The sequence below is a fragment of the Malaclemys terrapin genome, chromosome 2, assembly GCF_027887155.1.
Source record: "Malaclemys terrapin pileata isolate rMalTer1 chromosome 2, rMalTer1.hap1, whole genome shotgun sequence".
Lineage (NCBI taxonomy): Eukaryota > Metazoa > Chordata > Testudines > Emydidae > Malaclemys > Malaclemys terrapin.
In genome coordinates this window covers 142,535,355-142,603,903 of record NC_071506.1, presented here as the reverse complement: position 1 = coordinate 142,603,903, position 68,549 = coordinate 142,535,355, and the positions used below count along the sequence as shown (strand labels likewise).

The 68,549-nt window shown below is 59.7% G+C and overlaps 3 protein-coding genes across 3 annotated transcripts; 2 read left to right on the top strand and 1 right to left on the bottom strand.

The window, feature by feature from the left end:
* The first annotated feature begins 18,506 nt into the window (after positions 1-18,506).
* LOC128831836 (neuropeptide Y receptor type 1-like) lies at positions 18,507-23,183 on the top strand. The gene is made up of 2 exons (XM_054018634.1): positions 18,507-18,636; positions 20,195-23,183. The coding sequence occupies exon 2, from the start codon at positions 20,255-20,257 to the stop codon at positions 21,356-21,358; it is 1,104 nt and encodes a 367-aa protein (XP_053874609.1). The 5' UTR covers positions 18,507-18,636; positions 20,195-20,254; the 3' UTR covers positions 21,359-23,183.
* Positions 23,184-49,610: 26,427 nt separating this feature from the next.
* LOC128831579 (E3 ubiquitin-protein ligase MARCHF5-like) lies at positions 49,611-53,888 on the bottom strand. The gene is made up of 6 exons (XM_054018124.1): positions 53,668-53,888; positions 52,039-52,241; positions 51,462-51,592; positions 50,980-51,163; positions 50,454-50,623; positions 49,611-49,930 (listed from the first exon to the last, which is right to left on the bottom strand). Exons 1-6 carry the CDS (start codon positions 53,688-53,690, stop codon positions 49,775-49,777), a joined length of 867 nt encoding a protein of 288 aa, XP_053874099.1. The 5' UTR covers positions 53,691-53,888; the 3' UTR covers positions 49,611-49,774.
* A 2,181-nt stretch (positions 53,889-56,069) lies between these two features.
* On the top strand, positions 56,070-68,282 carry ACTR1B (actin related protein 1B). Its single transcript, XM_054017857.1, has 11 exons — positions 56,070-56,210; positions 60,109-60,173; positions 61,348-61,423; positions 62,274-62,399; positions 63,132-63,256; positions 63,701-63,917; positions 64,185-64,277; positions 64,637-64,811; positions 66,010-66,071; positions 66,548-66,588; positions 66,860-68,282. Exons 1-11 carry the CDS (start codon positions 56,163-56,165, stop codon positions 66,960-66,962), a joined length of 1,131 nt encoding a protein of 376 aa, XP_053873832.1. The 5' UTR covers positions 56,070-56,162; the 3' UTR covers positions 66,963-68,282.
* Positions 68,283-68,549: the final 267 nt, after the last annotated feature.

Here is a 68,549-nt window from a genome sequence, read left to right as displayed (position 1 = left end):
GAGGGCTAGAACTTTTTAAAATTGAAACAAGACTCCCCTTTGGTCTGTCTGTTATTGTTTTCCCGGGGAGAGGCGGCCAGGGTAGAGCCATGCTGTAAGGAACTTGGGCCAGGTAGGAAAAAAATCATCAGTATCATAGCTAGAAACTACTCATTTAAAACCCCAAATATGTAAGTAGATCAGGAAATGTCTAGGAAGATTCAATTAGGTTTATTACTTGTATTTTGTTATGGCGTGTGGATTCCTCTGTGCTAACCCCAAGTGCTTTTGTTTTGCTTGTAACCTTTAAGCTGGACCTCCAAAGAGCTATTCTTGATGCTTAATCCTTGTAGTTGCTCTTTTAAAATCTAGCAACAGCCTGAGTTCCCAGATGTATTTTCTTTTTTTTTATTAATAAAATTTACTTTTTTTTAGAACAGAATTGGATTTTTGTGTCTTAAGAGGTTTGTGCACATGTGGTTTAATTAGCTGGTGGCAACAGCTGATTTCCTTTTTTTTTTCTTTCTCAGCTCTTCCCCGAAAGGGCTTGAGGGTACCCCACAGGAAGGAATTCCCAAGTGTTCCTTCCTGGACTCTCAAAGGGGTTCTGCACTTGGGTGCTGGCAGCATCTACCAATCCAAGGTCAGAGAAGAGCTGTAACCTTGGGAGTTTAATACAAGCCTGGAGTGGCCAGTATTAATTTTTAGAATCCTTGCGGGCCCCCACTTCCTGCACTCGGAGTGACAGAGTGGGGGATCAGCCTTGAAATGCCCAGCCACGGATCCTTCCCCCAGCCTGCCTGGCCATGCACCCTTCCCCCATCCCATCATGCCACAGACCCTTCTCCCGGCCCACCCCCTCACAGACCCTTCCCCCATCCCGCCACGCCACGGACCATTCCCCAGTCCCACCCCACCATGGATCATTCCCCCGTCCTGCCTGGCCACAGACCATTCCCCTGGCCTGCCCCCTTACAGACCCTTCCCCCGTCCTGCCACGCAACGGACCCTTCCCCTGGCATGCCCCCTCACGGACCCTTCCCCTATCCCATCATGCCACAGACCCTTCCCCTATCCCGCCAAGCCACGGACCCTTCCCCCGGCCAGCCTGGCCATGGACCCTTCTCCCAGCCCACCCCCTCACAGACCCTTCCCCCATCCCGCCATGCCACGGACCATTCCCCCGTCCCACCCTACCATGGACCATTCCCCCGTCCTGACACACAACTGACCCTTCCCCTGGCATGCCCCCTCACTGACCCTTCCCCCGGCCTGCCACACCACAGACCCTTCCCCTAGCCTGCCCCCTCATGGACCCTTCCCCCATCCCGCCACGCCACGGACCCTTCCCCGGGCCTGCCCTGCCATGGACCCTTCCCCCGTCCCGCCATGCCACAGACCCTTCCCCCAGCCTGTCCTGCCACAGACCTTCCCCTGGCCTGCCCTGCCACGGACCCTTCCCCCAGCCTGTCCTGCCATGGACCCTTCTCCCAGCCTGCCACTCACACTTCCGTATGTCCGCCCCGCCACAGACCCTTCTGTGACAAAGTCGGGGGTTCTCTTGTTTTTTCCAAGGGTTTGCATGCAGAGGGGGTGGGACTCAGTTTCCCTGGGTGTTACTGGTTTAACGAGGTGAGGGGAGAGGGACGGAAGAGGACCAGCAACAGAACTTAGGACCCCAGCCACTGGCCTGGAGGATGGAGACCCCAGTGACTGGTGATCTGGTGACCGGGAGGCCCAGCTCAGGAGTCACAACCGGTTCTGCCAGTGGGAGGACAATGGGCTGTAAAGAGAGGATCCAGGTGACCTGATCAGCCGGTTCCAGCCAGACGGGGCCAGAGGACAAGAAAGGGGAGAGGAGGCCCAGGTGACCGGTTTACCTGGATAGGGGACAATGGACAGAGGTGGGGCCTGGGGCCGGTGATATCAGATGCTCAGCTGGGAAGCAGGGGAGCTCTGGGCTGGAGAGGGGGAGCAGGCAGAGCCCACCTGGATGCAGGGAGACTGGGATGTGCTGTGCTGAAGGAGGCCAGGCCTGAGGCCCTGAGAGTTTCCTGTGCTGTGTTCAGACGCTCAATAAACCCTCCTGTTTTACGCTCGCTAAGTCACTCTGGTCTAGAGAACAGGGTTGCATTATTCCCTCTGGGAGTGGAAGCCCAGGGGGTCCAGAGCGAGTGGACTCCCTGAGGGGGCCCATGGCAGAGACAGACGTGCTAAGGCTCAGAGAGGTGCATCTCCAGGAGTTGAAGGGGCCTAATCCCAAGAGAGAGTGGACACCCGAGAAGGACTGTATCACTGAAAGGGGCACCCCTCCACGGACCGCACAGGGCCAAGAATGGGCACGACCTGTGAGTCCGTGACACATTCTCTCCACCTTCCCCTGTCCCGGCCCGCCACGGACCCTTCCCTCTGCCTCCCCCCTCACGGACCCTTCCCCGCCTGCCCTTCAGGAATCGCCCCAAGTCGGCTGCAGGTCAGCACGAAGGACAGGTCCTGGCAGCTCTTGGCCCCGTACCCACAGCTGCCGGATGGGGCTGTGCCACCTAGAGCGGGTAGCTGGGTGGGGAGCGGGGCAGACAGGGGAAAGCTCCTTGCTGTATGACCAGCGGGGGCCATTCGATTGCAGCTCCTCTCCCAGGCACGAAGCTGCCGCTCCACACGGGTCGGGCCAGCCCTGGCTGGCAGCCGCAGCAGGGCTGTAACGTGCCACGGAGACGGAGCCCCGTCTTGTCCCTGGAGCTCAGAGCCAGAGCCTGTTGCCACCAACAAACAGCCATTTCCTGGCCTCTTAGGAGGCCTGGTGTCACCAGCCCATCAGGCCCCCAAGCCCAGAGAGGTTTCAAACCGGTCGCTGACAAGTTCGGTTCTTCGCCGTCTCCTCTTGTCTCCCCATCACAGCCAAAATTCGCCCTCGTCCCAGGACTCCAGGAGCTGGAGCTTCACAAACGCACCAGGGCCCGTGAGACTCGCGGTGAAATGGGGCGAGCACCCGGCGCCTCCTGGGGCACAAACGGGGAGAGGGAACTAAAACCACAGCCGGAGTGGGGATCAGGACACCTGGGTTCTATTCCCAGCTCCGTCGCTGAGCTCGGGCCAGTCACTGCCCCACTTGGTGCCTCAGTTTCCCCATTAATAAAGTGACTCCAGGGGGAGCAGGGATCTGACTCCAGTCCCCTGCTCAGGCACGTCTGGGCAGCGATGCCGCCGCTGGCCACCAGGTGCTGCTGTTGAACCACTTTTCACCCTCAGCCGACTCTCGGGGGACACCTGTTCCCAGCCCATCACCCCGGGCTATACCAATACCACCCAGTTCTGCGGTGCCCCTCACTCCCGACCCGCAGCCCCCACTACCCCAGCCCTGCGCCCCCCACAGCTCTGCTGGTGCCCCTCACTCCCGACCCACAGCCCTCTGATAGCCCAGCCCTGAGCTCCCCCCAGCTCTGCCGGTGCCCCTCACTCCTGACCCCGAAGGAGTGGGTGGCTCCCTCCAGCTCCGGCCTGAGCTCTCTCAGCACCTGCCTTGCTTCAGACCCCAAGGGGTGGAAGACGTGGTGGCACATGGGGAGCCAGCGACCAGGGCCTAGGGGTTGCACAGAGATTTTGGCTAGAACCCCCAGGGATGGGGCAGGGAGAAGCCAGAGCCAGGGGGCCTGTCTTGGCTGTCGGCTGGCAGTACTGGGTTGTGTTGCTACCACACACCCGCCGCTAGAGGACACCCCAAACGCACAGGTTCACAGCTGATCCACAGGCTGGAGTCATGGCAGGACCCCCCCACCCCATTAGCTGAGCAGATGGGGCCATTCTAGTTGCCACAAGATGGCCTCATGCTTAGAACAGGGACTCTGGGACTCAGGACGCCTGGGTCCTATTCAGTCACTGGGGCATGGTGGGCAAGTCCCTGCCTTTCTCCATGCCTCAGTTTCCCCCTCTGGATATAATTGTACTGACCCACCTTTGTAAAGTGCTCTGAGTCCCTCCAGTGAGAGCTGGCAGAGGGGCAGGGCCCCGGGGGGCTCTGGGATCCTGGCTCCATGGCCTTCCATCTCCAGACTGGCCCATCAGAGGAGCTTGGGGTGGGGGCAGGAGGGTGAAGATGAAGGAGGGGGGATCCCAAAGACCACACCTGGGGTGCAGGGATGCTGGAGAGTGGGTGAGGGGAGAGGCCCTTATTTTTAAAATAGAGATTGGCTGTTTGTCTAAAATAGCTGCTCTGGCCTGGGGCAGGTCTTCGGCCCGGGGGATGCAGGTCAGACTAGACATCACAACGGCCCCAGCATCCCACTGATCAGCCTCTGCTCCTGGCCCCAGGGCTCCCCTGGCTTGTGTAGCTCTCGACCAGGAACCCGGGGTTGTTCTCTGTGCAGCACCCAGCCAGGGCTGGGGCCACCACAAAACACAATCCCCCAGTGGGAAGGGCAGCGAGACAGGGGTCGGCTCCCAGCTTCTAGTGACCCAGTGTCTGCGGGTGAGAGAAGCTGTCGAGCTGCAGGGCTGGGAACAGCTCCGAACATCACAGCTAAAGGTGGGGCTGGTCCTGTGACATCACCTCAGAGGTACCACTGCTTGACCCAGCTCCAAGGGATCGCAGCAAGGACCTGGCTGGCAGTCAGGGCAGCCTCTGTAGTCACTGTCCCCCCCATACGGACTGAGGCTGAGCAGACCTAGGGGCTCAGCCCTGAAATCACCTCCAGAAGCCAGCAGCCAACCAGAAACAAAGACTCTCAATTGAGTCCCATCAGCTGATTAAACACCAGAGAGCACCAGGTAGGTCCCTGTGACAGTAACCACATCACGGGGCAGCCCAGCCCTACTACTGGCCTTTGGCATCCCTTCCCCTGCTTGTTGGAATGAGACAGAAACCCAGTGTCTTGTTCTCATGGTTTCTAGTGTCTAGCAAAGTTAGGAATTTACGGTCCCAGGCTTGTCTTTTGAAGGTGTTGGGCAGGTTCCCTTTGAAGACAAGGACTGACAGGTGGGATGTAGGCTGATCGCTTTGTTGAAATGTGTTCGCCCACAGGTGTTGGGGTGGCTTTGTCTTTTACCATGTTCCTGGGTGAGTTCATTGGAGAGCGCAGTGATTGTCTGGTTTCACCCACACAATTGTTGGGGCATTTACTGCACTGGCAGAGGTACCCACATGCTGTGACAGGCCTGCGTAGGACCCATGGATCTTGACAGGTGTGTTGTGGGGGGTGTTGATCGTTGTAGCAGTGGAGATGTGTCTGCAGGTTTTGCAGCTCTTGTTCTGACAGGCTCTGGTTCCGCTTTGAGTTGGTGGGTGCTGGTATATGGGGAGCTTGCTTGTGATTGTAAGCAGGATCTGAATGAACTCTCCCCTGACAGCTAGCTGGGAGGGGGAGAGACATCAGGAGCAAACTGTATTTACATGAATGCCCCTACTCTGCTTCCAGCAGATAGAGCGGTGTCACTCAAAATAATCAGCTTTGTCTGGTGTTGGGTTACAAATCACTTTAGTACTGAATGCTGGGGTAGTGAAAAGCTGTCACCCATGTTGTTGTCTTTATTGTATGAATACAGGGCAGCAGGACTGTGCTTAACTTATCCTAAATGAGGGGGTCACCCTCAACTGAAAGCACCTCGCTAAGCCAGGGTCTCGAATGCCAGAGCCCTGGGAAAATAAGAGGTGTGGCAAGAGATATCCCAGTTAAGAGGTGTTTCATTTCTAAAAGAATCCCTTGTTCTGGTTTAACCTATTTCTCTCCAGTGTTCAAAGAGAGAGCTAAATAGGTTTTATTAGGAGCCTTTTTGTTCTGTTAAAGTGCTCTATCTACCCTGCCTGCTGAGAGCTGAAAAGCACTAAAAAACTGACCTACAGAGGTCACAGCAGAGATAAGTGGCAGGGAGGTGGGCTGGCGGGAGGTACTGAGAAACATTGGCAGGGTGACCAGGCAGAGCAAGTGCTCAGAGAGTGGAGCAAGTCAGCTGCCTTCTTCCCTGGGTGGGAGGGGAGCTCACACCCACATGCCTCTGAACCTGGGTCCTGCTGACCAAGGACATGCCCTGTGCGTGGGGTCTGGCGGGGGGCACTGTAAAGGAACTGTAGGTTGTAGAACTCAGGACCATGAGGCAGAAGGCTCGGCCCCACGCTCTCTGCTCACAGTTTTAGGATTATGAATCTTGCTTGTGGCATTTCCCCTAATTAATGTCGGGTGACTTCCCTCCTTTCATTACAAGTTTCTTTCCTACACTCAAACTCGGTGCTAGCGAGTGGAGAATTCCTCTCAGAGACACCCAGGGGTGGGGTGTAATTTTCCCAGGTTACTGGGTGGAGGCTCGAGCTGGTTCTGTGTTGTAATTTCTGTGCTAGGAAATTTCTCTTGAGATTGAATCTAAATCTGCTCTGCTAGAGTTCGACCTCGTCGCCTCTTGTCCTGCCTCCATGGCAAGAGAGAACAACTTTTCTCCATCTTTTTATGGGAGCCTTTCAAGCATGGGTGGCAGGTGAACAAGCTGTTGGGGGAGGGAGGCTAGTTTCCAGCCCCTCCCCCTGTACCCAAGCCCCGCCTCCCCTTTCTGCTTCCCCTCCCCCGCCGGAGACCAAAGCACACACACCCTGTGGCCACCAGCCTCCCCCCGCCACCCAGCCCCGGGCCTTGTGAGCACTGGCCCCAGTCTGCCTGCCCCGGCCTCTCAGCCAAGGAAGAGAGGGAAGGAAACTGAAAGCAGGCAGGAGGGGGCCTGTGGACGGAGCATGGGCGGGGACACGCCAGGCTGTTTGGGGAGGCACAGCCTTCCCTGGCCTAGGACACCCGCTGCCCATGCTTTCAAGTGTCTGAAGACCATTATCATAGCCCCTTTAATCTCCTCTTTTCCAAACTGAACATACCCAGGTCCTTCAGCCTTTGCTTGTGTGGCTTGTATTCCCTCCATTTGATCATCTTTGTCACCCGCCTCTGGATCCTTCCAGTTTCTCAACATCCCTTCCACACATTGGTAACCCAAACTGGACACAGACTCTAGCTGAGGTCTAACCAGCGCTGAGCTGAGCGGCGCTAGCACCTCCCGTGACTTGCCTGCTGTGCCTCTGGTAATGCAGCCTGAAATCGCATTTGGGTTTTTTGCAACAGCATCGCGTTGCTGACTCATGTGGAGGTTGGGATCCACCACAGCTCCCAGGTGCTTCTCAGCAGTGCTGCTGCCAAGCCAGTTCTCCCCCACTGTGCATTTGTGCATTTGGGTTTTCTTCCCTAAGTGCAGTGCCTCCCATTTGTCTTTGGTGAATTTCGTTTTGTTGTCTACAGCCCAGTTCTCCAATTTCTCAAGAGCTCTCTGAATTTTAGCTCTATCCTCCAAAGTGTTGGCAACTCCCTCTTGCTTTGTGTCATCTGCACACTTGATCACCATGTTCTCTAGTCCTAAATCCAGGGAATTAATAAAGATGTTAAACAACCCCAGGTCCAGAACAGATCCCTGTGGAACCCCATTTGAGACCTCCCTCCAATCTGACACCATCCCATTCATAGTGACTCTTTGTTTGCAGTTGTTTAACCAGTTATGTATCTACTTTCCCCACTTTTAAAGGTGGGCACCACGTTAGCCCTTCTCTAGTCTTCCAGGACCTCTCCTGTCATCCATGAGCTTAGTGGCTCTGAGATTTCTTCAGCTAATTCCTTCAGCACCCTGGGGTGAACAGCATCCGGCCCCACTGATTTTAAGTCATTCTGATTGGTCAGAAATTCTCTGACATGATCTTTACGTATCCTATCGGCCTCCTTCCCCTTTACTGTCTGTGGTAACTTCGCTAGTCGTCTGGTCACAGTGAGAAGACTGAAGCAAAGTCGGCATTGAGCAGCTCTGCCTTCCTCTCACCTTCTGTACCCAGCTCACCTTCTTCGTTGAGCAGCGGCCCCATGCCATCCTTGGGCTTTCTTTTTGTCTGACAGATTTGTAGACCCCCTTCTTGTCGTTTCTAACATTCCTTGCCAGCTGTAACTCGTTCTCTGCCTTGGCTGTCCTGATTTTGTCCTTGCACGCTTGTGCTATTCCCATGTACACCCCCTTGGTGACGTGCCCCCCTCCCATTCCCTGTATGGATCCCTTTAGGGTTTTAGACAGCTACAAAGCTCCTTGTGCAGCCACATGGGCACCTGTGATGACTCTTCTCTTTCCTCTGCATCAAAATAGCTTGATGTTGAGCCTCCAGGATTACAGCTTTTAGGAACTGCCATCCCAATTGGTCTTTCCATGGGACTTTGCCCACTATTTCTCTGAGTCAGTTGAAATCTGCCCTTCTGAAGTCCAGTGTCTTTGTGTGACAAAATGGAGGATGTTCTTGTTTTTTCCGTGTTTTTCCAATGGTTTGCATGCAGAGGGGATGGGACTCAGTGTCCCTGCGTGTTACTGGTTTAACGAGGTGAGGGGAGAGAGAGTTGTTACAGAGGACCAGCAACGGAACTTGGGACCCCAGCCGATGGCCTGGAGGATGGAGACCCCAGCGACTGGCGACCTGGTTACCCGGAGGCCCAGCTCAGGAGTCGCAGCTGGTTCTTGCCAGTGGGAGGACAATGGGCTGTAAAGAGAGGATCCCGGTGACCTGACCAGCCGGTTCCAGTGAGAGGGGGTCAGAGGAGAGAAAAGGGGAGAGGAGGCCCAGGCCACCCTGTTTCCCTGGAGAGAAGACAATGGACAGAGGCGGGGCTTGGGGCCGGGGGTATCAGATGCCCAGCTGGGAGCAGGGGGACTCGGGGCTGGAGAGGGGGAGCAGGCAGAGCCCACCTGGATGCAGGGAGACTGGGATATGCTGTGCTGAGGGAGGCCAGGCCTGAGGCCCTGAGAGTTTCCTGTACTGTGTTCAGACGCTCAATAAACCCTCCTGTTTTACGCTGGCTGAGAGTCACTCCGGTCTAGAGAACAGGGTGGCATCAACCCCTTCGGGGGGTGGAGGCCCCAGGAGTCCAGAGCGAGTGGACTCCCTGAGGGGGCCCACGGCAGAGACAGACGTGCTAAGGCTCAGAGAGGTGCGGCTCCAGGAGGTGGAGGGGCCTGACCCCAGGAGAGAGTGGATCCCCGAGAAGGGCTGTCTCACTGAAAGGGGCACCCCCCATGGACCGCAAGGGGCACCCCCCCATCAATACTAGCGCATGTGTTCGCTAATCTGGTGACCTGCTCGGAGGACGCCTCATTCATCTGCTCTTCCTGACCCGATGTCTGGAACAGACCTCCCCCCACCCACCCACCCAATCGCTACTGTTCCTTTCCCTTGTTCTCCGCACCCAGAGACTGTGTCTGTCACCAGGGCCGGCTCCAGGCACCAGCTTAACAAGCAGATGCTTGGGGCGGCCAAGGGAGAGGGGCGGCACCTGCAGCAATTCGGGGGTGGCAGGCAGGGCCAGCTCCAGCATTTCTGCTGCCCCAAGCAAAAAAAAAATAGCCGCGATCGCAGTTGTGACCGGCGGCGGCAATTGGAGAAAAAGAAAAAAAAAAAGCCGCGATCGGCGGCGGCAGTTCAGCAGCAGGTCCTTCGCTCCTAGAGGGAGTGAGGGACCTGCTGCCCCCGAATTGCCGCACATGCTGCCCTCTCCCTTGGCCGCCCCAAGCACCTGCTTGTTAAGCTGGTGCCTGGAGCTGGCCCTGGCGGCAGGTCCCTCTCTCCCTCTAGGAGCGAAGGACCTGCCGCTGAACTGCTGCCGCCGATCGCGGCTTGTTTTTTTTTTTTTTTGCTTGAGGCGGCAGAAATGCTGGAGCCGGCCCTGTCTGTCACTCATTCCCCTCGGCCGCGTACAGCTGGTTGGGACGGGCCCAGCCAGCCTGGGTTGTAATTGTTTGGTGCGTGACACTAGCATTGTGCAGCCCCACCGCTGGGCACATGGACAGGCCAGAAATTCCCGGCTCTGCTGACCTCCCCTCTCCAGGCACCTGTCTGTCAGGTAACAAATATTCACCAATCACTAACGACTCCTTGCTAATTCCCAGAGCTCTGTCACCAAATTCGAACAAGCTGCTGGTTCAGAACCGGTCACTGATGGGGAATAATTAGGGCCCACATATTCAGAACAATGAATCACTAACAGCTACTAATTAATACACAGGAATAATTGATCACTTTGTCATTGTCTTCTCTTTGAGCCGCTCGCTGGGCTGAGTCCCGGCCGGCACCGTCCCAGACCCATGGGAACCCCCTGGCTGTAGGGCCCAGATTGGGAGACACCCACCTCCTCCAGCCCCGGGACCAGCCCAGGCCGCAGCGGGTGGAGAGAAGCTGTCAACGAAGCAGGCCCTTCCTGGATTGAAAGCAGGCTGGTGCCCAAGGGAACTACGGCTCCCTGGGCTCTGGGCACCCAACTCCCTTGGGCCAGTGTGAATAGTCCAACCTAGACTGTCCCTGTTGGACACTAAAACGGGGGCTGGGCAGACTGTGCCGCCCCCATCCCCGCTAATGGCTTGCGTCAGAGCCCAGCCGGCCGCCCACGATGTCCGAGCTGCTGTGACGTTTCTCCTCCGCAGGCCCAGCCATGCCCACGTGAGGGCACTAGACACCAGCGCTCAGAAGGAGCCGCTCTGGGTTTTAAAACCTACTTCCCAGTCCAGCTCTCGAGAGCGAATGGAGGGAGGCTGTGAGCACCAGGCTGAGCGCCGGGCGTACCCAGCCTGTGTGAAGCAGAGCAGATGGTTTGGAACAAAGGCCCTGAGCCCCGGACACACAGAGGCTGATCCGGGCGGGCCCAGCAGAGCAGCCGACTTGCCCTGTTTCCCCCAAGCCCGATGCCCGCGTATGTTGCTTTTAGATCCGTATGTCCCGGAATCAGGGGATGCCACAAGAATTCCAGAAGAAATCGCCGCCGTCCCTAGAAAACGTGGCCCTGGGCGCCTGGAGGCCGGAGAAGCAGAACCCCAGAGTGACTGGCGTTCAAAGGGGGGTTTGGAGCCTGCTCATGATTTTCCGGCTCTGACTCAGCACGGGGCGGCTGGAGCTCGGCTGATGAATGTTTCCAGCACAGCCCCCGCCAAGGCGTGCAGCACAACAGCGACGAGCTGAGCCTGACAGGGCCACGGTGCATCTATAACTAGCGGGCATCCGCTGCCTTGGCAAGACCATGGCTGGACCAGGCTGCAAACTCCCGGCCCCAGGCCCCGGGGAAAGCAGGGTGTTCCCTGGCTGTCTCCGGTGTCGCTCTGGGAAGGGCTGGAGTGTGCCCAAAACAGCAGTGTCAGGGGAAGGAGGCCTGGGACTCACCCTGTGACAGGGAATGAAGCAGGGCCCAGGGTCGAGGGCCCACGTCCCCCAGGCGAATTCAGCTATGCCGCAAGCCGGAACCGGGCAGTTACAAACCAGCCTGGGCCGGAGAGCAGGTGTCGCGTGTCTCTTGGTGTCTGTATTACCCTGGAGCCGAACAGCCCCTCGGCTCAGCGCCTCTCTCTGGCAGGGCGGGTCGTTCCAGCAGCAGCCCCGGCGTGCTGGGTGCTGGACACGCTTCATGAGAGGCCCCAGCGTGCGCATCACTTCAGAGCTAAGTGACTCCCCCAGGGGCACCAAGCAGGGCAGTAGCAGAGCTGGGAAAACACCTGGTCTCCTGACTCCGAGGGCAGGGCTCCACCCACCAGGCCATTGTTCCCGGGTTCTCCCTGCGTCTCCTCTCGGCCCTTCCTCCCGTGCGCTCCTACAAACGCCTGTCCCCCTCGGCTAGGCTGGGCTGCATTTCCCGCGCCTGCCCGGGGGATCTGGCCCGCACCGGCCGAGAGCGTGAATGGGGCCCGAACACCGGGTCCCTGGGTCCCCACTGGAGCAGGCTGGGCTGTCCCAGGGCTGGCGCTGCTCCAGCCGGAGCCAGGCCGACGGCTCGTAGCAAGGCAGCTCTGGTGCCTGGCTGGAGTCACTGCATCAGGCCTGGCTGGCTGCATAGGAGCCGCACTGGCTGGGGACAGGCCAATGGGCCCTTCTGGCCGTCATGCCCCGGTGGCTGCAGCTGGCCAGTGGGGGCCTTGGAAAGGGTTCGGCCTGGGAATGCCTTCCCCTTCCCCTCCCCGCTCACATGCAGACCGCCAGGGTTCAACACAGCCCCACACATGTGCCCCACGGCCTAGCGCAGGTCACCAGCCCCAGTGCCTGCAGCCCCGCTTCTCCCCACAAACCAGAGCCCCCAGCCCAGACACCCGTCAGTGCCTGTCACCCACCAAGTCAGCACCAGCTGCTGAAGGCTGGGGGGAGCCTCCATGGCAACTGCTGTAATAACCAGCCCCCCGGGGATCCAGCCTCCTGCCCCTGCTCCCGCCGGGCTGGCCAGTCCGGTGCACGTGAGCTAAGTGTGTCTGCAGGGGGGAAGGGCCCCTGTGCACTGGCAGATGCCCCAGGCTGGGCTTTGTATCCTGGCTAATCAGAGCTGAAATCCCCGGTGACAGGAAGCAGGCGGCAGGGGGCAGGGACGGAGAGAATGGAGCCGCCAGCAGCCTCCCAGCCCTTCAAGGAGCGATTGCTGCAGGGAGTGTCCAGGGATCGGTGCCCAAGGGGTCCCGTCCAGAGCCCGTCTGTTAGTGTTTGGTGTATTGCAGTAGGACCTAGACACACCCCACAGCGTCAGGTGCTGGACATCCCCACGCAGTGAGCGACCCCCGGCCCACGGAGCTGCCATCGAAACCAGGGAGCCAGCAAAGGGGAAACTGAGGCACAGAGCCTCAGCGGGAGAGCTGGGAACAGGTGCTTGTGCACTAGGTGCCACCCCAGTGCCTCCGCCACTAGCCACCCCTCCTCCCAGGGCACCTGTGGGGCACTTGCTCTGCCGTGTCACTGGCCAGAGCCCACGTGAGGGACCCAGATGAGCCCCTTGAACAGCCCCCAATCTGAGCTGCGGCGTTACGGCCAGCCAGCAGCCAGGGTGGGAGAGGCCTGAGCCACTTCCCTCGGGACCCTGCTTTCCGCACGGGACGTGGCAGGCAGATCTTGGGCAGGCTCCGCCAGGCAGGCATGGCGCCCAGGGGGGCTGCCCGTGCTGTAGGGTCAGGGTGATGTACCCACATCCGAGGGCTCTAAGCTTGCTTGCGCTGCCTCAGGAGTGCGGGGGGACCGCGGGTGGGGTGGGGTGTGCACCTCCCCTGACTGCAGGTTAGCACCAAATCCCCGGCCTGGAGCGCAATATCGGAAGCCGCCTGCCATCTGTCACTGCGAGGATCCCACGGGGCTGGGTGACAGGCGGCGACAGGACACTGAGCTGGGGGGCAGGGCTGGGGCGGGCTAAAGGACATACATGGCAGCCAGGACTCCTGGGTTCTCTTCCCGGCTCTGGCAGAGGAGCAATGAGCTCTGGTGGGTCCGAGTGGGGTCGGACAGGTCCTGGGTTCCAGGCTTGGCTCGGGGGGCGGGATCTGGTGGCCAAGGCAGGGGACTCCTGGGGGCTCCTCCCAGCTCCAGGAGACAAGTGAGAGCTAGGGATGTGCTGGGCGCCATATGCCCAGTTCTACCACTGCCTGGCCGAGTGGCCTGGGCAAACTGCCGCCCCACTGCGTGCCTCAGTTTCCCCACCTGCACCATGGGGATAATGATCCTGGCCTGCCCCTGTGGGGAAGGGAGGCTGACTGCTTGCCCAGTGGTTTGAGACGCGTGGCTAGGCAGGTGCTGCTGTGATTCCCCGAGGCCTCGGGACTGGAAAGGCAGCAACACCCCCCCAGACTGGAATTTCCTGCCACTCACTGGCTGGGCTCAGTGGCGGAGGCTGCCCCAGAGACACCAGCATGTGGCGAGATGGCTCCGGAACAGGACGTGCGACCTGGGCCCTGACGGCAGCAGCCACAAGGCAGGTGTCGCCATGCGGGGCAGGAAAAGCCCGGGTCCAGCCCAGGGAGCTGAGCTCGCCCAGAGGTGGCTGGCCTGGAGGAGCTGGTGACGTGCCGGGGATTAGACGCTGGGGAAACATCCGCTCTCCTCCCAGCCTTAGCCAGCTGGGGAGCCCAACTGGGAGTTCGCTAAGCAGGGCCCGTCTCTCGCTGGGTCTCTGCTCCGTGCCCGGCACAACGGGGCCCTGGCCTCAGCTGGGACCTCCAGGTGCTGCTGCAACGGGGCCAGTCACAAGCAGGGGTCAGCGAAGAAGAAATGCTGATATCTGAACTGGTGCCTTGTGGTCAAAGCCCTGGTCTGGGACCCAGGAGCCCTGGGGTCAAGGCCCAGCTCTACTAGCAACTGCTACCCTCGGTGCCTCAGTTTCCCTATCTGTAAAATGGGGATAATGACCCTGACCTCCTTGGTAAAGTGCCCCTCTTTGCAACGGTACCTGCCCTGTCTGTCAGAGGAGAACCACTGGGGCTGGACTGAGAATTGCTCCTACCCCAGGGTTTTGGTTCAGTGCCCCTGGAGAAGATCCGGCCAGCTTGCGGGTCACTGTCGCTAGGGAATAGGAATGTTACAGGAGCGAGTGGGGAGCTGAGCAGGAGCCGGGCGTTGTGCCAGGCACTGGGCACACACATGCACAGATGCACACACTTGTGCACACGCATCCACACGCATGCAGGCCCTGTCCCAGCGAGTTACCAGCTCAGCTCCCCAGCGGGCCTGGGCCCTGCACTGAGAGAACAGGAGCGGAGAGGCTGTAGTGCATCATGGGAGAGGTAGTCCGACGGGGGACACTGGCTTATGGAGGCAAACGGGGGCACCAGGCACCTGAACTACAGCTCCCATGAGGCACCACAGCAGCATGGCAGAATAGAACTATTTTGATATTCAACTTTTTGCTGGAAAAAAAGTTCTGCAGGGGAAAAGCCACATTCCCGACCATTTCTAGGGGACTTGCAAGCCATTTCCACGGGAGGGGACAGGGAGCTGCCCAGGGCCAGCTGGGACCCCCACATTTAGCACAGCTGGACTGGCAGGGGGCACATGCTGGGGGCAGCTCTCCTGGCTGCCTGCCCTGGGGGGCAAGGCACCAGTTCAGATTTTGGTGAGGGGGCAACTTTAACCGTGATTCCAGGGGCTACTTAGGCACACTTGAAAACTCTAGTTTTTTGGCAGAGAATTTAGCAATAAGCTGACAGGGGCCCTGGAGCTAATTCCAGTCTGAAAGACCCACTCAACTCTAACTCTAACATGTTCTGACATCTTGTGGCAAGTCACTTAAGGGACTGGTTAGATTTAAAATGTTAATGTCGATTCTTACTATATGCATCCGAAGAAGTGGGCTGTAGTCCATGAAAGCTTATGCTCTAATAAATTTGTTAGTCTCTAAGGTGCCACAAGTACTCCTGTTCTTTTTGCGGATTCTGACTTTGTTACTAACTCTGCGGAGAGAGAGACCCTGTAAGGACTCCTGGGTTCTATGTCAGCTCTGTGAGGGGAGTGGGGTCTAGTGGGTTACAGCATCGGGCAGATACATCTGGGTTCTATATAAGAACATAAGAGCGGCCGTACTGGGTCAGACCAAAGGTCCATCTACCCATAGGTGCCAACTTTCTCCGGCGCCGGTGGGTGCCCGTGCCCCTGGCCCCGCCCTAACTCCGCCTCCCTGCCCCTATTGGATCCCTTCCCCAAATCCCCACCCTGGCCCCGCCTCTTCCCTGTACCGCTTTCCCCCTCCACCCCCCCCGCCCCATGAATTAGCTGTTTCACGGGGCAAGCGCTGGGTAGGAGGGGGAAGAAGCAGGACATGGCAGCGCACTCATGGAGGAGGCGGAGGCTGAGGCGAGCTGGAGCAGGGGGGTGGTGTGGGGCCACGGGGACCTGCCAGTAGGTGCTGAGCAACCACCAATTTTTTTCTGGGGGTGCTCCAGCCCTGAAGCACCCACGGAGTCAGCGCCTATGCATCTACCCCAGTGTCCTGTCTTCCAACAGTGGCCAATGCCAGGTGTCCCAGAGGGAATGAACAGAACAGGGAATCATCAAGTGATCCATCCCTTGTCGCCCATTCTCTGCTTCTGGCAAGCAGAAGCTAGGGACATCATCCCTGCCCATCTGGCTAGTAGCCATTGATGGACCTATCCTCCATGAGCTTATCTAGTTCTTTTTTAAATCCTGTTATAGTCTTGGCCTGCACAACATCCTCTGGCAAGGAGTTCCACAGGTTGACTGCGTGTTGTCTGAAGAAATACTTCCTTTTGTTTGTTTTAAATCTGCTGCCTATTAATTTCACTGGGTGACCCCTAGTTCTTGGGCTATGTGAAGGAGTAAATAACACTTCCTCATTCAATGTTTCCACACCAGTCATGATTTTATAGACCTCTATCATATCCCCCCTTAGTTATCTCTTTTCCAAACTGAAAATTCCCAGTCTTATTAATCTCTCCTACTGAAGCCATTCCATACCCCTAATAATTTTTGTTGCCCTTTTCTGAACCTGTTCCAATTCCAATATATCTTTTTTGAGATGAGGCGACCACATCTGCACGCAGTATTCCAGATCTGGACGTACCATGGATTTATATAGAGGCAATATGATACTTTCTGTCCTATTATTCATCCCTTTCTTAATTATTCCCAACATTCTGTTTGCTTTTTTGACTGTCGCTGCACATTGAATGGATGTTTTCAGAGAACTCTCCACAATGACTCCAAGATCTCTTTCTTGAGTGGTAACAGCTAATTTAGACTCCGTCATTTTATATGTATAGTTGGGATTATATTTTCCAATGTGCGTTACTTTGCATTTATCAACATTGAATTTCATCTGCCATTTTGTTGCCAGGTCACCCTGTTTTATGAGATACTTTTGTAGCTCTTCGCAGTCTGCTTTGGACTTACCTATCTTGAGTAGTTTTGTATCATCTGCAAATTTTGCCACCTCACTGTTTACCCCTTTTCCAGATCATTTATGAATATGTTGAATAGGTCTGGTCCCAGAACAGACCCCTGGGGGACATCACTGTTTACCTCTCTCCATTCTGAAAACTGACCATTTATTCCTACCCTTTGTTTCCTGTCTTTTAACGGGAGTGCCTGGCAGTGCTTTCAGGATCATCTAAGGATCCTTAATTTAATTTAATGACAAGCCTTTTGTTATCTTAATCACCCTGCCTCTGTGTATAAACAAACTCCCAGCTGTACTTGTGTTCCCATAACCCAGCCTGCTTTCAAATCCCAGCTGTGACTTCCTGCCCCACGGCCTCCTCTCCGCTTCCCGTCTCTCCTGCCCACCAAGGAAAAGGAGTAAAGCAGAGAGGCTGCAAAGTGCCACTGGAAGTGCCAGGTAATGCGCTGTCCCGACGGGCGATGGGCGGTAGTTGCTGCTGGGTTTATGCCGTGGGGGGGTCTCTGCAGTTAGAGCCCACAGCAGCCAACCGTCCTGCAGTGCTGCATGAAAGGGGCTCAGTAGCGTCCTCAGCATTTTAAAGATGGGGAAACTGAGGCACAAATGGGCGACTTGTACAGGGGCAGATGATAAAAGAATCAGGACCAGAACCCAGGTGTCCTGACCCCTACCTCAGTGGCTGCTCACGCTGCCTCCTGCCCAGGCTGTTCGGGTGAGCAGGGGTTGGCCTGCAGCCAGCATCCCTCCTGGGCCCCTCCCCAAACCCGTGTGGGGCTGGGCCCTGGCACAGCCACGTCCGTCACTGAGGCCTAGGAACCTGCCCGGCGTCACGCTGGGGTCGGAGGCCGTCGCCACAGCCAGGCAGAGACCAGGCTCCTGGGCTGGGCTCGAACGTGGGCCACCCGACCCCCAGTGCCTGGGGCTAGGGAGCCGTGGCGCCCACCCTGGGCACCACCCCCTACTGCAAACAGGCCCCTCCCTGTCCCAGGCAGGGGCCCAGCCCCACGGCTGCCCCTGCCAGCGCCTGGGCTACAGGGCTGGCTCTCTGGCAAGGGGGCTCTGCGCTGGGCGTCCAGGCCCGCTTGAAGCATGTGCTGGTGCCCCTTCCCCCAGGTCCCAGGGGCTTCTCCTCCCCCTGAGTGCAGCTGGGAGCCCACCCGTCCACGCGCTCCCTGCCACGTTCAGCCCCAGCCCAGCCTGCCCAGGGTCCCTGGCACCGCCCAACCCAGCCCAGGCCGCCTGCCCTGCTCCGTGGGGCCCCTGCTGGGTATTGGGGATCGGTCCCAGGGACCATACAGACAGGGGCTGAGCTGGCCCTGGTGAGCACCTCTCCACGGGTGTGTCACACCCGGCCACACTGCGCCCTGCTCCCCACAGGTCTAACAGGGGGCTGTGGGTCGGGACTGAGAAGCACAGGCAGAGTTGGGAGTGGGGAGGAGCCCAGGGCTGGGCTAGCAGGGGCTGTGGGTCGGGAGTGAGGGGCACCAGCAGAGCTGGGGAGTGGGGAGCCCAGGGCTAGAGTAACAGGGGGCTGCAGATCGGGAGTGAGGATCACCACAGGGCTGGAGTGGGGGAGCCCAGGGCTGCGGTAAAAGGGGGCTGTGGCTCAGGAGTGAAGGGCACTGGCAGGGCTGGGGGGAGCCTAGGGTCAGGGGAACAGGGGGCTGCAGTTCGGGAGTGAGGAGCAGCGCAGGGCTGCGGGGGGGGAGGCTCCTGCAGTTCACGTGTCTCCTCCCATCACTTCTCAGCCCCGCGGAGCCTCCCGCTGCCGGGGGATCCCGGCTGGTGCCACCCCCGGAGCCGCCCCCGCCCCGCAGAACCCCCCCGCCAGGCGGGGGCCGGGGCGTCTCCGCGCCGCCTTAAGACGGGCCGGGCCCCTCCCGCGCCAGCCGGGAGCGCAGCGGAGCCGCCAGCCCGGAGCGGGGCCAGACCCTGCCGCGCCGGACCGGACCGGACCGGACCCTGTCGGAGCCAGGTGAGGGGGCGGGTCTGTGCGGGGTGATGCCCGGGGGGGTCCCGGCCTGGGTCGCGCTGCACTGGCTCGATCCCGCGAGTACCGGCCCCGCTCGGCTCCACAGAAACACACACACCGCCCCCTCCCACACACACACCGCACCCCTCGCACACATCACCCCCCAGCCCCTCCACACACACACCGGTCCCCCTGCACACATCACCCCCCCCCCCCCACACACACACCATCTGGCTCCGCTCCCCACTGTGGGGTCCTTGTCTCCATGCCCCCTCCCCCCCACGTCGCAGGGCTCCCAGGGAGGGGCGGCAGCGAGGGGGGGGGGGATTTTGCTGCCTCACACTGTCCCTGTCACCCCCAGCCACCCGGTGGAGGGGCTGGCCCCACGGGCTGCCCCCAGGTATTGGCGGCCCAGGCTGCATAACCCCCTTCCTGCCATCGGAGGCCATCCAGCTCTGTCTGTCTGTCTGTCTGTCTATAGGGAGCTGGGGGGATGTCAGTCTGTCTGTCCCCCGGGGGCCCAGAGCCCCTGCCCGCCCCCACCCATTGCAGGTAGCTAGGCTCCCTCCTGGCACACGGCTCCGGCCGGGCAAAGCGCCCAAGGGAGATGCCATGTGACAGCAGCGTGGGGGCTCTCCTGGCACCATCTGGGGCTCCACTCCCTCCCCCTGCGAATGGTTTAACTTGCTGGGCATCCCCCTTCCAGCGATCCCCTAAATCAGCCCCCCAGCCTCCTGCGCTGCCTGCTGGGCATTCCCTCCCTGCCCCGCTGGGCCCCGCCTCCCCCACTGCCTCCCACTCACCCCTCAGCACCCCTGCAGGCTGGGGCACGCAGGGGGCCCTGGGTACATGATGGGGTGGGCACTGCTCAGGCGCCTGGGAGCAGACGGGGCTCAGGCATAGGGGGCAGGAGGCTTGGCAGAGCCAAGCAAGGATCTGAGCTGCTGGGATGCCTGGGGGCATCAGAAATGGCTCCGGGGGGGCTGGGAGTGGCTCAGGTATGTGAAAGGCGCCGGGAGTGGCTTGGACCTGGGGTGGGGGCTGGGCATTGATCAGGCACATGCAGGGCCGGCTTTAGGCCAATTCCACCAATTCCCTCAAATCGGGCCCCGTGCCTAAGAGGGCCCCGCACCCAGTGGCAGGGCCACCCAGAGTGGGGGGCAAGTGGCAGAGAATCCCTTCCCTGGCTAGAGGCGCCTTTTTAATTTTTACTCACCCGGCGGCGCTCCGGGTCTTTGGCGGCGGGTCCTTCACTCGCTCCGGGTCTTTAGCGGCACTTTGGCGGCGGGTCCTTCAGTGCCGCCAAAGACCAGGAGTGAGTGAAGGACCCGCTGCCAAAGACTAGGAGCGCGGCCCAGTGAGTACAAGCCTCATGTGTTTTTTTTTTACGTGTTTTTTTTTAGTCATCCCTACCGGGGCCCCGTCAAAACTGTTCGAATCGGGCCCCGCATTTCCTAAAGCCGGCCCTGGGCACATGGTGGCATGTGGGCGAGCCAGATGCCCACATGGTGAAACGCCCACGTGCCACCCTCCCCAGCTCTTGTTCCCTGTCTTGGCCTAGGCTGAGGACGCTGTGAGCAGAGTGTCCTGCCCCCGGCGCAGCCCCAGCCAGGAGCAGAGGATGGACGAGCTGCTGAAGCTCATGTACCTGAACGTCTCGGAACGGCTGAGCCTGCCCTGGGAGCAGGCCGGGCCATGCGGCCCCTCGGTGGGGAACAGCACCATCCTGATTGTGGCCTACAGCGCCCTGCTGGCTGTGGGGCTGGTGGGGAACCTGGGCCTGGTCTGCGTCATCGCCCGGCACAAGGAGATGAGGAACGTCACCAGCATCTTCATAGCCAACCTGGCCTGCTCCGACCTGCTGATGAGCGTGGTGTGCCTGCCCGTCACCGTCATCTACACGCTCATGGACCGTTGGGTGCTGGGCGAGTTCCTGTGCAAGGCCAGCCCCTTCGCGCAGTGCGTCTCCGTCACCGTCTCCATCCTCTCGCTGGCCTGGATTGCGCTGGAGCGGCACCAGCTCATCATCAACCCCACTGGGTGGAAGCCGGGGGCCACCCATGCCTACCTGGCTGTGAGCGTCACCTGGCTGGTGTCGGGCTGTGTCTCCCTGCCCTTCCTCGCCTTCAGCGTCCTGACGGACGAGCCCTTCCGCAACCTCAGCCTGCCCTTCGACGCCTTTGCCGGCCACCTGGTGTGCGTGGAGAAGTGGCCGTCGGACGGGCACCGCCTGGCCTATACCACCGGGCTGCTGCTCGGCCAGTACTGCCTGCCCCTGCTGCTCATCCTGGCCTGCTACTGCCGCATCTTCCTGCGCCTGCGCCGCCGGCGGGATGTTTTGGAGCGACCCCCGCACGGTTCCCGCGCCGCCAGCCACCGGCGGGTCAGCGTCATGCTGGCCTGCCTCGTCGCCGCCTTCGCCGTGTGCTGGCTGCCCCTGACCGTCTTCAACGCCCTGTACGACTGGGCCCACGAGACCATCTCCGGCTGCTACCATGACCTGCTCTTCTCCCTCTGCCACCTGGCGGCCATGGCCTCCACCTGCATCAACCCTGTCCTCTACGGCTTCCTGAACACCAACTTCCAGCAGGAGCTCAAAGCCCTTCTCCACCGCTGCAGCTGCGCTGCGGAGACGGACACGTACGAGAGCGTCCCCATGTCCACCGTCAGCACTGAGGTCTCCAAGGCCTCATTGCACAGCGGGGGGGTCGCCACCGACGCCTGACGGGCGGCTGCTCCCAGCGCCTGGTGCCAGGAGCAGAACCCGCCATAGCCTCGCCCGGCGTGTGAGGGGATACTGCTCTCTCGTATGTACTTTCTGCAAATCTAGGGCAGCCCCCCGCCCCTCCCTTGGGCACAGCTCAGATCCGGAGGGAGCCTGGGAGTGAGCTCTGGGGAACCCCAAAGAAACCAGCCAGAGCATGGACACGGGAAGTCCCTGGGTTCTGAGCCTGGCTCTGACACACATTCCCCCTGAGCCACTCACTCAGGCTCCAATTTTCAGCCTGGAGATTTTCAGAGCAGCCGGGGGCACCCCCTGGAATGGAGGAGCAGTGGGTGTCTGACTGCCCCAGATAGCCCAGCGCTGGTGCCTCGTTCTAACCCCATAGATCGGGTCCTGGCTGGGTTTGCCAAAGGGCTTCGCTGCTGGGGCTTAGCACCTGTGAAAATCAGGCGCTGAACTCTGGAGTGAGGCGTCTAACGTGAGGCATCAGCCTAGAGATTTTTGGCCTTCATCTCTCTGCCTCCGTTTCCCCCGACGAGGCACATAACACTTTGCCATCGCAGCTCGGGAAGGGCGTGGCGGGGTGAAATGGACACACTTGGAACATCAGCGGCTCTGTAATAGGGTTAAGCATCATTATCACATTGGAAATGTCCCTGCTTGTTGGTTTTCAAAGGCGGGACAACCCCCGCCTCCATGCGCAGATGGTGGGTGCATTGCCAGGCTGGGTGATTCAATGTGCAGTCGGTGGTTAGATCTGCAGCTACGGGAGGCAAACACAAATTATTCCAGGTGCATTTAAAGAACATCTTGAATCTGTCTATTGTATCGTAGGCATTCTTGCCAGGCGCATTGATTGCCATGGTATCTGAGCACCGTCACACCGAACTACCCAGCAGCACATGCGAGCAGCTGACTTGTGCAAGAAAATCGCCATTTTCATGTGTAACTGGGGCATTAGCACCTACTTTGAGTCCTATGAAAATTCTGCTGTTTGCAAAACAATACACAGAGCCCTTGATTTCAGAGATTTGTGATGATCTCCTAAAACTCCTAAATGACCGATTTAAAACCAAAAAAAAAGAAAAGAAACCGACATTCCTTTAACTCGCTTGTTGGTATTTTGAAATGAAAAAAGATGCTGTCGGGATGGGCTATTAAAGGGGCGCTGTGGAGAGATGGGTCACTTGTTTTTCTGAAAGCAAAATCCCCTTATCTGTGACTCCGGTAGCACCTTAGATTATTCAACCTGAAAAAGAATTCCGAGATCTAATTTCCTTTTCACTGGTGAGTTTTGTGCTCCATTCTCCTTTCAGTCCCACCCGTTTTACCCAGTGACTGCACAGGTGATATTCCTGATTTACACCAACGTCCGGAAGTGGAGAATCACTCCCCTTACTGTATTTCCCGCCAGCTCACTCAGTCACTGGCACTAGTCGGTTTCTGAGCAGGGTCACTTTCTGGGGCTGCATGCTTGGGGCTAACAGGACAGAGGGACCTGGCCATTCGAACAGCTGTTCTTCTGGACACTTGTGAACAATCGTAAATCATTTTGAGTTTGCTTGATCCAATCCCAGGGGCTTAGCTAATAGGGTTCTTTTACCCTGATCGCGCCTACTCGTATTCTGTGCCTGTCTCTTGACGCAGTGATGAACATTGGCTCCCAGCTGGTGGGGTCAGGGGGTATTTTGGCAAACAGTCGATGTTTGTAACCAATTGATAAATATGTATCTTATCGAAATGCATAGACTGCTGCAGCTTTTCTAAGGCAAAGAACCGGGGATAATTCTTTGTAATAATAACCAAGAATAAACTGAACAAGCTGATGAAATGTGAGTAACTCCCTTTAACTGACACTCCCGGTGTGTCTTTTCTCCACAAACGGCCCCGTTTGACACGCGGTGTGAAAAGGAAAGTGGCCAGCTCTGGGTTTTTCCCTGCAGGCATCACTCAGGCTGTCACTGGCAGACGTTTGCAGTGAGGTAGCACCTAGAGCCAGTCCCGTGTTGGAGAGGCTGAGCCAGATCTGGGGTCCAGGTTAGAAAGCAGAGTGAGGAGGGTGAACGGGCCGAGCAGAGCCACCACATTATCTGAAGGCTGGAAAAGACCCTTGTGGGAAGAGCCGTGAAGCTCAGTCCAGTGAGCTGCTCAGGAGAGTGAGATTGGCTTCGTTAGGGCGCATCAAACCCGGGTTTCCAGAGGCTCTTGGAGCAGAGGAAGGCAGAACAAGCACCAGGCCGGACACATTCCAGTTGAAGTGGGGCACTGGGTGACACCAGCGAGGAGACTAGCCCTTGGCCTGAGCTCCCCCGGGCCATGGGGGAGTCTCTGTCTCCTGGTGGCTGCCCAGCCCGGCTGCCTTGCTGGAAGATGCACTGGGCTCAGTGCGGGGCACCGGGGGACGGTCTCTGGGCTAGCCAGGGTCAGGCTGGAGGAGCCGCTGGGAGTCGCCGAAGGGCCCAGGGTTGTGTGTGCTGGCCACGGTACAGACCCAGGCCTGATCTCCAGGGATTTCAATGGCAGAGACCACTGGGGAGCAGGGCTGGCCTTGGGGGGGTGGGCGCCATGGTTGGGGGGGGGCACCGTGTGGCAGTGCAGGGGGCGCGCTGCCCGGGTGGAGTCGAAGCTGCTCCTGGCTGGCAGGGGAGCACGGGGGGGGGGGGGGGTCTGGTTACATACGGATCCGGCTCCTCCCTCCCCGACCATCGTCTGCACCCCCAGGGGCTGTGAGGGCAGGGTGAGGAGAAACGCTGAGCGCTCAGTGCACCCAGGTCACTTTCCCCACCAGGGCGGCTGCTCTCCTGTCCTCACTTTACACAGCCCAGCCCTGATGTCGCTCCGCACCCCCCACACACAGGTGGTGCAGGATGGGGTGCCGGGATTAGGGGTGCAGGGGCCAGGGGCGCAGGTGGCGCAGTGCAGGGTTTAGGGGTGCAGGATGGGGGTGCAGGGGCTAGGGGTGCAGAATGGGGGCACAGGATGGGGTGCAGGGGGCTCAGTGCAGGGGCTGGGGCGCAGGGAGCGTAGTGCAGGGGCTAGGGGTGCAGGATGGGGTGATGTCACATGTCACCAGTTCTCCAATCACCATGGAGACCTCCAGGGCAGATAAGACACGAGCATCTCCCGGCACAACGCCAGCAGGGGCTGGGCGTGAGCGGAGTGGGGCTCGGCCTTCAGACCTGTCCCCCCTCCCCAGGCGACCTGCTCCCCCTCCCATTGCACCCCGGTTCTGGGGCTAGCCCGGGGGAGGGGGAGGACATATCGGTTACCTGCTGCTGCGATGGGCCTGAACCGGGAAAACCAGATTAGTGGGGATCCAAACTCTTCTCCCCACTGACCCCCCCAAACTCTCCCCAATGGTTTCCTTCCAAAACAGCCTGCTTCGCTTCCCAGGGGACCCTCTATCCCAGAATCCTTTGTGCCACAACCCCCTTGGACATTGCAGTCCTCAGTTTGTCCGGTTCCAAGTGCCAGAGACTGGCGCGTTGGACAGGCCCAAGCCAGGGCGAAGGCTGAGCCCAGAGCGCCAAACCGGGTGCCCTGGACAAATCTCTGCCCCCCTTTAAATGGCGCTTTGCATCCCTTCATTATAGTAACTTTAAACATGTAAAAGAAGACTGGTGTGTCTCTCTCCTTCTGCACGCCCTGCCTCCCCATCCCCCGCAGCATTTCAGCTCCTCCTCCCATTCCAGCAGCACTCAAGGTTGCTCCTTGCTTAGAGTTTTTTAAGTAGATTTGGAACAAAAAGAGTCCTGACAATGGTAGTGGGCCATTACCAGACGGAAATGGCAGAATTATTAATAAGAATGCAGAAAAGGCAGAAATGTTCCATAAATATTTCTGTTCTATATTTGGGGAAAGAACAGATGACGTAGTTATATTATATAAGACTCTTCCCATTCCACTAGTATCTCTGGAGGATGTTAAAGAGCAGCTACTAAAGCTAGACGTTTTAAAATCGTTTGGTCCAGATAATGTGCATCCAAGAGTTTGAAAGGAGCTGGCTGAGAGCTTGCTGGGCCATTAATGATGATTTTCAATAAGGCTTGGAGCACTGGGGAAGTTCCAGAAGACTGGAAGACAGCTAATATCGTGCTAGTATTTAAAAAGTGTAACAGGGATAACCCAGGTAATTATAGGCCTGGCAGTCTGACACCAATCCTGGGCAAGACAATGGAGTGGCTGATACAGGACTCAATAAGAATTAAGGGAGAGCAATATAATTAATGCCAATCCACATGGTTTTATGGAACATAGATCCTGTCAAAGTCATCTTTTGATGAGATTCCAAAATTGGTTGATAAAGGAAATCATGGTGCTGTAATATACCTAGACTTCTTGAGGCGTTCAACTGGGTCCCCCATGACATTTTGATTAAGAAATTAGAATGATATAAAATGACCACGGAACACACTGCATGGATTGAAAACTGGCTAAGTGACAGGTCCCAAAATATCATTGTACGCAGGGAATTGACATTGGCTGGGTGTTGCCAGTGGGAGCCCACAGGGATCAGTTCTTGGCCCTGCGCTATTTCACATTTTTCTCAATGGCCTGGAAGAAAATATAAACTCATCCCTGCTGAAGTTTGCCGACGAAACTGTCACGGAGTGCCGGGGAGTCAGGGCCCTGCACCCACCCCCCCCCCCCCGACTTCCTGCAATTCACCGTGACTCTCAGCCAGCCAGTAAAACAGAAGGGTTATTAGACGACAGAAACAGACTAAAACAGAGCTTGTAGGTACAGAGAACAGGACCCCTCAGTCAGGTCCATCTTGGGGGGTAGGGAGCCCAAACCCCGGTTCTGGGCCTCCCTCCATTTCCCCAGCTAGCTCCAAACTGAAACCCCCTGCAGCTGCCTTACCCAGCCCCTCCCCCCACCCCGGCTCCTCCTCCAGCCTTTGTCCAGTTTCCTGGGCAGAAGGTGTCACCTGGCCCCAACCCCCTCCTGGGCTCAGGTTACGTGCTCAGGTATCATCCCTCAAGTGAAGTCACCCCCCTGATATCCCACCACCATTCAGCACCAATGCAGATAGTCCCATTAAAACTCCCACACAACATTCCCAGGTCAAACCCCCCTACTCCATCACATCTCTCCCCCCTTCGAGACTGAACTGAGAGGGGTCACTCTGACCAGTGACCTGGGAAAGTTCAGGGCCCCCTCTCCGGGACAACGCATCCGCTATCACGTTGGCACTTCCCTTCACATGGACTATGTCCATATCGTAATCCTGCAGGAGCAGGCTCCACCTCAGGAGCTTGGCGTTGGCTCCTTTCATCTGGTGTAGCCAGGTCAGGGGAGAGTGGTCAGTGTATACAGTGAAGTGTCACCCAAATAGACATGGCAGTAGTTTCTTAAGGGCCCACACCATGGCCAGGCATTCCTTCTCCATGGCCACTAGTTCTGCTCCCGGGGTAGCAACTTCTTGCTCAAGTACATGATGGAGTGTCTTTCCCCTTTTTCATTAACCTGCATTAACACCGCATCCAGCGTCGGTGAACACCATAAAGGGCTTGTCAAAGTCTGGGTTTACCAAAACTGGGCCACTGACCAGAGCCTCCTTCAGCGCACACAGAGCCCTCTGGCACTGCTCGCTCCAGACCACCTTGTCTGGCTTTCCCTTCTTGCATAGCTCAGTGAGGGGGTGGCTATGGAGCTAAAGTGTGGCACAAATCTTCGATAATACCCCGCCATTCCAATAAGGGCTTGGACCTGCGTTTTGGTTTGGGGAGCGGGCCAGTCTCTGATCGCCTCCATGTTGGCTGGTTCTGGCTTTAGGCAGCCGCTCCCCACCCGGTGGCCCAGGTAAGATACTTCAGCCATCCTCACCCTGCACTTCTCAGCTTTTATGGTCAGCCCAGCCTCCTGGAGTCCGTCCAGCTTTAACCTGGGACACATGGTCCTCCCAGGTCTGGCTAAAGACACAGATGTCATCAATGTACACCACAGCAAAACTCTCCATCCCCCTCAGTAGTCGATCCAGCAGACACTGGAAGGTAGTCGGTGCTCCCTTGAGGCCGAAAGGCAGGGCCAGGAACTCATAGAGCCCCAGAGGGGTGATAAAGGCAGACTTCAGCCTGGCATCTGCATCCAGTGGCACTTGCCAGTAGCCCTTTGTAAGATCCATGGTGGTAAGGTACCAAGCTCCTCCCAGCTTGTCTAGGAGCTCGTCAGGCCTGGGCATGGGGTAGGCATCAGACACGGTGATGGCATTAAGCTTCTGATAGTCCACACAGAACCGTATTGACCCATCCTTTTTGGGGACCAGCACCACCGGCGAGGCCCAAGGGCTGGAAGACGGCTGGATCACCCCCAAAGCCAGCATGTCACTGACCTCTCTTTCCAGGTCCTGAGGGGTTTTCCCTGTGACTCAGAAGGGGGAGCATCTTATAGGAGGATGTGATCCTATCTCTACCCGGTGGACAATCAGATTAGTAAGTCCAGGCTGGTTGGAAAACAGCTGTCGGTACAAATGCAGCACCCCTCTGATCTCAGCTTGCTGGGCAGGGGTTAGCCGATCAGAGAGGGGAATTGTTTCCAGGGAGGAGCCAGCTCCTGTCTCAGGGAATAGATCTACTAAAGGGTCATCTCCCTGCTCTTCACAATGTCCACACACGGCCAACACCACATCTTCATCATATTAACATGGTACACCCGGTGGCGGAGTGCCCAGTTAGACAGTTCCACCACATAGTTTACCTCATTTAGTTGCTTGACAACCTTGAAAGGACCTTCCCAGGCGGCTTGTAGTTTGTTTTTTCTCACGGGGATGAGAACCATCACCCGGTCTCCGGTGGCATAGGCACGGACCCGTACCATGCAGTCATACCAGACCTTCTGCTTCCTCTGGGCTCTGGCCAGATTCTCCTTGGCCAAGCCCATGAGCTCAGCAAGGCTTTCTTGGTAGGTCAAGATATACTCCACAACTGATTCTCCATCAGGAGTGGCCTTCCCCTCGCATTTGTCCCTCATCAAGTCCAGGAGCCCCCTTATGCTTCTTCCATATAACAGTTCAAAAGGCGAAAACCCAGTAGACTCCTGGGGCACTTCCCTGTACGCGAACAGCAGGTGAGGTAAATACTTGTTCCCATACTGCGGGTGCTGGTTCCTAAAGCTTTTCAGCATCATCTTTAGAGTTCCACTGAACCTTTCCACCAGCCCGTTGGACTGGGGGTGATATGCTGAGGCCAGTTGCACCGGACCTCACATTTCTCCCACAAGCACCGGAGTAGGGCTGACATGAAGTTGGATCCTTGGTCTGTCAAGACTTCCTTGGGGAACCCCACTCAGCTGAAAATGGTCAACAGCGCATCTGTCACTGTGTCTGCTTCGATAGAAGACAAGGCCAATGCTTGTAGGCGCCAACTTTCTCTGGTGCCGGTGGGAGCCCGGGCCCCACCGCCCCTTTCCCCACCCCTGGCCCCACCCTGACTCCACCCCATCCCCGTCCCTGGCCCCGCCCCCCATTCCAACCCCATCCCCAAAGTCCCCACCCTAATTTGCTGCCTCCCTGCCCCTATTGGATCCCTTCCCCAAATCCCCACCCGGCCCCACCTCTTCCCCCAGCGCGCCGCATTCCCCCTCCTCTCCCCTCCCTCCCTGCCCTGCCAATCAGCTGTTTTGCGGAGCAAGCGCTGGGAGGGAAGGGGGAGAAGCAGGACGTGGCGGCGCGCTGGCGGCGGAGGCGGAGGTGAGCTGGAGCAGGGGGATGGGGTGGGGCTACGGGGAGCTGTTGGTGGGTGCTGAGCACCCACCAATTTTTTTCCATGGGTGCTCCAGCCCTAAAGCACCCATGGAGTCAGCACCTATGCCACCGCCTCGGGGTAGTGGGTGGCGAAATCTACCACCACCGGAATGTATTTCTTCCCCAACTGGGTCGTCTTGCTGAGAGGCCCCACTATGTCCACAGCCACCTTCTGAAAAGGCTCCTCTATGATGGGCAAAGGTCTCAAAGCTGCTTTCCCCTTGTCCCGGGCCTTCCCCACCCTCTGACAGGAGTCACAGGATCGGCAATACTGATGGACAGTATTAAAGACTCCAGGCCAGTAAAAGCTCTGTAGCAGCCTCTGCCTGGTGCGCCAGATTCCCTGGTGTCCTGAGAGAGGAATGTCATGGGCCAGGTACAGTAGCTTGCGGCAATACTTCTGGGGGACCACTAGCTGCCTCCGGATCCCCCACGACTCCACTTCCCCAGGGGAGCCCATTCTCAGTACAGGAACCCCTTCTCCCACAGGAACCTCTCCTGGCAGCCTCTCCCCATGGTCTGTACCACACAGAGGCCAGCAAGGTTCTTAGCTTCTGCAAGGAGGGATCTTTCTGCAACTCAGCCTGGAACTCAGCAGCTGGGGAAAGGATAGGGGCCTGCTCCCTCTCGCTGTGTGGGTCTGAAGCCGCAGACCCTCTGAGTCTTGTCCTTGGGCACTCCCTCCCCTCTGGGTTGGGGTCCTGTGCCTCCGGCAAGGTACCTTCCCCGAGGTCAGGGCATAGTGCCCCGCGCCAGTTCTGGCTACGGGTCACAACTAAGGTGTTCTGGGAGTTGCTTGGCCAATCCTCTAGGTCCCCCCCATCAACACCTCAGTGGACAAATGGTGGTGCACCCCCACTTCCTTGGGGCCCTCCTTTTGCCCCCCATTTCAGATGTACCCTCGCCATGGGCACCTTGAATGGGGTCCCGCCCACCCCCATCAGGATCAGGTAGGTGTCGGGCCTCACCTGATCTGGAGCTACCACCTCGGGCCGGGCCAGCATCACCTCCGCGCCCGTGTCCCAGTATCCATTGACCTTCCTCCCATCCACCTCTAGGGGAACAAGGCACTCACTCCGCAGGGACCGCCCCGCGTCCACCCTGTAAACGGAGAACCTGGTGTCTGGAGCATCCAGCCCCCCCGGGGAGCTGGTCTGGGAAACTCCTCCCTCCTGAGCCATTGGGAAGCTGTCAGCCCCCCCCAGCCTGGGAAGCCCGCCCCTCCTCTGGCTGGGTCCCTACCCAGTTAACCCTGTGAGGGTTTGTTTTGCTCAGTCTGTCTTTGAGCTTGGGGCACTGGATCCGTATGTGGCCTCTCTGGCCACAGTAATAGCAGCTCATGTTCTGTTGGTCCCCTCGAGCCGGTTGGTTGATCCTGATGCCGGTTGTTCCCCTTAATAGATTATCAGGGTTGGAAGGGACCTCAGGAGGTATCTAGTCCAACCCCCTGCTCAAAGCAGGACCAATCCCCAGATAGATTTTTACCCATGTTCCCTAAATGGCCCCCTCAAGGATTGAACTCACAACTCTGGGTTTAGCAGGCCAATGCTCAAACCACTGAGCTATCCCTCCCCCGTTCTCCACATTCCACCTTTGGGGGGTCCCAGGGTGACTCTCTCTCTGCAACATGGTGGGCTTACTATTTAGGGACTTCTCTGTTCCACCCCCTGACCGGCTGTCCACAAACTCATCGGCCAGCTGCCCTGCACTCTGCAGGTCCTCTGGCTTTTTGTCCACCAACCATATCCTCAGGTCGGATGGGTAATGTGCATACAGGTGCTCCAGTACAATCAGTTTAAGCATGTCCTCCTTAGTCTGGGCCCCATCTTCCTCAATTGTGGACATGTCCCTCCGTTTGGAGGATTAGTTCCAGATATGTGGTCTCAGGGGTTTTATGCTGACTCCGGAACTTCTTCCGGTACGCTTCGGGAGTCAGCCCAAACTTGTGTAGCAGGACCTTTTTGAATAGTTCATAGTCCCCTGCCATCACCCCTTCCATTCGGCTGTAGATCCCCACAGCTTTGGGGTCCAGTAAGGGGGTGAGAAACCGGAGCCTGTCTGCAGGGTCAACCCTGTGCAGCTCATAGGCCTTCTCAAAGGCAATCAGGAATTCATCTATGTCCTCCCCTTCCTTAAACTGGGACAGGATGCGCTTATCAAAGCTCCATGTAATCCTGGGTTCCCCCTCACTCACTGCAGCAGGGGGCTTTCTGCTCCTCAGCCTTGCCAACTCCAGTTCATGTTGCCGCTGTTTCTCCCAATCCTCCAGCTCCAGCTCTTTCAGTTTTATCTCCCTCTCCCATTCCAGTCGCCTCAGCTCCAGCGATGGGGAGCTCCACTGGGAGGATCCCCTGCTGGCTGCGGGGGTCATGGTGCCCTCGGTGTTTGCTGGGTTCCTTCCAGCCCCTCCCCTAGCCATAGGTAGGAGGGGCCTTGGGATGCCCTCAGCAGCAGTCTGACCCCTCCCAGCCGGGACAGACACTGGTGCCTGAACTGCATCTGCTGGACTGCTTCCCTCAGGGACAGGGATCAGCTCCTCCGAGTGATCCTCCTCCTCCAGCTGGCCCATCAGCTGTTCTTTGGTGAGCTTTCCAATACTGTTATGCTTATAAGAAGCACACGGGATCTTTTTCAGGGGAAAAGACAATACACCGTGTTTATTGGAAATACAACAATTAGCATATGCATTCAATCACACCACACACACACACACACACACACACTGTCCCGCCAGTCGATGTTATAATTACCAGACCAGAGTCCGGATCAACCTAGTGGCCAGTAGGGAGGAGCCGGGTTCCGTCAGTCACGACACAATGCTCTGGGGAAGTCTTGGCAGGATGAACCCGAAGTTTCATGGCAAGGCACCTTGCTTATATAGTGATTTTCCTTCATTGGGACCAATGAGTTTTGCACCATCATGCTGTAATCAATTGTTGTTTGACGAGTGCTTGTTTTCTGAAATTGTCCTTCTCATCCTTTATCACAGCTCTCTCGTCCCCATTGATAGGTGCCTGTCTCATCTTTAGAGTCGTCAGTCTGCCCACCTCTGGCATCACAATAGGGGCGTGTTGCAGCCTCCTGGTGCCCTTGTGTCTGTCTCTGGTTCCTCCCTCATACATCTGGCTCAGCGATGGTCTTCACACGTCTCTCTTAACACACATTCCTCGTTCACACAGAGCACAGAATGCATTTACACAGAACAGTTTGAACAGGAACATCAAGTTGCAATGCACAAGAAAACAATCACGTCATTTTTCTACTTATTTTAAAATGCTAAACTTACAACGAAATAGTGACCTTAAAACGTCTGTTACTGCCTTGAAATCAGCCCAGAAACATTCTGGCTGATGCATCTTTACCAAATGGCCCATTAGGCCATTCCTTTCTGCTATTCAAAAAGGGTTGCTGGCAGGATATGATCAAAGCATACACCAGTATATTTAATACATGCTACATTATTATCTCATTATTCTTTATCCTTCATTCTAAATCATACAAAATACAAACATAAAATCCTACTACTACAATGCGCAGCCCTCTCTGTTTGCACAGCTCGACCAGGTCCTTCTTAAGGCGATGGTTATACATCTTCCCACTGTTCCCAAGTGGCTGTGGACTCACAGGCCTGTGTGCTCTCAGCTCCCCATGGTTTCCAGGAAGAACCCCTAGTGTGCCAGCCCTTCTCCAGGTCACCACTTCTCTCCCAGGGTCAAGCTGCAGACTCCTCCACCCCCCGAAACTGCTCTTCTCTGAGCCTTCAGCATGCCTGGTCCTCATTAATGCCCCTTTGTTTTACTGCTCCCCAGTCACTTACTGCAGGAAGCACCAACCACGGGGTGTAGTACATCCCACCACTGCCACCAGTTGTCAGGGCTGATGAGAGTGGGGGGAAACCGATACAAATTACCGGGGCCCAGCGATTCGGAAGGGGGCCCGGGGCCCGGCTTCCCCCCATCTCGTCAGCCCTGTTTAGCAGGTCTGCCCTTGCTAGGGGGCCCGAAAACATTTTTTCACTGGGGCCCAAACCCGCTCTTGGCAGCCCTGCCAGTTGTCATGGAGTGTGGGGGAATCAGAGCCCTGCACCCCCTACTTCCTGCGATTCACCGTGACTCTCAGCCAGCCAGTAAAACAGAGGTTTATTCATAGAATCATAGAATCATAGAATATCAGAGTTGGAAGGGACCTCAAGAGGTCATCTAGTCCAACCCCCTGCTCAAAGCAGGACCAATTCCCAGCTAAATCATCCCAGCCAGGGCTTTGTCAAGCCGGGCCTTAAAAACCTCCAAGGAAGGAGACTCCACCACCTCCGTAGGTAACACATTCCAGTGTTTCACCACCCTCCTAGTGAAATAGTTTTTCCTGATATCCAACCTGGACCTCCCCCACTGCAACTTGAGACCATTGCTCCTTGTTCTGTCATCTGCCACCACTGAGAACAGCTGAGCTCCATCCTCTTTGGAACCCCTCTTCAGGTAGTTGAAGGCTGCTATCAAATCCCCCCTCATTCTTCTCTTCTGGAGACTAAACAATCCCAGTTCTCTCAGCCTCTCCTCATAAGTCATGTGCTCCAGACCCCTAATCATTTTTGTTGCCCTCCGCTGGACTCTTTCCAATTTTTCCACATCCTTCTTGTAGTGTGGGGCCCAAAACTGGACACAGTATTCCAGATGAGGCCTCACCAATGTTGAATAAAGGGGAACGATCACGTTCCTCGATCTGCTGGCAATGCCCCTACTTATACAGCCCAAAATGCTGTTAGCCTTCTTGGCAACAAGAGCACACTGTTGACTCATATCCAGCTTCTCGTCCACTGTGACCCCTAGGTCCTTTTCTGCAGAACTGCTACCTAGCCATTCGGTCCCTAGTCTGTAGCAGTGCATGGGATTCTTCTGTCCTAAGTGCAGGACTCTGCACTTGTTCTTGTTGAACCTCATCAGGTTTTTTTCTGCCCAATCCTTTAATTTGTCTAGGTCCCTCTGTATCCGATCCCTACCCTCTAGATTCATAGATTCTAGGACTGGAAGGGACCTCGAGAGGTCATCGAGTCCAGTCCCCTGCCCGCATGGCAGGACCAAATACTGCCTAGACCATCCCTAATAGACATTTATCTAACCTACTCTTAAATATCTCCAGAGACGGAGATTCCACAACCTCCCTAGGCAATTTGTTCCAGTGTTTAACCACCCTGACAGTTAGGAACTTTTTCCTAATGTCCAATCTAGACCTCCCTTGCTGCAGTTTAAACCCATTGTTTCTGGTTCTATCCTTAGAGGCTAAGGTGAACAAGTTCTCTCCCTCCTCCTTATGACACCCTTTTATTAGATGACAGGAACACGGTCTAAAACAGAGCTTGTAGGTATAGAGAATAGGACCCCTCAGTCAGGTCCATCTTGGGGGGTAGGGAGCCAGACCCCGATTCTGGGCCTTCTTCCATTTCCCCAGCCAGCTCCAAACTGAAACCTCCTCCAGCAGTCTCACCCAGCCACACACCCCAGCTCCTCCTCCAGCCTTTGTCCAGTTTCCGGGGCAGAAGGTGTCACCTGGCCCCAACCCCCTCCTGGGCTCAGGTTACGTGCTCAAGTATCATCCCTCAAGTGAAGTCACACCCTTATATCCCACCACCATCCAGCACCAATGCAGACAGTCCCAGTGAAACTCCCACACAACATTCCCAGGTCCCTGCTCCACACACACAAAAGCTGGGGGGAGTGTAAGAAATGAAGAGGCCAGGTCACTGCTACCGAGAGACTGGGATTGGCTGGTAAGCTGAGTGCAAGCAAACAGTAAGTATAAATGTGTGTGTCTAGGAACAATGCCTAGGCCTGGGTGCTCTGCCCGGGGAAGCAGCGACTCTGAAAAAGTTTTGGGGGCCTGGTGGGTGATCAGCTGAACTTGAGCTCCCAGTGTGATGCAGGGGCCAAAAGAGCTAATGCGATCCTGGGATGGGTAAACGAGGGACTCTCAGGTAGGAGCAGGGCGATGATTTCACCACTGTATTCGGCACTGGTGTGACTGCAGCTGGGATTGCCTGCCCAGTTCTGTGCCCAGTTCTGGAGGGGGGTGGATAAATTGGAGAGGGGGCAGAGAAGAGCGACTAAAGGATTAGAAAACCTGCTGCAGAGCGACAGACCCCAGGCGCTCACGCTCTTTAGTTTCACACAGAGAAGGCCAAGGGGGGACTTGATCCCAGTCTGTCAGTACCTACCCAGAGGGGCTGGGCCTCCCCAGACCCCGGCACATCCTTGGGAGGGGAGAATGTGGGGACAACAGGTCCCCCCGAAGCCATAATCCTCTCCAGTCCCCCAGCCACACACCCCCAACCCACCCCAGTGAATAGTCCTTCTTCCACCTAACCTGAACCCCCAACCTTCTCCCTCTCCACAGCCCCAAACCCCTCCCCAGTCCCCCCATCCCCACATTCTCCTGGCCCCCCAACCCCAGGGTCTGCTGCCCAACACCACACACCCCTCGATGGCGAGGCCGGATCCCCCCAACGGGGCTGCAGCTCAGCCTCTGAGCCCATCAAGGGCTGGGTCAAACTCACAGGGCCTGGCAAGGCTGCCCAGAGGGGGCCTAAAGAGGCAGTTTGTCCCAGGCCCCCCAGTCGAGTGGGCTCCCAAAGTGACAGGGGGCAGTTGGGCCCCATTGAGCCAGTGTTGCAGCCTGGTGCGTGGTGCGTTTACAGCTGGCCGTATTAAAACCCATATTGTCTGCTTGTGCCCAGCTTACCAAGCGATCCAGATGGCTCCGTGTCAGTGACCTGTCCTCGACATCAGTCACCACTGCCCCAAACTTTGTGTCTTCTGCAGCCTTCAGCAGGGATGAGTTTATGTTTTCTTCTGGGTCATTGTTAAAGATGTTAAATAGTGGAGTGCCGAGAACCAATCCCTGCGGGCCCCCACTAGAAACCCACCGGACGATTGGAAAAAGGCAAATATAGTGCCCATATTTTAAAAAGGGAAGAAAAAGAACCCGGGGAACTACAGACCGGTCAGCCTCACCTCAGTCCCCAGCAAAATCATGGAGCAGGTCCTCAAGGAATCCATTTTGAAGTACTTGGAGGAGAGGAAGGTGATCAGGAACAGTCAACATAGATTCACCAAAGGCAAGTCATGCCTGACCAATCTGATTGCCTTCTATGATGAGATAACTGGCTCTGTGGATACGGGGAAAGTGGTGGATGTGATATATCTTGACTTTAGCAAAGCTTTTGATACTGTCTCCCACAGTATTCTTGCCGGCAAGTTAAAGAAGTATGGGCTGGATGAATGGACTATAAGATGGATAGAAAGCTGGCTAAATCATCAGGCTCAAGGGGTAGTGATCAATGGCTCGATGTGTAGCGGAATCTCGATATCAAGCGGAGTGCCCCAGGGGTCGATCTTGGGGCCGGTTTTGTTCAATATCTTTATTAATGATCTGGAGGATGGGATAAATTGCACCCTCAGCAAGTTCGCAGATGACACTAAGCTGTGGGGAAAGATAGATACGCTGGAAGTTAGGGATAGAGTCCAGAGTGACCTAGACAAATTGGAGGATCGGGCCAAAAGAAATCTGATGAGGTTCAACAAGGACAAGTGCAGAGTCCTGCACTTAGGATGGAAGAATCCCATGTACTGCTACAGACTAGAGACCGAGTGGTTAGGCAGCAGTTCTGCAGAAAAGGACCTAGGAGTTACAGTGGACGAGAAGCTGGATATGAATCAGCAGTGTGCCCTTGTTGCCAAGAAGGCTAATGACATATTGGGCTGTATTAGTAGGAGCATTGCCAGCAGATCGAGGGACGTGATCATTCCCCTCTATTCGGCACTGGTGAGGCCACATCTGGAGTACTGTGCCCAGTTTTGGTCCCCCCACTACAGAAGGGATGTGGAGAAATTGGAAAGAGTCCAGTGCAGGGCAACGAAAATGATCAGGGGGCTGGAGCACATGACTTATGAGGAGAGGCTGAGGGAACTGGGGTTATTTAGTCTGCAGAAGAGAAGAGTAAGGGGGGATTTGATAGCAGCCTTCAACTACCTGAAGGGGGGTTCCAAAGAGGATGGAGCTCGGCTGTTCTCAGCAGTGGCAGATGACAGAACAAGGAGCAATGCAGAGGCGCCGACTCGTGGGTGCTCCCATGGGGAAAAATTAGCAAGTGCAGCCAAGCTCCCCCCACCCCATCCTGCTCCCTTGAGCGTGCCGCATCCCCGCTCCTCCCCCTCCCTCCCAGCACTTCCCGCTGCCCTTCTGCCTAACAGCTGTTTGGCGGCGCTTTGGACTTTCCAGGAGGGAGGGGGAGGAGTGGGGACGCAGTGCGCTCAGGAGGAGGCGGGGCAGGGACTGGGGAGGGTGACAAGCACCCACCGAGCAAAGGGGAAGTTGATGCCTATTGAGCAATGGTCTCAAATTGCAGTGGGGGCGGTTTAGGCTGGATATCAGGAAACACTATTTCACTAGGAGGGTGGTGAAGCACTGGAATGGGTTCCCTAGGGAGATGGTGGAATCTCCATCCTTAGAGGTTTTTAAGGTCAGGCTTGACAAAGCCCTGGCTGGGATGATTTAGTTGGTTGGTCCTGCTTTGAGCGGGGGGTTGGACTAGATGACCTCCTGAGGTCCCTTCCAATCCTGATATTCTATGATTCTATGACACTCTGTGCTACGGGGAACCCCCTGAACCCCCATGTTCATCTTTGTAAAATGATTGTGTGGTATCCAATGCAAAGTTTGTCATGTCAGGTGTCTTCAGAAGGCTCATGATGTACTGAGCATTGTTGTTATAGTGATGTTATAGGTTGTAATGTCATGTATCTAGTTATGAGGCTGAAAATGTGTCCTCATGGCTTAAAACAACCCCAGGCAAAACTCTCCAAGAGCAGAGGGGCAGTTCACACCTCATCAGGGCATGTATGGGACAAACCCAGCCCAGCCTGGCAGGAACAAACGACACTGACCTAGATAGCAACAAAGGATCTGTTGGACTCTCCAGTGAGTCACCCCCTTCCCTTGGTAAGTCAGGGACTGTGATGAGGTAATGCTCACCTGACTCTGAAGGGGGGGGCAAAGCCAAGAGGGAAGAAAGGACATGATAAAAGGGAGAGACTTTTGCCATGCTCTCACTCTCTTCCACCTCCATCTACAGACACCACCACCAAGCGACTGAAGCGCTGATCAAAGGGGGGGAGAGCCTGACTGAAAAGTAACCAGCCAGCCTGTAATGAGAAGCATCTAAATTTGTAAGGGCATTGAAAGTGTTAATATCAGCTTAAGTATCAGAGGAGTAGCCGTGTTAGTCTGGATCTATAAAAAACGACAGATCTGTGGCACCTTATAGACTAACAGACGTATTGGAGCATAAGCTTTCGTGGGTGAATACCCACTTCCTCAGATGCATGTAGTGGAAATATCCAGAGGCAGGTATAAATATTCAGGCAAGAATCAGTCTGGAGATAATGAGGTTAGTTCAATCATGGAGGATGAGGCCCTCTTCTAGCAGTTGAGGTATGAACACCAAGGGAGGAGAAACTGCTTCTGTAGTTGGATAGCCATTCACAGTCTTTGTTTAATTCTGAGCTGATGGTGTCAAATTTGCAAATGAACTGAAGTTCAGCAGTTTCTCTTTGGAGTCTGGGCCTGAAGTTTTTTTGCTGTAAGATGGCTACCTTTACATCCGCTATTGTGTGGCCAGGGAGGTTGAAATGTTCTCCTACAGGTTTTTGAATATTGAGATTCCTAATATCTGATTTCTGTCCATTTATCCTTTTACGTAGGGACTGTCCACTTTGGCCGATGTACATAGCAGAGGGGCATTGCTGGCACATGATGGCGTATATTACATTGGTGGATGTGCAGGTGAATGAACCGGTGTTGTTGTGGCTGATCTGGTTAGGACCTGTGATGGTGTCGCTGGTGTAGATATGTGGGCAGAGTTGGCATCGAGGTTTGTTGTACGGATTGGTTCCTGTTGTGACGTTATTGATATAATCTGGGACCATATAGAACATGGTTGCAAACAAAGTCCTGTAGTGGCACCAAATCTTGTATAAAGGGGGTCAAATGAGGTGTCTAAGACAAGGTTATGGTTTACTGGGTATAATTATGCTGTCTATATGTGTGTATCAATTTTGTAGTTGAAGTTATAAATATTGGCTCTAAACTGTCTGTATTTCAAACTTATGCTATGCTTCTGGGAGACATCCCAGACAAGTTGGTGTTAGTTCTGCCTAGCCTGCTTGATGGCCCATTAAGGACCATCAGCTATACAATGGACCCATTAAGAGAAGGCAGATACACCTTGTAACTAAGCAAAGTATGCAGGGACTGGCCCATGTGACTCCAGACTCCATTTTGCTGTAATTTTCCACAGTAAGGACAAAGAGGTGTTCTTATACCTGGAAAGGACTATAAAAGGCTGATACCTCATCTCCATCTTGTTTTCAATCCTGCTTCATACCTCTGGAAGAACTTGGCTACAAACTGAAGCTCTGAAAATAGGACTGATGACCCATCCCAGCTGGGGATGTATTCCAGAGACTTGATTTTGAACCTGCAGTTTATTTCATCACTGCTACAAGCCTGAACCAAGAACTTTGCCATTACTGTATGGAATTGATTCCATTTATCCAATTCTAACTCTCATCTCTATCTTTTTCCTTTTATGAATAAACCTTTAGATTTTAGATCCTAAAGGATTGGCAACAGCGTGATTTGTGGGTAAGATCTGATTTGTATATTGACCTGGGTCTGGGGCTTGATCCTTTGGGACCAGGAGAACCATTTTTCTTTTACTGGGGTATTGGTTTCCATAACCATTTGTCCCCATAACGAGTGGCACTGGTGGTAATACTGGGAAACTGGAGTGTCTAAGGGAATTGCTTGTGTGACTTGTGGTTAGCCAGTGGGGTGAGACCAAAATCTTCACTATCTGGCTGGGTTGGGTTTGCCTTAGAGGTGGAAAAACCCCAGCTTGGGGATGTAACTGCCCTGTTTTAAGTGATTTGTCCTGAATTGGCACTCTCAGTTGGGTTCTGTCAGAACCAGCATCGTTACACCCCTCTGCATGGGGAGGCGCCAGGGGCCGTGAGTAGGCAGGGGGTTGTCCTGGGAGCCCAGACAGGGCAGGGAGCCTGCCAGGCTGTTCAGACGCCTTGAGCCCCATGCAGGCAGCCTGGCCTCCTACCGAACGAGTGGGGGCTGGGGGGTACATGGATCTCAGGGCCCTGCAGGAGGAACCCCCCCGGCTGCTCTATGGGGCGACGGGACGAGCCCCCTGCTCCAGCGCCCTGCTGCCGGCTCTGGTGTGGGTGGCATGGCGGGGGAAGAACTAGCTAGCATGTGTGTTCGGGTGGGAGACAGAGCCCCAGCTGGGGGACGCCCTGGGGAACGGCTTCTCCAGCTTGTAGCCTGCGCCACCAGCTCCCCCGCAACCCGCCCCCAGGGGCTCCTCTGGGCACATGGCCTGGGAGCCAGGTCAGTGCCCATAGGCGCAGCAGCCCACATGTAGCCCGGCACGTTACATGCCGTTGGTTACTGGCTGGCCCAGCTGGGCCCAGAGGGGCGCCGAGGAGCCGTGGCTGGTCGGGACGCAGCTGGGGCGGCAGCAAGGCTGCCCCCATGGCATGGCCAGGCCCAGGAGCCCCAGTTGGTGACAATGACCCACAGCCCATGTCCCCCCACACCTGCCCGGGCATCCGGCCCCTCCAAGGCCGGCGCAGCTGTGGGAGGAAGCGCCCGCTGCCAGCATCCCCCAGGCCAGGGCCAGGGCCGGGCGTCCTTGTTCCACACGTCAGACTGCGCCCCGTGTGCTGAGTGAGCGTTTTCCTGCCCTGCCCCTGCCCCCAGCAGAGCTCCCACTCGGTGCTGGGTTCCCGGGGCTGGCCATGTTCCCCGGCACCATTGGCCAGGAGCCTGTCCTGGAGCAGGGCCCCACGGCGCTCGGTGCGGCCCAGCCCCCGATCAGAGCCAGGCGAGTGATGCAGGAGAGACAGGAGGGACGGGCGGGGGCTCAGGACCCAACAGCCTGATGGCTCTGGGGTCGAGGGGGCATCCTGGCAAAAGCTGAGCAGTGACTGACTGGCCCCGCTGCCAGGTGAAGGTCAGAGCGAGTCCTCAGAGAGCAGCAACCAGAGCATCTGGCGCGGGGACACGAGGGTCCATATCTACGGCCCACGTGTGGGCTGCCTGTGGTGGAATCCATGGCGAGGGGAGCCATTGATCTGCCCCCAATACCGCACCCATCCCCCACCCCTATATGCCCCACCATCCGCCTATCCATCCCCATCCCCCCAACCCCATACACCCCGCCATCCGCCGATCCCCATCCACCCCACCCATCCCCATCCCCCCAACCTCATCCCCCCTTCCCCCCACCCATCCTCCAATCCCCATCTACCCCATGCATCCCCATCCCCCCAACCCCATCCCCCCCACCATCCACCCATCCTCATCTACCCCACTCATCCCCATCCACCCCACCATCCACCCAACCCCACCCTTACACTCCACCCATCCCCGCACACCCCACCATCCCCATCCAACCAACCCATCCCCATATCCCCACAAACCCTACCCATCCCCATCCACCCAACCCCAACCATACACACCACCCATACACCCATCCCCACACACCCCACCCATCCCCATCCACCCCATCATCTACCCATCCCTATCTGCCCCACCATCCGCCTACCCAGCCCCATCCACCTCACCATCCCCATCCACCCATCCCCACCCACTGCACCCATCCCATCTGCCCCACCATCCCCCCATCCTCATTTAACTACCCATCCCCATCTACACCCCCCATCCCTCCCAACCCCATCCACCCCACCATCCACCTCACCCATCCCCACACACCTCACCATCCACCCAAACCCACACACCCCACCAGCCACCATCTATCTATCTATTGATCTTTGCGAGGCATCAGCCAGCCCTGGGGCTGTGAGGCAGTGTTCCCCACAGCTGCGTGGCTGTGGGCGCTCCGGCGCTCGACCTGAACACTGCTAACAGTAACAGGACATGCCGAGGAGTTAGGGTGCGTTCTCCTCCTGGGCTAAAACTTTCCATCCCATCAGGGAGCAGACGCGGAATCAGCCCCCCTGGCTGGACCAGTCAAGGTAGAGGAGTGCAGTCACACCGGTGCCAAGGGGCTGATTCCGGCAGCTAGTCCCGTCTGGGGCGGGGAATGGGGGTTAGCACTGCTACGCCACGCCCACACCGTAATCCCAGGAGAGTGCTCCTCGGGTGGACACGGCTTGACGAGCAAGACTGGGCTTTGGGCCCAGAGCCAGCACCCCTCACCCCATGGAGCGAAACAAGCTACAGCTTCTTTGCCGGTATAATTGTGTCGATACGAGGGGCTTTGCTGGCACGGCCGTGTTGGCCAGGGATCGTCCCTGCCTGGAACAACAGACCAAGCCGAGCCGGCCGTGGGGGAGCTCAGGCCCATCCCTGCAGCCACACTGGGGTTTGGCTGTCACCTGTCACAGACAGGAAGAGTCCCCCAGGCAGTGTGTGGCCCAGGCCTTGGGGGCTCCCCACCCAGCGGGAACAAGCACCTGGGCCCGCCCGTCGTGCTGAGCAGGAGTCTCCGAGTCCCTTGTGCCCGCGTCCGGATCCAGCCGTCGGCTCCTGTCTCGGCTCCCTGGGGCAGGGGCTGGCTTTTCGTTCCGTACAGCACCTGATGCTACCGTAATACACCTAATATAACCAGCAAAGAACGGGTGTGTGCTGAGAGCATGAGCGTGCCACAGGGCCGGGCTGTGTCCAGCAGCCTGGGGACAATCAGGATGTCATTCACCCAAACAGGCTCTGCGTCTGTCGGGAGCAGGGGCCGTTGGGCGGGCTCCCCCAGGGGATTGGGAGCCCTGGGCAGAGCCGGACCCTGCAGATTTCTGCCCAACTGGCTCAGGACCGTGGGGAGCAGGGCAGCCAGTCTGGTGCCGTTCAGCCACCCCCAGCTCAGTCTGGAGCTCGGGACCCTGCCCTGGGGCGAGCGGCCTGGCTCTGCGCGGCTCTGGGGACATGGACAGCTCAGATCTGGGGGATCTCCCCGCTGGCTACGCTGCTTTGGGGCCAGGTCACCTTAGGGCAGCACAAGGAAATGGAAGAACTGTGGAGCACCTGGCGGTCCTTCCAGGCTGTGGCTCTGGGATGCTGGTTCGCTGCCCCGATGGGGTGGCTCTGAGTGCGCTGCCCTGATCCCCCCAGTGCTGGCGCCTGCATCCCCCACTCGCTGCATGCGACAGGCATGTCTGCGGTTTATACCTCTCAGGACAAGAGCTGGGGCTGGGTGCCAGTGAGCCCCATGGGTGCTAGCCTGGGTCTGCCAAGAGAGAGGGGACAGGCCAGTCCTTGTGCGTCTCTGCCCTGAGCAATGGGGACATCTGGAAGCCTAGGAATTACTGGAGTGGCCCAGTGAGTTTGGTGCTCTGTATAGACAGGTGGGATGGGGGGGAGCGCGACCGCTGGTGGGCAGCGCCTGAAGCTGCATGGCTCCTCCTGTCACTTTTTCAACCTGTGAGGTAATAGCTTGGATGGTAGAGCGGGGGCTGGGAGCCAGGACGCCTGGGTTCTCTCCTTGGCTCCAGAAGCGGAGTGGGGTCTAGTGGTTAGACCAGGGGCAGGGAGGCTGGGAGCCAGGACTCCTGGGTTCTATCCCTGGCCCATGTCCCAGAGCCGCCCTCGCTCTGCCATGGATGCAGTGTCCCAGAGATCCATGGGGCCTCGCTCGGGAACCTTAACGAGGGGGCATAGGGACGGTTTGCTCGGGAGCCCAGCCTCGGGAGCCCCTCCCGCTCAGCCTCAACCTGGGGGTCGGCTCCCCGACCTGTCCGCCCGGCCCAGCCAACTCTGCAGGGATCCGCCAGTGAACCCCAACTCCTGAGGCCCCCACAGCTGCCTCATGCAGTGCCCAGCCCCTCACAGCCGCTGGTCAGGTCGCTGCCTCCCACGAGCCAAGGCACCGCCTCCGTATAACACACGGCTCGAGGCCGGTTTTGTATAACACGACTCAGGTTGGCACTAAAGACCAGAGACATCAGTGAAGCAACAGGGCTGACTATGAGCAAAACACAATGACACAACGCGCTTCCTGGTGCCCCCCACTGAATGCCAGCCCTGACAGGCGTGGCCAAGGCAGGTTCCCATGGTCAGCGCTTGTCTTTCCCGCAAAGAGGATGCAGCTTTCCCAGGGCGCTGGCCCCTGTCGGGCCCTCAGGGAGGAATAAGTAAAACGTTCCCCCCCAGGACCCAAAGCCCCCTGTTAAGAGCCAGGAAGGTTTCCTGGGTGCAGAGTCTGTCCCTGGGGTGACCGTTCTCCATGGCTTTACCTCAGTTGTCAGGGGTCTCTTGCTGATTGAGCCGGTCAGACAATAGCCACATCCTCCCCCTCTACACGCCACCCCTGAGCTACATGCCACCACCAGTGTGCCAGGCTGATGGGGACCTCTGCCACTGCCACTGATGGGCTCCCAGGGCCCCCAGTTTGGGCCATGGTTGGGTTCTCGTCTCCCCCAGTGCACGGATGGCTCAGCCTTGCTCCCCGGCGGTGTCATACCCAGAAGCATTGTATTTCACTAGCGCAGAAAATCAGGCGCTGATGCCCCAGGAAGGGGACCTGGAGAGTCGCAGGAGGAGGGGAGTGTGGCCTAGGAGTCAGAGCATGAGAGAGGGGTCAGGGCAGCCCAGCTCCACCAGTGCCTCACCATGTGCCTTGCGCAGGCCGCTATGTGCCTCAGTTTCCCCAGCTGTACAACGGGGGTGATAACACCCAGCTGTGAGGAGGTGGGGCTGTGTTGGCAAAGCGCTGATAGCCTGGAATGAAAGGGGCCTGAGCTGAGCCGCTGGATCGATGGGCAGTGGGTCAGGCCCTCAGAGTCTTACCCCAGTGTGCAGCCAGATGCCCCTTCCATGCCCGCTCAGCGGGGAACCCGTGTTAGACCCAGCCTGGGGGACAGGCCAGTGACACCCGCTGATGGGCTGTGCCAGGTGCAGCATCAGCAGGCAGGCTCCCATTTCCCCTGCTCCGCAGGGCTGTGCCGTGCGTCCTGGTGACTGATCCACACAGAGACCAGACAGGGCAATAATATGGCGTCACTCCTGGGATCTAGTCCCTGAGCTGCCACCGCCCTGCTGGAAGGCCTTGGCACTTCCCTGTCCCTCTCGGTGCCTCAGTTTCCCCTCCCACCAGTCAGACCAGGAGCACAGCCCTCATACCCGGAGACAGGAGGGTGATTCCAGCCGGGGGTTCAGACCCAGTGTTTCTGGGCATGGCTGGAGAGCGATGTGGCCTCGTGGGGGTCTCTGGGAACCTGGTTGGAGCGGGTGGGAGCCCCGAGGGCGCTGGGAGCCAGGTGGCGGGCGGTGCCCTGGGGTGGGACCGGCAGGTGGCCGGAGGAGCTGGAGGTGCCCCCCAGGAAATCAGCAGTTCTCCCCTAGGGGAGTAAGGGGGGCTGATAGCCCCTCAGGAGCTGTCTTGTCCCACCCAGGCCTGGGGAGAGGTTGCCATGGTGCCCGTGTAGTTGCCATGGGTGCCCACCACACCCTGGTGCCCCCCACTGCAGAGAACCCAGCCCCAGCCCTGCTGGGAGACACAGACAGCCGTGGTCCCACCAGAGCCTCCTGTCTCCATAGTGAGGGTCGTCAGGGAAACGGTGGGAAACAGTGCCGTCTCCATAGCGACCGTGCATTCTGCTTCCCCTTGCCAAGGGCTAGCTGGAAATAGGAAATTGGTTGGGGAGGGGGGGCACGGGGCTGAAGTGGGCTGGAGGGGGGCAGGCAATTGCTCCAGGCCCCTCACTGGGCCTGTGGAACCAGCCCCGTTCAAAGGGCCATAGGCCCAAGTCCCTTCTCCCAGCCGGGCACCCCGAGCAAGGCAGCCCTGGGCCTGGGGTGGCTGTGCCAGGGAGCTGCCTGACAGCCCTGCCCCAGATCCCACGGGCCATCCCCCACAGCCAGGCTGTTCCAACCCCCATCAGTGCGGACGGGCCACGCCAATGCCTCTCCCTGGGCAGTGCACACTACCCACTAGGCGACACTCCCTCCCCTGCAGTGGCATAAGCCCCCTTGGCATGTCTCTCTGAGGCACTTCCCCAGCCCCAGGAGCTGGGCACCTCACCGCCCCCCTCCCCTGGACCCCACAGGCAGCTGACATGGAGAGCCTGAGCCACGAGGGCTTGAGGGGCTTCAGTGGGAGCCCGACACCCATTGAGAGTCAGCGAAAGCGATGGCCAAGGCGCTGGGGGAGAACTGGGAACTGATGCAGGGTCTCCCAGGTGCACCCACTGGGCCACTCGGCTCTACTCCTGTTCCATTACCAGCCTCTGCTTTCTGCCAGGGCCGTGGGGGCCGGGCCTTGCGGGCAGCTTCCCAGGGGAGAAGACGTGGGACTCCAGGGTGGGGAAATCTCAGCATGGCCGAGGGCTCTAAGTGCCTCCTGCTTTGTTATTATCCTCTGGCCTTGTCCAATCACTTTCCTCTGAGGATCTCAAAGCGTCTCCCTCATCTTCATCCACTGAGCCTCTCGAGGTAGGTCAATGCTATCCCCATGTTAGAGGGATAGCATTGACCCCCCACCATTGTGTTCTGGGAGGGTTTTTCAGTCACTGGCCTCTGAAGCGTCGGGGTGGTGCCAGCTGGAGATGGCCAGTGGGGAGGGCCGGGCTCTGGTGGCACCGAGCTCTCGCTGTCTCAGGTGTATGGCTGGCCAGGTCTGGCTCACATCCCAGGTTTGATCAAACCACTAGTCCACACTCCCTTTGCCACCAGCTCACCGGGGAGCTGGTGGCTCCAGCCGTCCCTTCGGCTTTCTAGGAAACCCCTCGGGGTCAGCACAGCCAGGAGGCGGCTGCTCCTGCTTCGCACGCCCTGCGAATGGGCTCTTCACCCCACACCGCCAAGGCCGAACGCCGGCCGGGGCCCGAACGCGGAGCTAGAGGAGTTTAGACTAAAACTAGGGCGCAAACTTTTGGCTGGGAGGGGAATGAACCCCTGGGATGACTCCCCGGGCCGGTGGGTTCCCCGCCCTGGACGCAGTAAATCAAGGGCTGGTTTCCTAGCAAACCTGCCCAGGAATGACTGGGGGCAGGTCTCTGGCCTGTAACCACACTAGGTTCTGGGAACCCCCATGTGCCAGCGGAACTGGCACTAGGCCCATACTGGGCGTCAGTGCCCTCTAGTGGCTGATCTGTGAATCTGCCAGCTGGCATTGCACATGGGCCTTTCCCACACCTGATGTCCCTGGTTTCAAACCCGGCTGGCAGCGCGGCGACGGGATGGACACAGTCGTTGCCATGGGGTCCCACCACACCCGGGTGCCCCCCGCTGTGGAGAGCCCTGGCTCTTCAGGGCGACTGTCCCCGGCGGCGGGGGAAGCATGTCCTGTGCTGTGAGTGGAGGGGGGGGAAGGTGATGCCGCCCCAGAGACGTGACTCCAACCCCCTTTAGGGGGGCCAGGTGTGTTATGGGGCTCCCAAATCACTCCCCCCCCCAAGCCCCAGGGATTTTGAACTGCCGGCACTGGGACCAGGGAGGGGAGCTGGCCTGTAGCCAGCAGTAAAACTGGTCACCAAGGCGGCTGGCTGGGGGCGGCCTTTGGTCCTGCTTTAGGAACTGGGGGAAGGGTCCTGTGATGGGGCACGAGCCAGAAGAGACCCCAGCCCTAGCCCTGCGCCACCAGGAGCAAAGGGGCTGACTTGTGCCCAGCAGCAAAGCCGAGCCGGGAGAAGGATGCAGCTCTGCCCCCAGCCACCTCTCGGACCTTAATGGCAGCTCCAGGCCAACTCGTGGCCTCTGATCTCCGGGGCCCAGCGTGAGCCCCCCACCCAGTGAGTCCCTGGGGTACAGCGGCTCCCCACCCGATGCCACTGCCCCTGCAGCCAGAGCCGGGCAGCCCCTCGGCTCCCAGACTGATGCAGCAGAGCCTGGAGGTCAGGGGCTGGGAGGAAGTGAGAATTCTCTAATATTTTTATGAAGTTGGTGTGCCTCAGTTTCCCCTAGCTGCTGCACTGTTCCCTAGGCAGGGAAGGGCTGTCTGCTCTAGGGGCAGGCTAGGACACAGGTGTGAGTGGCACCCAGGTGTCCTTAGGGGGCCTGATCGCCATAGCTGTGGAGACTCCAGACAATGGCAAATCCCACCCCTGGGACATCGAACCTGGCAACCGACCCCACCTCTCAGCATCTCCCCAACTGGCGGACACAGGACATGGGGGTGGGGAGGAAGATGGGAGTTCAGCGTGGGCTGCGGGAAGCTGTTGAAGCCCTGAGGGCTCACCCTGGAGGAAGAGTGGGACCCGTGAGGGGGCGCAGAGCCCAGCCTGACTCCAGCGAGCAGGACAGAGACCCGCCCCCCACCCCATCCCACCCCCAGGGATTAAAAGCTGCCCACCCCTGGGAGAGGGCACCGTGCTGGGGCCCCCTGGCCTGGGCCAGGACTGATGCTTGGCCAGTGGGCTCAGCCCCTGAACACAGCCTGGGGCTGCTGCCCCCCACCCCGCAGGGGCTGCGTTTCCCCTCACTTGGCCAGCAAAGCCCTTTGTACGCTGCTCCCCAGCGCCCCCAGCAGAACAGGCTGGCAGCTGCTCCACGCCGGGCTCTCTGGGCCAAGCGCCTACTGTGGGTTGCTCCAAGCCCCCAGGAAGTCTCCCCCAGACACGGCCTCGCAGGGCTGTGACTCACCTCCAGGGCGCGAAGGGAGCTTAGGCAGGGCAGCCCAGTCACCTGCGGCCCCTCGACGGGTGTCCGTGGGCTGCTGCAGGGGGCTGTTCCCAGCTCCACTGCCCCAGCTCATGCCTCCATCCAGCTGGGGGAGCAGGGGAGAAATGCCGGCGGGCTCCCCCGGTGGTAACGGGGCAGCCAATGTAGCGTGCGGTTGTGGCACTTCTCGAGCCGTGGCAAAGGAGCCGAAAAGCACCTGGGAAAGGCAACAGCCAAAAGCACTGGCACCAGGACGCTCCAGGCTCAGGCCTGCACCAGCCGCAGGGCCCGTGGGAGTCAGCTCACGAGCTCGGAGGGGGAAGCAGGGGCAGGGCCCCAGCCTAGGACGCAGCAGCACCAGGTTAGATTCCCTGCTCCACCCCAGAGCCCCAGGGAGCTTGGTACAGGGGCCGGGGGGTGAACACTTCACACCACATGGCAGAGCACCCCCCCCCCCGTTCTGGGGACGTGGGGGGCCAGGGACGGATCTGTCCCCATTCGGGGAGGTGGAGAGAAAACCCCTTCCCGGCCGCAGGAAGCGCCCATGCGGCCTGAGGCAAAGGGGGACGCCAGCCCTGCGGATAACCGGGTGCCCAGGTGCCAAGACACTGCAGGGACATCCGCATGCCCCAGGGGACAGAAGCTCACGGCTCTCCCAGGCCGAGGACACCAAGGGGCCAAGCTCTCAGGGTAGCCCCCTTGCCAATGCTCTCAGCTCCACACGCCTGCGGGAGACAGGGAGAGGATCAAGTCACACAGCATCAGGGAGCTCCCGCGGGAGGGAAGGGAGACCCCCCACCCGCTCCCGCAATGACGCCCAGACACACCCTGCACCGTTCAAACAAGGTTTGTATTTCCAGTGGCTATTTATAAAGGGGGCAGGGCCAGGAGAGCCTTCTGCGGGGGGACCCAGGGCAGGGCTCTGCCGCCCAGCTGTGACTGCAGGGCACGGCCCGACGGGCCAAGGAGCTGCAGGCAGGGGCCAGGCTCCAGGCCTAGCTGAGGTTGCCCTCGGTGCTGCTGTCCTCGTCCGGGGGCGCGGGGCCCGGCTCCAGGTAGTCGAGGATGCGCCGGTTGGCCTGGAGCAGGTACTGCTGCTGTCTGAAGTAGACTTTGAGCACCCCCTTGATGGCCACAAAGGTGATGCCGCCCTGCGGAGGAGGGGAGGAGATGACGCCAGCTGCTGTGCCAGTCCTATGGCTCTGGGCATCCCCTAGCACCACAGCCCCCCAGCCAGCTCCCCCCCCCACTGAGCACCAGGGACGGGGGCTCCCCCCTGGAGCTCTGCTGGTACCCTGATCCACACCCCCTGCTAGCCCAGCCCTGGGCTCCCCACTCAGCTCTGCCAGTGTCCCCCACTCCTGACCCGCAGCCCTGGGCTCCCCAGCCCCAGCTCTGCCGGTGCCCCTCACTCCCGACCCGCAGCACCGGTGCTCCCACAAGCACAGTGTGGGCGGCGGTGCCAGGCTGGCCTGCCGTTTCCATGGCAGAGAGCATATCACAGACCGCCAAGGTTTCTGAGCTCAGACTCCCTGGGTCCGGGGTTCTCGGGCTGGCAGGCTCCAGCTGCCACAGGGCGTGAGCCCCAGCTGCTGGAGAATCAGCCCAGGCACCTTGGGCAGTGCCCCGCATGGGCACCCCGCAGTGGCTGGCACAGCCCGGCCCCGGACTCACCAGGATGGTGCGCTGCAGGCTGGAGTCCACCCGCCGGAAGAGGAGCCTGCCCACCAGGCTGGCGATGGTGGGGAACACCAGGGCCCCGCACAGCGTTCGTGAGAGGGACGGGTGGTCGCTCTGAGGGCGGGACTCGGCCAGGGGCCCCAGGGGCACCGGGCGCCCAATCCCTGGGGAAATGGGAAGAAAGGGGAAACTGAGACAGTGATCGGTTACCGCCACCCGGCCGGAGGGCTCAGACCTTAACCGCTCCCCACACCACCCGCCTTGGCCCCAGTGTCTGCCCCCTCCCAGCACTCTGCCCCTTGTCACTGTCTCTCCTCCCCCTGCCAGGCCACCAGCTGACAGTGCTGCTGCCAAGCTTCCCCTCGCCCCACGGCTCTGCTCCCTCAAATCTCTTTGCTGCCAGCCTGCCCCTGCCTCGGCTGAGAGGCAGCCATGCCCACCCCCTCACCAACCTGCTCACCCACCGGCACCACCAGGGCAGCCCCAGAGCCCCCATCCCCCCACCGGCGACGCCCCGCACCTGGCACCAGGGCCTGCAGGGCCTGCAGCTTGCTGGAGTACTTCCGCCAGACACGCAGCACGTAGTCCTCCCAGCGGATCAGCCTGCCCAGCACCAGCATGACTGGGATGGTGGGCAGCCCCATGAGCAGGAAGAGGGGGTCTGCCCGCTCCATCACATCCAGCCCCTTCTTATGGCCAACCACCTGCAGCCGGGAGAGGAGGCGGCTCAGAGCCCACGCCGAGAGCTGGGCTCCCCACGCTGGCCGGGCCAGTCACACCCCCGCAGCACAGGCACCACGTTGCCTTCACAGGCCAATTCCCAGCAGCACCCTGCCCACGCCAGCTGCATGGCCCCAGCCGTGCCCCCACATAGCCAGCCTGGCACCCAACAGCACCCATGGGTGCAGTCGCTCCAGTGCTCTTGCCTCTGTTCTGGAGCCTGGCGGAAGAACCAGCCCCGGCCCTGCTCAGGCCCCCTTTGGTGAACCCCCAACACGTTACCTGCATCACCGTGACGGCCCCATAGGTGACAGCCGACCAGTACACCGTCCCCACCACGATACCGGCCATGGCGAAGGGGCTGGCTCTGGACAGGATCTGGTCCACCTGGTGGAGGAAATACACCAGGGGCCCTGCAGGGAGATCAGAAACTCAGGCCATGCCATGTGCACACACACCCCTGTATTCCCTGGGCCAGCTGCCCACGGGGGAGACTTCAGACAGTCCCCAGGGACGAGGGCTGCCCCCACCCACTCACGGGCAGGATCCCAGGGCTTTCACCCCTTCCCCACCAGGCCAGGCCTGGCCAGGCCAGAACCAGGAATTTCACAGGCCACACAGGCTAATGGGTGGAGCACAAGGTCAGGAGACAGGGACATGCCAGGGCATTGCGCCAACCTCTGTGCTCCAGGCAAAGCCTCCCCAGACACCCTCCACTCTGCCCCTCATTAACCCCTTCACACCCACTGGCCCCATCAACCCCGTCTCCTGGTGCCCCAGGCCGTGGTCCCAGGCAAACCAAGCCCCGACCAGGACCCAGACGGGCTGGCTGGGGACCCAGGCCCCCCGCCGCGCTCACCCAGCTTGGGGAAGATGATGCGGTACTCGGTGCCGCACTGCGGGCAGCTCACGCTGCCCGTGCTGTTGCCCTTCTGCTTCTCGTCCAGCCAGCGCTGCAGGCAGGCCTGGTGGATCCATTTGGTGGAGCCTTTGCAGCGGCAGGGGCAGACCCACTCAGCGGCCCGGTCCTCACGCTCTGTGGCGAAGCAGACCCAGCAGTGCCTGGAGAGCAGAGAGCGTGTCAGGGAGCCAGGCGCCCCCAGGAACCCACGCAGACCGGGAGGGCAGGGCCAAACTCTGGGCCACCCCACCCCAGAGCAGGGGGATCCCTAGGGGACCCAGCGACCCTTTACTGCCAGGTTCCCCCCCAGCATCGCTCTCCAGTCCCACCCCCATCCGGATCCTGCCCCCATCCCCTGCCCGGGCCCAGGCTCAGCGCAGGGCAGCCGGGACCCAGCCCCGTCCCACGTCCCAAGGGCCCCCAGAGCCAGGCCAAAGGGGGAGGTTGGCTGGGGTGGCGGCAGGAGGGGAACGTTCCTCAGGGAGATCGGGCCAGGCCAGTGCCGGGTTTACAATGGCACCAGTGGCTCCATGGAGCTGGGCCTATGCTCAGAAGGGGCCCCGGCCTGCTCTGCTCGCACTGCGTCCTGAAACCCTGCTAGCCACTTGTTCCTCTCGGCCTGCTCACCCACTGGCCGAGGGCTCCTCTCTGCCCCCTGGCCCCACCCGCCAGCTCCTCTCTGCCCCCTGGCTGGACCCCAGGGCACCTCCAGCTCCAGGCCTCTCTGCTTCCCACCACCTGTGGGGCCCCACCTGTCTCCCCGGAGCTGAGCTGCCTGGGACTGCTGCAGAAGCCTGGCCGGTCTTAGCTGGGCCCCTCCAAGCAAGTGGGTCTGGAGGGAGCCCGGCCGGGACAGGCCTTGGCCTGGCTGATCACACCGCTCCAGAGGGGCCAAAGTGATTCCCTGCCCCGGGACCAGCCCTGGGGGCTCAGCCCAGCAGACACAGTCACTCCCCAGCTGGCTGGTGAGTGCAGCCAGGAAACAGGGGATGGGGGAGCGGGTCTCTGGGGGGGGGGTCGCTGGGCTGTGGGGGGGGGGGGAAGATCTCTGTGTTTTGGGGCACTTTAGAGAGTGGGGGCTCAGGGGGGACTGGGCAGGGGTGGTGTTGTGCAGGGCATTTATGGCAGGGTCGGGAGTGGGGGGGCTCTGGCCATAGCGGGTCTGGAGGGGCTCTGGCCATAGGGAATTGGAAGGGGGTTCTGGTGTTGGGTTGGGGGCAGGGGCTGTGTGGCATGGCCTAGGTCCGCCCCCCCCCCCCCCGGGAAGGGGCATGCTGGCAGCACAGGACCGGGCAGGCCACTGGGCATCTGGCAACTGCCGGTTTGTAACTAGTGCCCTGGGCTGGGTGGGGCCGCCCCTCCATTGCCCCTGGCTGGCCCCTCGCTCCGGGGACCGACATCCCCCACCCCGGGGCCCACAAATCTGTTTGGTTCGGGGCCCACAAAAGGTTAATCCGGCCCTGGGCCGGCTCCAGCCCTTGGGGAGGGGATTCGAGCCGGGCGCGGGGGCGGGACTCGGGGGCTCGGTTCGGGGCCAGGCTCGGGGGGGGAGGTTCCTGCCCGGGCCGGGGACCCCCTAGCGCTCACCTCTCCTCAGCCGGCTCGGCCATGGCGGGCGGGCCGCTCACACCCCCGGGCGGCCCCGGGCCCCGGCCATCGCCGGCCCCCGGCCCGAGCGAGCGCGCAGCCAGCCGCGATCCGCTGCCCCTGCGCCGGGCTGTGCCGGGTCGCTGTTCTCCCCCGGCCGCCCCGCTGCGCCTCGTCCCGCTCCCGGCTCTGGCGCAGCGTAGCCCGGCCCGGCCCCGGGGCGGCCCCGCAGCCTTGAGCCCGCCCCGCAGGCCCCGGAGCGCGGAGAGCGGCGCGGCCTGGTTCTGAACAGGCCCAAGGGGTGCTGAGCCCGGGCCGGGTCTGGCTCGGGACAGGGGCAGGGCGCGCACAGCCCCGCAAGTCTAAGGCCGTGGGTAGGACGGTTAGTCCCACCTGGCTCTTCTGTGGGTGCCACCTGTACAGCTCTACCCGGTCAGCAGCTTTATGCCCGTTTTGCAGATGGGGAAACTGAGGCACGAGGAGGGGTACCACGGTCACCCAGCAGGCAAGGTGGCAAAGCGTGGACCTGAAGCCTGTGCTCCCCAGGCCCAGCTCAGTGCACTATCCATTAGGCCACACGGCCCCTACAGTGCCAGGCTTGTGCCCTGGCTGGAACGGCACCTGGTGCAGACATCGCCTGTTTATATCATCAGCCAAAAGCAATGGCAAACTGCCATGGACTTCACTTAGAGCCCAGTTTGATGAGTATGGCACCCAGTCCAGGCCTCTCGCACCCAAGCCTGCATCACACTGCGATCCCACTGTCGGTGCTCGATTTCCGGGCCCGCTATGAACGACCACCCACAGCTTGAATTGTTTCCCAGGACGTCCCTCACAAACGGTCCCGGAAGACACCGTCACAGCCCCTGTTAGTGCGGGACATCCTGTGGGTCTGCAAAGCGAGAAGTGAGCGTGCAGTGTTTGCGCGGTTCATGAGGCCGGCAAAGTGTTCTGTGGGTGTCATGCTGTTGGCCGAGATGGCAGATGGCGAGACGTGCCACGCGGGTTTGCGGGATTTCTAAAATAAGTGCAAAAATTATAAGCTGTGGATGGCATTATGGGATGGAGAAAGGTGTGCTGGGAACTTGATCACTAGCTCCCAGAGTTCCCGGTCGTTTCTATCCCATGACACTTTGAAAACTTTCCCAGGTTAGGCCCCGATCCTGAGAACTGTTCTGCACAAAGGTGAGCTCACTTGGAGGAGCTTGCAGGACCAAGGCCTTCCTGTGAAACTACCATGGACTTCCCAGGCCAGCAGCGCTGCAGCCTCTGGCGGGCACCCAGTGATCTCTTGCTCTGGGAAGGAGGACATGCAAGACTGGGATGAGGAATCAGAGGAAGAGCGATAGAAAAGACACGAGGTCCCATCCCCCCAGCCAGGACCAGTGCAGGAAAGTTCTCTGCTGTCTGTGCCTCAGGAAATACACACTATGATTAATTCTCACCTATGGACCCGCCTAGAAAATAAACAGAGATCCGGCTGGTGTTTCCAGTCTTCGCCCTTTGGCCGAAGGTATTAGAACAGTAGCTTATATTTCTATATTGTGTTCCACCCTTAAGTGCATTGCAACCTATATACTGAAATGCAGCCACCTCTGGAGTGGAATGCAACATACGTTTAACAGAGCACAGTAGCACCACATAATTGTTGGGGACAGGCAGTGAAGAGGTGTAGGGCCTTGCTTTGCTCAGACAGTAGTTATAATTGATTTGTACTGCTGTGGCGCCTAGCCACCGCCAGGTACAGGCATAGAGCAGGACCCCATCATGCCAGGGGCTGTACAAATACAGAACAGAAAGGCAGACTCTGCTCCCTGATGTGCGTGGAGGTGGGGTGGCCTTAGGCTCATAGACTTTTAGGCCAGAAGGGACCACCATGGTCACCTAGTTGGACCCCCTGCCCCTGGCAGGCCACAGCCCCTCCCCCACCTCCTGCCATGGGGATCCGGCCATTAGCCCATGCACCCCGCTAGCCTGGCACCGCCTACGCTGAGATCCCAGCACAGACCCTGGGCCTGGCTCAGGACCCAGCTCCTGCCAGGAGGGTCCGGCCAGTACCTGATACCCACAATGCAAGAGGACAGTAGCTCCTGCAGCCCCAGGGGAAGAGGTGGAGGAGGAGGTGGGTCGCACATGCGCACACGCCTCCCCCTTTCTCATCCTCCAGGCCATGGGGCGGGGCGGGAACAGAGCCATGACATCACCCTCCTTAAACCGGGCAACCAGGCTTGATGCGGAAGACCCGCCTCCGACACCGCGCCCCATTGGTCGGCTGTCAAACCTGTCGCCCCGCCTCTCCCTCGGCCCCTTCGGCTTCCGCCTGTCACTCGGGCCCAAGGGAGGTGCCGATTGGCTGCATGGGGCTCCGCCCCTTGCGCGGCTCCCGAGGGCCGGTTTGGTTGCGCAGGGTGGGTGGTTGCGGGGCCGCAGCGTCGAGTGTGACTGAGCCGGAGCAGCGTCCCCCGCCCGGCGGCCCCGCCCCGCCCCGCCCGGCCATGGAGTCCTACGACATCATCGCCAACCAGCCCGTGGTCATCGACAACGTGAGCCCGGCGCGGGGGGGGCCGAGGTGCCTGCGAGTGACCCGGGTCCCGTGGGGCAGGAGGGGGCTGTTGGGGGGAGGCTCGTAGCGTGTTTGAACCGCCCGTCCCGCCCCCGCCCCGCGCGCTGTGGGACTCGCGGGCGCCCGGGGCTGCGGGAGGCGGCTGCGCTGGAAGGGGCAGGGGCTTTGGGGGGGGGTTCACCAGCGCCGGCTGCAGCCGGAAGCCCCCGGTGTTAATGAATCTCCTGTCGCTGTGACGTTTCCGCCACTCTCCGGCCTGCCCCGCAGCACGTTGGTGCCCGGCCGCCGGGGATCCCCTCTCGCGTACAGCGCCTTGCACCGAAAGGCCTCGCTGTGTCAGCCCCAGATCCCAGAGCAAAACGCTACCCCGGCCCTACAGGCTCGCCAAGGCCTCGGTGCTGAGGACCATTTCGCAGGAGGCTCCATGGCCTCCCCCAGGCCGTGCCCCCGCTTGTCTCTCAAAATACCCCATTGCACTGCTCTCTAGGAGCCCCACAACCGGGGTGCCAGGGCTTTCTGCCCACGCTGCTCCCCCTGGCACCCCTAAGCATCCAGCCGCTGGTGTTGGGGGGTCCCTTGCTCTGTGGCAGTGTAACACCCTTCTCCCTGTGCTGTCAGGCCTCGGGGCATTTCTTCTTGCTGCTGAAGAGTTGATTAAGCTGAGCTAACATTTCCGTCCAGTTCTCTTGCTTCGGCTGGTCCCTTGGCTTAGAACCATCCTCGCTTTTTGAACGGGCTCTGCCCTCCTGTTGCTAGCAGCTCTTTGCTGTGTGTGGCTCCGCATGTGACCTCTTCCAGAGCTGCCCCGGGTGAGAGTCGTGGAATTTGGCTAGAAATATCCGGCCAGACTTTCGAAGCAGCAATCGCTGATGTGTCCCTGCTTCTGAGTCTGGGGCCCAGTGGATCTGCAGCTCTGGAGACCCAGCTGCACGCTGCTTTAGAGAAGCTTTCATTTGATCTTCTCCCTCTGTGGATCCAAAGGCTCTGGGTTACAATGCGTCAGGTGTTTAGCTCCAGCCAAGCTTTACTCTAAAGTGTCTAATCGTTATGGTCTTCTATAACACCTGGGGGCTGCAAAACAGGGTGGCAAACTTATCTGTGTCAAGCAAAGTCCCCAGACGTCTGGATGTCAACTGGGTGGGGTGAAGATCTCCTTGCCTGTAGCATACCACACGCCTGCTTTCTCCTTTGCATGTGACAGCAGGGACACAGAGCAGGCTAATTCTGGCTGTTTTGCTTTGGAAGTGTGGTTGTCTGTGTGTTCCTGTGCACAGAAGGTGTCAGACAGCTGGATTTGCACTGTGCCTGTGTAAGGGTGTGGCTGGGGAAGAGTTCTTGCTTGCTCATGCTGTGAATCGTTTGTAATGGGGCAAGGAGAAGCTGGCAAGCCAGAGATGGATTTTGGAGCCGTTCCTGGGAGGTTGGCAGGAGAAAAGTGGCCTCTGGTGACCGTGCCCCTCCCTGGTGGCTGCTGCCAGCTGGGTTTACAGTGGGGTTTTGCAGCGGCTGCTGCTGAGGAGAGGCAACATTCAGCTTAACCTCTTCATTCAAAGGGAGTTTCAGTGCAGGCTTAGCTTGAGTGCTGTGGGGTTTGTTTTCCTCCGGTGGGTGCAGCCAGCCCCAGGTCTGCAGCTGCAGAAAACCTCTGTCTTTAGCCAGCTCCACTGGTGGGACCCCCTCAGCGGGGCAAGGATGGTCTTTGCTTGTTTACTCCTTCACGTAACACAAGAACTAGGGGTCACCAGTGAAATTAACAGGCAGCAGGTTTAAAACAAACAAAAGGAAGCATTTCACACAGTCAACTTGTGGAACTCCTTGCCAGAGGATGTTGTGAAGGCCAAGACTATAACTGGGTTCAGGAAAGAGCTAGATAAGTTCATGGGTGACAGGCCCATCAATGGCTATTAGCAGGATGGGAAGGGGCACAACCCCAGGCTCTGGGTGTTCCTAGGCTTCTGGCTACCAGAAGCTGGGAATGGGCGTCTGAATGGATCACTTGCTGATTACCTGTTCTGTTCATTCCCTCTGCAGCATCTGGCACCGGCCACTTTCGGCAGAGGGATACTGGGCTAGATGGACCAGGGGTCTGACCCACTCTGGCCAGTCTTATGTTCTTGTGACTTGGAGGGTTCTACTCCTGGCTCCGCCACTGATTCCACGTGACCTTGAGTGTGTTGTTTCCCCTCTCAGTGCCTCAGTTTCCCCATTTGGGAAGTGAGAATAGTGACTGACCCACCTGCTGGGAAAGCACGTTGCTGGAGTGGCTGGCACTGCAGAAGGGAAGGAATACTGCCAGGCCCGTGAGTGGGGCTGTGGCCCATCAGGACTTATGGCTCTTCTTGTGGAAATTTCCACTACATGCGTCTGACGAAGTGGGTATTCACCCACGAAAGCTTATGCTCCAATACGTCTGTTAGTCTATAAGGTGCCACAGGACTCTTTGTCGCTTTTTACAGATCCAGACTAACACAGCTACCCCTCTGATACTTGGCTCTTCTTCTGGTCGCTGACAATGTGAACCAGGCCCAGCCTAGGGACAGATGAGTTGGGGGGTGGCCCAGCCCGGGGACAGAATGGGGGAAGGGAGCGGCTCAGCCCGGGGACAGACTCGGGATGAATGACCCCCAGAGTATCTGTTTAGCTTGTAGGTTTTAAACAAGTGTTTGGATCAGCTGGAGGGCTGGGTCTCATGGGCCATATCTGCCTCCTCCTCCCAGTCCTGGCTGGGGATCTCGGCTTGGCCCCTCTCACCTGTTCCCATGACAGCAGGGCTGCCAGTGGCACCTGTATCCTGTAGGCACAAGGTGCAGGGCAGAACGAGACCCCCACCAAGACTACAGCCTGCCCTGCACCTTGTGCCTGCAAGGACAGGTGTCACCAGCCCTGCTGCAGTGCAGGGAGCCAGCCCCGCTGTCACAGGCCCAATCACTCACTCTTGTGACTGGGGCTGCCCCAGCAGCCGTATAGCAGCAGGGGGGCCTCCCCCGCGGCCAGGGGCTCATCCTCCCCCGCCTCTCAGTCCTGGCTGGGGGTCTGCTCGATTATGTGAACCCCTTTCTTGTGAGAGCTACCCAGGGCACAGGGTAGGGATTTGGCTAATGCCGAGCTGTGGCACACGGGGTTTTGGGTGGATGGGTGGTGTGGTGGTGTTACCGGTGAAGGAAAACACGTAATGCAGCTCTAGTTTCTAGCCACTTACACTGGCTTCTCTGGGACTCTCTAGCCTCAGTTTGGTTTTCCCAGAGACTCGGCGAAGTGTCCCGTGCAAAGGGGGTGTTGGACTGGGTCCCCCCAGTGCTGGGGGCCCAACTTCCAGGGAGGCAGCAGCTTGCTGTGCAGTGCGGTGCCAGGGGACAAGGTGTGGGGTATCCTCGGGGGAGTTTCCCCTGGTCACAGCCAGGCTCCCTCCCGCTGTGAGCAGGGGGTAGTGAGGCACCTCGGGGAACCCCGAGAAGTGTCACAAGAGGTGACCCAGGTGCTGCGGGATCCTGCTGTGGTCCCTGAGCCATGGAAGTGAAACTGACTAGGAGCAGTAAAGAAACTGAGGAGTCGCCTTTCATCATCTCCGCTGAGCCAAGTGCCCAAAGCAGACTGCCTGGCTGGAGAAACATCTTTAGCTTCAGCTTTAACGAGCGAGCGGAGGGGCTGCTGGGCCCCTCAGAGCTCTGATGTGTTCATCCTCTCACGCCTGGGGCAGTGCCGGGCTGTTCTCCAGCTGAGAGCCAGGGAGAATAAAGGATTTGCTCAGGGACATGCAGGGAGCCTGACCCCTGGGCCGGCTGTACTCTGGGTGTCCCCATTCAGAGTCTTGGGACCCATGTTGGCTGAGCTGGGTGCATGGACAGGGGTTGATTAACAGCTGTTTGTGATTTCCCCAGGGTTCCGGGGTTGTCAAGGCTGGCTTTGCTGGTGACCAGATCCCGAAATACTGCTTCCCAAACTAGTGAGTATCTCCACCCGGACGGGGGTTTTGTTGTCAGCGTCTGGTCATTATCCCAGCGCCAGGCGAGTGATCCACAGCGGAGTGACCCCACAGACTCCAGCCAAGTCAGTGGGAGCAGCATGGGGCCCTAAAATGTGGGGGGTGGGGTATCTTAGCCCCTCTGTCGAGAGCTGAGTGGGGATCTCCGAGGATGGCCGTGTCTGCAGAGCCACGGCCGTGCCCGCAGCTGGGCTCTCAGTGCTTCCGCCGACGCCTTTGCCTCTCTGCCGCCCAGCGCAGGGCTGTGTTGAAAAGAGCTGGTGTGTTACAGCGTGGCGCCTCCATCAGGCTCTTGAGCTGGGCCTCCTGGGGCCTGCTGGGATCCAGGATCAGGCTGGCTCAGATCGAGGCCCCTGTGAACAGAGCCACCTGCTGCCCTGCCCTCAGCTGCCTGGCCTAGAACTCTGTGTGCCACACCCTGCCAGCTGGGGGGCTGTGCCCAGACCCAAGGTGTGGCGTGGGAGGGGCGTGCAGTGCCCCCAGGCTGTGTCTGCGGGGGCGGTGCCGGAGCAGAGGCAGTACGTGTTAGGCTATCATTGTCCATGGGCGATGGACCCCAGGACCCCGACGCTGGAAGCTTGGCAGCATCCTCTGAAGCTGCCCTGCGGTTGTCCGACCCCTCCTCACCTCCGGGAGCCTGACACATCTCACGCACCAAGCCTGAGTCCGCCCCCCACACCCCATTGCAGCTAAATGCTGAAAACCTCCTTTGCCAGGCTCTGCTCCCATGGAGGGGGGTAACTGCCCCGGGGCCGAGGGGTGTGGCAGTCTCTGCACAGCTCTGGCCTTGTTCTGCCCCCCAGGGCCCGGCTGGGACTGGTGGGATCCCTCACCCCAGGCAGGGTCACAGCTCCCCCAGAAGGGGCGGCTCACGAGGGCTGGGCTGGCCCCAAGGGTGCCTGTGAGCCGCTGTCATCCCTGGGATGCTGATCCTGCTCTGTGCCCCCTCTCCGTCTGACACTGGCGAGTGATTAACGCCAGCCAGCCCCTCCTAGGCCAGGGCTTGTCTGTTTCACCCCCTCCCCTGCCCCACAAGTTGGGGGTGGGGTCTGTCAGCTCCTTGCGAGGCCCATCTTCTCCCCTTGGGGTGGGTGAGCTGCAGTCCCACTAACTGGTTCTCTCTCTCTCTCGCCAGTGTGGGGCGTCCAAAGCACGTCCGGGTCATGGCGGGGGCGCTGGAGGGGGATCTCTTCATCGGCCCCAAAGCAGAGGTAATGGTGTAGCCCAGCCCCCTCCGGCCGTTTGGGGGTCTCAGCCCATCCTCCCCCCCCTCCCCCCTCCCGCTTCAGGCACAGGTTGAACAGGCAGGGGGCAGATCTCCAGCTGTAGGGCAGGAGTTGGCAACTGCTGGGGTCAAAGGTTCCCAGTTCCCCAAGCACATGCAGCAGTCTACAGTGGCCAGGTGCATTGTGGGAGCTGTGCAGAAAGTGTCCCCCATTGGGCTCCCCCTGGCCAGCCTGCCTTCCCCCGCAGCCTGCGCCCGGGGGTGCTGCCAGGCCTGGAGAGTGGCTCTAGTGAGTTTGCCTCCCAGGACACCCACACCCTGCCTCGCCACGGGAGTGGGGTAGTGGCTCAGCATCAGTGTTGGCCTCAGGTCAGCAGTAGGGGGCGCTGTGCTGCCAGCAGTGGGTGAGGGGTTCAGTGGGGCACTCTCCCCTCAGTCTGGGCTGGCCCTGACACCCCTGGGCAGCACTGGGGGTGCTGTGCTGCTGGGGGGCAGGCGAGGGGCTCAGTGGGGCGCTCTACTCTCAGTCAGGGCTGGCCCCGACACCCCAGAATGGCATTAGGGGGCACTGTACTGCTAAGAGTGGGTGAGGGGTTCAGTGGGGCACTCTCCCCTCAGTCAGGGCTGGCCCGGACACCCCAAGGCAGCACTAGGGGGCGCTGTGCTGCTGGGGGGCAGGCAAGAGGCTCAGTGGGGCACTCTCCCCTCAGTCAGGGCTGGCCCCGACACCCCAGGGTGGCACTAGGGGGCGCTGTGCTGCCGGGGAGGCTTCTCTGCCTTGGCATCCCGCTCCAGGTGTGTCGTGACCCGGGTCCGCTCGCTCCCTCTGCCGGCAGGAGCACCGGGGCCTGCTGTCCATCCGCTACCCCATGGAGCATGGCATCGTCCGGGACTGGAACGACATGGAGCGAATCTGGCAGTACGTGTACTCCAAAGACCAGCTGCAGACCTTCTCCGAAGAGGTAACGGGCTGTGGGGCAGGGTGGCTGGATCCCCGGGGGGGGGTCTCCCCCATCATGTGTCTTGCTGCCAGCCCAGGGCTGAGTCTCTGGGACGGACACAGCTGATGCAGCTGCATCTGGGATGAGGCTAGACATGAGACCTGGGGACTGTCCCCGGGACCTGAGCTGAACACTGGTGCGGACGTGGGGCCATCCGCTGCCTGCACAATCCCCTTAGCGTGGGCCTGGGGCTGGACTCCCCGCCCCGGAGCGAGCACGGCCCCGTTGGCACCAGCCCAGCTCCCCTGCTGTGCTCAGTCTCTCTCCTGATCTGTCCTTTGCCCATCAATGGCCAGGGGCTACCTAGTGCAATGGGGGATGGCGACTTGGACACCTGGGCTGAGACCCCCCAGCTCATGTCACCCAGGCCCTGAGTGACTGTGGGGAGGTGAATTCAGTCGCCCTGTCTCAGCTGCGTTTGAGCTGGCAACTTGCAGGAGAGAGGCTCTGGCCCCCCAGCTGGCCTGGGCTCAGCTCTGCCAGGCGGGTCCCCAGCTGCGCCTGGTCCCAGGCTCTGGGCCACTGGCACCTCTTGCCCAGGCCTGTCTACGAGGCGCTTCCCTGGGCAGCAGCCTTCAGCCCACGAGCTGGGGGTGGAGGTGGCTGTGGACCAAGCCACCGGCCTGGGTGGTGGCTCCCCTCCCATGCCACTGGAGCCACCATCTCTGCTAATTGGGTGTCCTGCCCTCCCAGCACCCGGTTCTCCTGACGGAAGCCCCCCTAAACCCCTGCAAGAACCGTGAGAAGGCGGCCGAGGTTTTCTTCGAGACCTTCAACGTTCCAGCGCTTTTCATCTCCATGCAGGCCGTCCTCAGCCTGTGAGTACCGGACACCGCCGCCTGCAGCGCTGAGGGAGCCCTCGGGAACACCGGGGCCCTCTCTCCTCACTGGCAGCGTGGTGATGGGGGGCACTGGGTGGCAGGGAGCAGGGTGTGTGCCCTGTTGGGTGGTTTGGAATCAGCCCCGGATTGCTTGTGATCGGCCCAGAACCCGCAGCGTCTTTCGCCCCAGTGTCCTGGGACTGACCCTCTGCCATGGCTCCTGAAGGTCCTTCCTGGAACGCGTTGCTGGGTGCTGTTCAGTACTTGCTCTGTCACCCCCCAGAGGTGGCTGCCTTTAGGTGGGGGGATGAAGCCTTTTCCCACCAGCCGTGTGCTGTCTTGGCGCGCTCGGGCCGATCTGCCGTAATCGCCGTGCTGGGCGCTTTCCAATGCGCTGGCGGGGCCGAGCTCACGGGCTCCTGGTGTCTCCCTCTGTTCCAGCTATGCCACGGGCCGCACGACGGGGGTGGTGCTGGATGCGGGGGATGGCGTCACGCACGCGGTGCCCATCTACGAGGGCTTCGCTATGCCGCACTCCATCATGCGGGTGGACGTGGCTGGGCGGGACGTCTCGCGCTACCTCCGCCTGCTGCTGCGCAAGGAGGGCTACGACTTCCACACCTCCGCCGAGTTCGAGGTGGTCAAGATGATAAAGGAGGTACGGGGGGGAGCTGCCCTGGGGCTGGGGGCTCACTGCAGGATCCCCCTCGGTCAGGGCTGGGGATGCGCTGCTGTTCAGCACTGGAGCCCTGCTCTGCCCTGCCCTGCTGGGGGACCTGGGGCAAGACCCTGCCAGTCTGTGCCCCAGCCGTGACATGGAGGCCGGGGTTCCTGCCGGCTCAGGCCCTGAGCCTCATGGCTGAGGTGGAGGGTGGGGCAGGGGTAAGTCCTGGCCTGGCTGCTCACCTGCTCTCCCCCGGCACAGCGGGCCTGCTACCTGTCCATTAACCCCCAGAAGGACGAGGCGCTGGAGACGGAGAAGGTGCTCTACAGCCTGCCGGACGGGAGCACACTGGAGGTAAGTGTCGTGGTGCGGGCAGATCTCCGTGCCCTGGTGGCTCTGGGCGCTGGCTGGCCGGGAGCTCCCTGTGCCCGGGGCTGGGTTTGGTGGATTGTGTGCGGGGGCTGCGGGAGCTGGGCCTGGCTAGGCGGCGCGGTCTCCCAGGCACATGGTGCTCCGTGTCTCAGGGACCAGAGCTCCCTGGGGGCTGGCTCCGTGTGACGCTGCACCTAGGATCCTGGGGCAGCTTGGGGAGGGGAGGGGGCTGCTTCCCCCAAAGCAGAGACATAGGAGCCGGTAAGCCCCCTGGAGTTGCAGCCACGTCCCCTCGGGGCCCCGTTACCCTGCGGTGCGGGGCTAATGTTGCTCTCTGGCAGGTGGGCCCAGCCCGCTTCCGAGCCCCTGAGCTGCTCTTCCAGCCGGACCTGGTGGGGGACGAGAGCGAAGGGATCCATGAAGTCCTGGCCTTTGCCATCCAGAAATCCGACATGGACCTGCGGCGGACGCTCTTCGCCAACATCGTGCTGTCCGGCGGCTCCACGCTCTTCAAAGGTGCGGCCCCGAGCGAAGGACTTCAGCGCCCACCCCCTCTGGTGGGGCCCAGCCCAGGCAGCACCGCGCCCAGGAGCTGGTCACAGCCCCGTGGCCTGGCCAGCCTGGTTCCTTGGCAAGGGGGCAATTCCTTCCTGACCCTCTGTCCTGATGCCTGCGGCTGAACCTGGAGCACTGCGCCCATTGTGCATGGTCTGGCCGGGAAGTTCCCCTGCTGCAGGATTGGGGGGCGCTGGGGATCCTCTGCCCCCCCCCCCCAAGAATTTTGATGGGGGGGGCCTCCCAGAGTGTCCAGCAGGGCTGACCCTTTGGCTACGGACAGTGCAGCCAGGAGGGTGGGTCTCCTGGGGGGGGGAGGGGGGATCACTGATAAGCTCACAAGCTCTGCCTCATGGAGGCAGGATGTCATCAGGGCCCCCTGGGAAGTGTTTCCCTCCCCCCGTGAGCTCAGGTAACATGGTGGGAGGGCCCCGACACCCCCTGCCTTTCCCAACAGAGATGATCCCTCAGTCCCCAGGGGACGCAGGGAACCCCTCAGCATCTGGGGGGGAAACTGAGTAGCGTGCTCCCCAGGTCAGGACCTAGCTCTGCTCACTAGAGGGTGCTCTCACCTCAGCCTGGGACTCCCTGAGCTTGTGCCGGAGACTGGCTATGCAATGATCTGGCCACGCCCCTCCTCCCGTAGTGCCTGGCACTCCCGGGTGGAATCAGGGCCCCTTACTCCGCCCAGGGGCTCTGCACATCGGGGTGGAAGCTGGGCTCTCATGAAGCGCTGGGCAGTCGGTGCGGAAAGCGGGTGGCCCGTCTGGCTCCTCGGGGTGGCCTAGGGTGACCGCTGAGCAGAGCGCCCGGTGCCCCTCGCAGGCGGGTACACAGCTCAGCCCATGGGGGAGGGGAGCCCCCTCCTGCCCCCAGACCTGGCCTGTGTTCCCAGCCAGGAGCCGCAGCCTTGGGGCAAGGCTGAGAACGGGGTAATTCCCTGTGGGAGGCAGCAGGGGGTGTAACACTCACTCCCCCCTCCCCCCGCAGTTGCCTCGGGAGGCCAGCTTGGTGCCTGAAGCCATGGGCTGCCATGTCGCACCCCCAGGAGCCACAGGGTGGCGCCCTAGCGCCCGGCTTTCCAGGTGGTGCATGGGGACCCCTGTGGGGTGGGGGCAGGTCGGGGGCTCTCTGGTTAATACTCGTGTTCCCCCTTCAGGGTTTGGGGACCGGCTGCTTAGCGAGGTGAAGAAACTCGCCCCAAAGGATGTCAAGATTAAGGTGAGGATTGGTGATGCCCGCAGCACCCTTCCCCTGTTGCCCAGCCCTGCCCTGGGATCTCCTCGCCCCCGCCCAGCCCCTCCTGCTGTGATTTCCCAGGCACCGCTGCCTCTCCTGGGGCACGAAGCTACAGTGTGTGCAGGTCCAACCCCCTGCCTGCTCCACAGCCTGGCACCCTCCTGCCCCCCAGGCACAGCTCCCTGCATGGCCCCGAGCGACTGCAGCCTCCTGGGCCATGCTTGGATCAGACCCTCCCCTCCCGCTCCCCCCGCCCCAGATCTGGGGGCAGCGCGGCCGCTCCAGGGAGTTGCCCCGTGAACAGGGTGGGTCCAAGGATGGGGTGCCCTGGTGGGGCTGCGTGATGGGGGTGTGCACAGCAGGGCAGTCCCATCAGCCGGGTGCTGAGCCCCATTCCAGGGGGGACGGGAGGGGCTGTTACCAGCCGGGCTCCAGGCTGACCCTCTGCTTCCTTCCAGATCTCCGCCCCGCAGGAGCGACTGTACTCCACGTGGATAGGGTGAGTGCCCACCCCAGGGCCTGGGCATCTGCTCTGGGACCCGCCCTGCCTGCCAGGCCTGGCTTCCCTGTGCCTCTAGATTTACTGCAGGGGGTGACCTCTGCGTGGCCCAGGGACCAGGAGGAGCCCTGACTGCGGGGGGGGGAGCCGTGCTGGGCCAGGACAAACTTGCTCTGTTCAAAGGGAGGGAGGGGAGCAGGCCTTGTCCCCGCAGGGCTGTGTGCGGGGGGAGGTGCCTCCAGCCCCTGGTGACTCTGACTCTCCCTTGCAGCGGCTCCATCCTGGCCTCGTTGGACACCTTCAAGAAGATGTGGGTGTCGAAGAAGGAGTACGAGGAGGACGGGGCGCGGGCCATCCACCGCAAGACGTTCTAGGTGTGGGGCCAGCGGGCGCAGCTGGTGGTTGGGGGAGCTCGGCCAGGGCGTGCCCTTATGTTACCCCTTTCCAAGCCAGGGCTGCTAGCACCAGCCCTCCCCCGGGGGTCGCCCTCCCCGCATCAGCTTCCGGCATCCCTGGAGGGGCAGGGCAGCCCCCTCGCTCCCTCCGAGCCGCTCGTCTGTGCGCACACGGCCCCCAGGCCTGGCCTTGATCCCTGCTGCCCCGTCCGTGCCCTGCACCGGTGGGGATGGGCAGGGCCACTGGGCTCTCTGCGCAGGCAGTCTCAGCCCTTGACCCCCTGCTGCCCTCAGAGCCCTGGGGGCCTTGGCCTGCCCCTCCCTGCGCAGTCCCCTAGCCTGAGGGGCCAGAGTGCCCCAGCCTGCTTAGCGATCCTTGGAAGCCCGGCAAGGGGATCTGGGGGCAGCGACCCCATGGGAGCTGGGCTTCGGCCTGAGGGGAGATGGGGCTCCAAGGGGCTTCTAGTCCCAGGCTAGATCCTGGGTCCTGCCCTAGGAGAGCCCACCTGGGGCGCATGGATCCAGCGCCCACTGCCAGGCCCCAATGGCTGCCCTCAGCCCTTGCTGCTCAGGAGGGGTGGGAGCCCCCAGAGGCCTGGAGCAAAGCCCTGGTGGCACCAGGCTCCCCCCTGTTCAGGGCCGTGCTGGGGCCAAGCTCCTTCCAACGGGGGGCCCCTGAGCAGCTGGCTCTGCCCTTGCTCCAATGGTGCCTGGCGCAGACTCACTGCAGAGGTGAGCTGGGGTCTGGCTGGCTCTGGCCCAGGCAGGGTTGTGGCTGTCCCCCCTCCCCCCAGCCCCAGGGGGGTGTCCCAGTCACAGACCCTAGCTCGCTGCCTAGAGAGCAGCTGCCTCGTGGTGCTACACTAACCCCCTGCATTGGCCACACCACAGCCTCCTGTAGCCATGGCCCCTGGCCCTGGAGAGTGTCCCTGGAGCCAGGGCAGTGGTGAGTGTGGCCCTGTGGGGCTAGTACCTGGGTGCTCAGAGGCCTGTGGGCAGGGCTGTACCAACCCTGAATTGGAAAGGGGTAAACCCCTGAACTTTTTTTTTAAAGGGCAGCAACTCAATCACCTGCCCCAGAGTGAGGCAAGGGGCCTAGGCACCTGGAGGGGCAGAGCTCAGCTCTCCAGCTCCGGGCTAGTGGCCTGTGTCTGTATCTCGGCTTCTCCCCTTACCCCCCCTGCCAGAGCCCTGGACCCCCAGTGGCCCCCGCCCAAGCCTGGCTGCAATGTACAAAACTGAACACAGTTGCCTGTATTTTTTTTTTGTAAATTCATTATAGTAATAATTATAAATTAACCCCTTGTGTCCTGTGTGTCTGTCCTGGAGCCTCTCCCTCACCTGAGCTCAGCACGGGAGCCGGGGGAGGGGAGTAACACTAGTTGGGTTGGCTGGAGATGGGCCTTGCTCATAGGCTCAAGGGGAGCCCTGGGGGTCTGTGGTTCTGGGGCCCAGCTGTGCCTGGCCCAGAGCAGAGCCTTACACCCAGCCCCTCTGCAGGCTGGCCAGGGCCTTAACCCCTCCTCCCCCCGCCCCCCTTTGCCTTGGCAGCTGGTAAAACTACAG

Excerpts from the sequence above, each read along its gene's own strand:
- LOC128831836 (XM_054018634.1), top strand. The coding sequence starts at position 20,255 with ATGGACGAGCTGCTGAAGCTCATGTACCTGAACGTCTCGGAACGGCTG.
- LOC128831579 (XM_054018124.1), bottom strand. The coding sequence starts at position 53,690 with ATGGCCGAGCCGGCTGAGGAGAG. Across the intron at positions 52,242-53,667 it reads GCCGAGCCGGCTGAGGAGAG|GCACTGCTGGGTCTGCTTCG; the intron begins GTGAGCGCTAGG and ends TCTGCTCTCCAG. Across the intron at positions 50,624-50,979 it reads CCTGCAGGCCCTGGTGCCAG|GGATTGGGCGCCCGGTGCCC; the intron begins GTGCGGGGCGTC and ends CCATTTCCCCAG.
- ACTR1B (XM_054017857.1), top strand. The coding sequence starts at position 56,163 with ATGGAGTCCTACGACATCATCGCCAACCAGCCCGTGGTCATCGACAAC. Across the intron at positions 63,257-63,700 it reads ATGCAGGCCGTCCTCAGCCT|CTATGCCACGGGCCGCACGA; the intron begins GTGAGTACCGGA and ends CCTCTGTTCCAG. Across the intron at positions 66,072-66,547 it reads CAAAGGATGTCAAGATTAAG|ATCTCCGCCCCGCAGGAGCG; the intron begins GTGAGGATTGGT and ends GCTTCCTTCCAG.